General features: G+C 50.5%; 4 protein-coding genes across 4 annotated transcripts in view; 1 reads left to right on the top strand and 3 right to left on the bottom strand.

Moving 5' to 3' along the window:
• Positions 1 to 7,488: 7,488 nt before the first annotated feature.
• LOC117871916 (cathelicidin-2-like) lies at positions 7,489 to 19,364 on the top strand. Its single transcript, XM_034759745.1, has 4 exons — positions 7,489 to 7,775; positions 11,874 to 11,984; positions 16,358 to 16,450; positions 17,271 to 19,364. The coding sequence occupies exons 1-4, from the start codon at positions 7,587 to 7,589 to the stop codon at positions 17,403 to 17,405; spliced, it is 528 nt and encodes a 175-aa protein (XP_034615636.1). The 5' UTR covers positions 7,489 to 7,586; the 3' UTR covers positions 17,406 to 19,364.
• A 1,772-nt stretch (positions 19,365 to 21,136) lies between these two features.
• Positions 21,137 to 35,479, bottom strand: LOC117873935. The gene is made up of 8 exons (XM_034763839.1): positions 35,270 to 35,479; positions 33,458 to 33,568; positions 31,289 to 31,372; positions 30,331 to 30,385; positions 23,846 to 24,000; positions 22,811 to 22,939; positions 21,279 to 21,420; positions 21,137 to 21,180 (listed from the first exon to the last, which is right to left on the bottom strand). The coding sequence occupies exons 1-8, from the start codon at positions 35,441 to 35,443 to the stop codon at positions 21,137 to 21,139; spliced, it is 894 nt and encodes a 297-aa protein (XP_034619730.1). The 5' UTR covers positions 35,444 to 35,479.
• A 19,228-nt stretch (positions 35,480 to 54,707) lies between these two features.
• LOC117873934 (cathelicidin-2-like) lies at positions 54,708 to 61,713 on the bottom strand. The gene is given in 6 exon segments (XM_034763837.1): positions 54,708 to 54,821; positions 55,789 to 55,872; positions 58,282 to 58,389; positions 58,914 to 59,022; positions 59,024 to 59,105; positions 61,647 to 61,713. Coding segments are annotated over 6 exon segments (564 nt in total).
• Positions 61,714 to 64,322: 2,609 nt separating this feature from the next.
• The window catches only part of LOC117873933 (cathelicidin-related peptide Oh-Cath-like), a 96,089-nt gene continuing 93,197 nt past the window's right edge, over positions 64,323 to 67,214 (bottom strand). Inside the window, exons 4-5 of the mRNA XM_034763836.1 lie at positions 65,740 to 66,084; positions 64,323 to 64,367 (exon numbers count right to left, since the gene is read on the bottom strand). Coding sequence (XP_034619727.1) covers positions 64,323 to 64,367; positions 65,740 to 66,084 — 390 coding nt within the window. The remainder of the gene's footprint in view (positions 64,368 to 65,739; positions 66,085 to 67,214) is intronic.

Here is a 67,214-nt window from a genome sequence, read left to right as displayed (position 1 = left end):
ACCCACGAAAGCTTATGCTCCCAATACTTCTGTTAGTCTCAAAGGTGCCACAGGACCCTCTGTTGCTTTTTACAGATTCAGACTAACACGGCTACCCCTCTGAGATCTGATCTTGAGCTATTGAAGGTTGGGTGAATATTAACCGCTAAAATGATGGGACTAGATGGGTGACCGAGGGCTCTGTTTTTGGTGACGATTGACCCTGATCAAAGTATTTTATGTCTAAATTTTAATGGCCACAGCAGGAGGTGGGATACTGGGCTTGATTGGCTATTGATCGGATCTGATTTGACAAATCTTTTATGTTCTTCTCTATCCACGCCAGCTGCCTTGAGCTAGCGCAAATAACTGAGCTTAGTTCTCCAGCTTCAGCTTTCAACAGGCCTGAGAGCACGTGGCTGGCAGTGTCGGGTCTGACACCATTAGTGAAGTACCGACACGTACCATGCATTCTGCCTGGTGCCTGTGGCAGAGGTGTTGCAGGTCCCATCTCTTGTGCCGTATTGGAGGGGGACTTTTGTTCCCCAGTAGTGCAAGTCGCCCATTCCCAAAGGAGAAATTAAGTGTCCAATGCCTCCTGCTCTTCCAAGGTATAAACAAGGTCCAAAAAGTGGTCTCCAATATGCAGTCTCCCTGCTCTGGGTTCAGCAGTGTCTTAGCCTAGCATCTTTCCCCCGACACCACTACCCAATCCTTTCTTCTGAATGTCTGCCGGACCTAGCAAGATGAGTCCCATCTGCAGCCACTACCTGGCCTTCCTCCCTGGTTCCAAAGCTCTGCAGACCAGATGGGAGAAGAGGGCATCTGGGCCTTGTTTCCACCTGGTCGGCCACATCTCCTAAGGCTATAGCGGAAAAGAAGCCTTCTAAGGATTCTCCTTGTGGTATGTCCGTCTGCTCCCCACGCTTGAGACTCTTCTGGGTGAATGGTTGTTCCGTGTTCCTGAACCAAAGAGACATGAGAACCAAGGTTACCTTGTTCTTTGAAGACGAGTATGATCCTAGTCTTTGTGCATGTTTTACGTGGCAGGTGAGCTGCTCTAATGAGAGGTTTACAAGGAAGAATTGAGTTTGTTTGAATGAGTTCCTCTCTGTTAGGGAAACTTTAAAGGTCTCGTTTGCCGTTAGTCTCTCAGGATGTGTGTGTATTGGGGGGGAGGGGAGAGGTGCATTGTTACACACCTGCCCCGTTAAAGCCTATATTTTCAAGCATGAAACATCCAGGGCCTGTTTTTTGGCAAGTGCTGAGGACTTGTCGTTCCCACTGAAATCGGCGGGAGTGGCATGTTGTCCTCACCTCTGAGGATCAGTCCCTAGGCACCTCAAGTTGGAAACCTGAAAGTTGAGGCTACCTTTGAAAGCAAAGGCCTTAGCGACACATCTGGAGAATGAGCCCCAGCTAGAGAAGGGTCTATGGGTGGGATGCCTTCTGTACTTAGCAGACCTGCATTTAAGACACAGCGTATTTCTCTTGTCTAGCGGACGAGGCTGGGCTGCTCAAATGGACGATGCACATTAGCTCTGATGTGCAATAACAGAGCGGGTAAGCGCAATTATTCCTACCAAGGATTTTGTACAGTGTCAGATCAGCCAACCTCCTTTGCTATAGAAACCTATCCCTAACCTCCCCGCCTGTTGTCCCACCCTGAGGGTATGTGTACGGATGAAGGTGGTTTTCTAGGGCAGCTGCTGTGACTGTATCCGACAGCATAAATACAGCTTTCGGGGTCATTTTATTCACTTTAAACAGCTTATTGAGACACAGGATTGGCACATTCCTCCATAGGACAGTTGTCTACATCACCATGATGGTCCCAAACTTTATGGAGATCCGTACCAGTATTACAGGTGGAATGTTAGTGAGCCTTAAGAAACGGAGGAAATTACCATCTTAAATACACGTTGGATGGCGGGGCTATGGTTTTCTTCTCTCTCGTTGCAGGATCCAGCTGTGGGGGGAATATAAACCTTCCAAGATGGTCCCAGTCATGGGTGAGGGGCCTCCTGGACTTCCACGCACTGTCGAGCCAGTGTCTACACTGAGCTCATTCCAAAAACGTTCCTCTGGTGCCATCACACCAGTGCTAGTGGTGGTGAGAAGAGCTAGTGTAGACCAGCTGCCAACATCTTTACCATGTCAATGAAACCTGCTCAGAGCAGGGTGTCTGGCCAATCCAATGTTAACAAGGTGAGTGGCCTGTCTGCACTAGTGCTCCCACTATCACTGGCAGTGGTGGCACAGTGCAGAAATTTGTGGCCACTTTCCGTAGTGGGAGAGGGAAAGAATGTTCAGTCTAAGCGTCGGTCTGTGAATTGCGTTAAGATGGCTATTAGCGCCTTGCTGATCTGCAAGCTCTGAGAACAAGTTTGAAGGTGTATGTCAGCACATCCCTCTTCTACACAAGTTGTTCTGAAGCTAGCTGGTCTGCACATGTAATTGAACAGGGTCTGGCGATCAGTGGTGTTATGCTGCCTGACCACATTATGACACCATTTGGTTCTTAGCTCTGCTGATTGGACCAAAACGGACGTAAACTACATTACCTGCCCTGATCTTACAATACTGCCTTGCAGCCCCGTTCTTGTTTGACCTTTTTGTGCATGGAGTAATAGGTGGCCTCTGTCCCCAAGAGCTTACAATCTGAGTGACTTTCCCACCATCATACAGTCAGTAACAGAGCCATGAATAGCGCCTCGATCGTCTGACGGCCAGTCTAATGCCGTGTTGACTGTAACACAGTTTGGTAAGATGGCTGAAGCATAGTTTGGTACTATCTATGCGGACAAGTACTGAACCCGTGATTCACCAACAGGCCTTTGTAGCTGGGTCCTTCAATACCAGAGGAAATTCTCTGTGTGATGGGGAGAACTTAAAAATGTTTGATTCTGGAAAATGAACATTAAGGAAGCCAGTGGGACATAAACTGAGTGGGAATGGTGCCATTTTCACCTTGTACATCCCTTTTGTTTCAGTGCATTGTACTATAATCATGACTTTAATTTAAAGAAAACCCACATCCCACTCCTGGTTCTGCAGCTTCTATTTATTGTCATCGCGTGGCAGAGCGATAGAAATGTGAATTGCCTTGATTGTATTTTTTGGTGCACACAGATCCAGTTCCTCTCCCGCTTGGCTAATCTTGTTCTCTATTGTGTGTATGTGAAAAGGGCACTTTTATGGTAACTTCATCCTTTTTTTATATTAAAAAACGGTAGAAATGTATTGTCTATCCGACTCTTGTGATGTCCAGCTGTTGTATAGGACAGTTCTGCGTATCTAAATTGCAAATGTCATCTTAGTCATGAAACATGCTCTGCCCTAGCGATCACCTGGACAGGAGGAGGATTTCCACCCGGAAGTGACGCATATATTAACCCTGATCTCAGTGTGGGGGGATGTATATTAAACCTGAGCGCAGCACAAGCTGTGGCCTTGTCTAGGATTAAGCACTTAAGAGTTGGTCTTTAAACATGGCTCCAGCTAAGGTAGTTCACAATGCTGGGGCAGCCAGGTGGCTTTAGAATGGTGTTTAAAACCCTAGACTGAACTGTGGTTCCCATTTGGCTTGGCCCCATCTACATTGCCTGACCTAACTTAAAAACTGGTTTAGCTGGCATAAGGGGGAGGGATAGCTCAATGGTTTGAGCATTGGCCTGCTAAACCCAGGGTTGTGAGTTCAATTCTTGAGGGGGCCATTTAGGGTTCTGGGGCAAAAATCTGTCTGGGGATTGGTCCTGCTTTGAGCAGGGGGTTGGACTAGATAACCTCCTGAGGTCCCTTCCAACTCTGATATTCTATGATTTTAACTTTAATTTGGAAGCACATAGGGATGCAGTTTGAGAAATTGCCTTCCAAGGGGAGACCTGGACTTGTACAATGTGGTGGGGGGTGGAAGATCTTGTGTTGTGTGTCAGGAGGGTGGGTGGGTAGGTGGGTGGGTGGAGTGGGGGGGGGCAAAAAACAACTATTTAGGCAGGGGATGGGAGTTCGTGCGTTGGCATTTTACCAATGGAGACCCGGGGTCAGATCCTGCTTGGCGTATGAGGTGAGTTTCTCTCCTCATAGTCCATATTCCTGTATAGCACCACACACCCCAATACCATGACCAGCACAGTTGTGTCCCAGTCTTTGCTCTGTGATGGGGGAATACTTCTCCTTTGCTGTAGGAGTAAAGTGAAATGGCAGAGCCTGGTGCTGAGGAGGAACCCATCCTGCAATTGCAGATGGTACTGAACTACATTGGGGACACTTCTCTCCCTGGTAGAAGCTTCTTCCGTGCTCTGCTCTACCCAGTGATATTAATCCCATCGCCCTTGTGAAGCAAGGTGTAATCGCAAACTTAAAATCCAGCCGATCCCTTTCCCTTGAACTGATTCATGTTCCCACCTTATCCCTTCCTCCTGCCTCCTCCACCAAAGTCATGGTATGGAAGTTCTCCGACATCCAGTCCATCCTCATGCGAAAGTGTGCTGCTGTATCTGGATGTGGATTTCAGACCGGGCTTCGTTAACTTCCTGCCCCTCTGAAGGCTTCTAGTGCAAACCAACAGGATATGATGATAAAATAGACCAGTGGATTCATTAGGCCCTCCTCCAGAAAAGTCTGAGGAGGAAAACAGTGGGGCCAAATTCACGGCCAAAATCAGTGGGCTTACACTAGTTCAGCGGTTCCCAAACTGGGTCTGAGGGTATACGGGAGAAATTGTGTAAAGGTGGATTTTATGTATGTATTTATTTATTTCATTTTCCTAATAGATTACTCAGTGGAAGCTTTAAAATTTTGGGAATTTGTTATATAAAATTACAGTAGCTAATTTACTTCAAGATGTACCAGTGAGAACACAGATACAGAGATGCTGGTGTACAGAGCAATCCCTTCCAATCACCATACAGGGCGAGTTCAGTTGCCGTGCAACTGTCCAGTCTGAAAGAACTCGGAACTTAGGGGTTTTTTTGGTGGTATACGTTGCACTGTAACTATAACTGTACGTAACCACGAAGTGTGGACAGATGGCTAAAGACAGGTAGTGTTAAGTATCATACAAAGTATCCGTGATGAGAAGGGTGAGGGTATGCGGGCAGCTGGTAGATCTGGAAGGAGTACGCAATAAGAAAAAAGGTTGGGAACCTCTGCACTAGCTTAGTCCAGAGTCGTTCAGTGGGCCTAGTGCCTGGAATGAGAACTGAATTGAAAAGGCCGTGCATATGTTCCCCTTCCCGGAACTATCTGCACTTTTTCTCTTGTTGCACTCTGTTTCCATTTGTCGGAAGAGGCACCGTAGACGCTTCATGCCACTTGTCCCCCAGGGTGAAAAACTAGAGCTCAGTGACTTCCATAAAGCACCCCTGTGTGCAAATAAGAACATACATAAGAGCTGCCAGACTAGGTCAGACCAAAGGTCCATCTAGCCTAGTATCCTGTCTACCGACAGTGGCCAATGCTAGGTGCCCCAGAGGGAGTGAACCTAACAGATAACGATCAAGTGATCTCTCCCCTGCCATCTATCTCCACCCTCTGACAAACAGAGGGTAGGGACACCATTCCTTACCCAGCCTGGCTAATAGCCATTAATGGAATTAACCTCCATGAATTTATCCAGTTCTCTTTTAAACCCTGTTATAGTCCTAGCCTGCACAACCTCCTCAGGCAAGGAGTTCCACAAGTTGACTGTGCTCTGTGTGAAGAAGAACGTCCTTTTATTTGTTTTAAACCTGCTGCCCATTAATTTCATTTGGTGGCCCCTAGGAGTGTCCATGTATGATAGGGAGGACCTTCCTCCTCCTTTGCAGGCTGAGGAGGAGGAGCCGGTTGCTGTTGTAAAGCGCCTCCTGCATCTAAAATAATCCCAGCAGTCCAGGCTTTCAGTCCGTGGCCATTCCAGAGCTGAAGCATTTAGGAGAGCGTTGGGGCGTGACCGCCAAGTAGCTGGTGGTAGGAGTAGGGCAAGGGCTAAAATGTCTGAAGTCCCTACATAACCCACGGACCTCATCACTAGTGGTAACTGCTGACTCCCTTCTTCAGGACCCAGACAAGGTGGAGGTGCTGTTCCTTTAGAAGCAGGTGATGGACAATAGGAAACCAGTGATCTTACCACAATGGATCTTGGGGGATCTTGCTGCGAGGAACGGGGGAGACGGAACAAACTTGCTCAGTGAATTGTAATTTAGCGGCAGGTGATGGTCATTGGAAAGAACAAGTTAGACAAATACCTGTCAGGAATGATCTTAGTCCTGCCTTAAGTGCAGGGGACTGGACTAGATGACCTGCTGAGGTCCCTTCCAGTCCTACACTGCTGGGATTCTCTCTTTCAAGCGCACAGATTGTGCGGCGTCCCCGAGGAATGGGCCGCTCGGGTGCACTGATTCTGGGTGCGTTGTAGACGTGACTTTGATAAGAGGGTTCGGGCAGTGCTCGGGATCTGCCCTCCCTTTGGATGCTCTACTTAGTCTTTGAACCTTTTGGTGCAAGGTCAAAAAATGACTAGCATTGGTGACCCCCTCAGCTGTCCTGATCTCCTAGCACTGCGGAGCTTTCCCTGGCCTGGCTGTGTATGCTGGAGTACTCAGAGTAATATCTAGCACCTCTCAGCCCTTCCGGAGCCTGATTCAAAGACGACTGAAGCCAATTTGCTTTGCAACAGGTTCTTGTAGCACTTGCATCTCCAATGGCCCGTGCAATCATTAACTAACGAACCCACCCACAGGAGAGACTGGTAAACATCTCAGTTTTTAAAGACAGGAGAATAGGCACAGTGAGATTATGGGGCCTATTCCTGGCCCCACAGCAACTGAGCGGCGGAACTACAGGCTCCCAGCCCGTCCGTCCACTAACCCACACTACCTCGTTAGCTAGCGAAGGTGGTTTTGGCTCCAGGTGGGATGTTCCATGGCGGCTTCAGCAGGGTGGGACATGCCTTCAAAAACATCACATGCTTCTCTAAACCCCTTACAAAGTTTTCTCTTCCATGATTACCAGGCAACTTTGGCCATCACTCAGTGCAGCTCTATGGTTCTGACTCTTGGATCAATGGAGACGAAGCTCCTACCTTCTACTCAGTCCTCCCAGCCGAATATTAATCTGCATAAAGCATGGTTAGTCTCTCTGTCAGTACAGGAATGACTTCACCCGAAGGTCTGAGTTTCCAGTGCCTCCCGGCCAGTCTGCTTTTGGCCAGCTGGGAACCTTCTCTCTCTGGGGGGAGAAAAAAGGAGCCCCTGCTGCACGTCAACAAACCTCGAAGGGTTTGGCTGCGTTTTGTTTATCTTTAGCCAAGGCCGGAATTATTTCCAGCTGCATACATACCCCTGTTTAAGTGCTCCTGGGCTCTGAGCCTGAGAAATCGCTGTTTAGAGTTAGGATTCCAAGAAATCGGCATCAATCCCATTTAAATATGTTGCACCATCCTGAAACCGAGCTCGGAGAGCGCCGCGAAGGCTTAGGTTTGTTTTTGAAAGGGGCGCGTCTTGCCAAGTTTGATGCAGTGAGTTCAGTGACACTGACCCGTTAGCCTTGTCTTTAACTCTGGGAATAAAGTGCTGTGTCGGCGTATTCCCCCCCCCACCGGAGTCAGTGAAGCGGCAGCAGCCATGGCGGTGGTGCTATTCCTGGTGGCCCTGCTGGCGTCTCTTGGGGTGTCCGTTACTGCCAGTTCCCTTTTGGAGGCTCAGCTGCTGTCCCCCCGAGATGTGGCTCGTTCTGCGGTCGAGGCCTATAATCAAGAAACTGGAACGCAGGCAGTGTTCAGGCTGTTCAAACTCAAAAGCTTCCACAAAACAGTAAGAACTCATTGGTTTTGGATTCTCCTTTTCCCCATAGACGTTAGCCCATAGTGAAGGGGGTGCAGGGGGTGGGTGGGAGGCTTTTGAAGTATATGTATAATAGCAGGAAGAACTCCAGGAACAGAACTGAGGCAGGAATGTAAGTGCTGAAGGTACAATGAGGAGTGCGATATAGGCAAGCCTCTAAATCAAGTCCTATATAAAGCCAGATTTCCTGCTGAGTTCTCCCCAGGGGCAAAGCTGGTCTACATGGGAGTTGAACTGGTTTAACGGAAGGTGTGAATTTAAGCCAGGATGGGGGGGCACTTATTTCAGTGTAGCTTTAAGTAGACCGGAAAGGGATTTAATCTAAATGGAAATAAGCCCCCTTGAAATGGAAATGTCTCCATGTGGGTTTGCACCACTCTTACCAAATTGGTTTCAAAATTCACTTTAAACTGGTGCAGTTTTCCCATGGAGACTTAGTAACTCCTCCTCTCCTAGGAAACTAGGCTGCCCTTCTCCTCTACCCCGGGGGCTTGCAGAGCGCTGGACAAACCAGTTCAGTGTGGCTTTGTTGGGAAGAGGGGCTGTGCAGAGGATTCTGCAGGGCTCTGCATTCGCTCTCTCCTGGACTCCAGATCAAGGGGGCTGCAAATCCCCAAGTGTGCTGAAGGCTGGGGGGTCGAACGAGCCATGGGAACTGCGCAAGTTGGCTGCTCTGAAGCAGCCTCCTGGTGTTCAGAATGGATTTTTTTTTAAATGGGGACCCCAAAACAGCTGCTCTGGGGCAGGAGGTCCTAGAGAGCTCCAAAGTTTCTGGAGCCATTGAAGTGGGGTGTGCTTGACTCTTGTGTGTGTGTGTGTGTGTGTGTGTGTGTGTGTGTGTGTGTGTGTGCGCATTGAGGCAGGGTGGGGATCAAAACCAGCAGGGGAGAGCAGGCAGCTTCTTGTGCTCTCTCTCTCTCACATTCCCCCCCCCCTCCCTAACAGAGCTGTGGAAACAGCTGGTGGAGTCTGGAGGGAAGCTGCCCAGGCTGGGTGGGGGAGAGGCCAATAGCAAGCAAGGCAACAACTGGCACCCGAAAAGAAGGGACACAGTATGTGGGGAGCCAGTGGTGGGGAAGGGAGCTGTACCAAAAGGAAGAAAATGACCAAACCAAACCAGCCAGAGAGTATAGTAAGGCAAACAAGGGGGAGTGAAGGAATAGAGAAAGTGCCAGAGAGCTAAGGGCCTGTAACCCAGAAAGGACGGGAGGGAAAATAGCCAGCACATTCCATCAACTGTAAAGAAAGATTGCACAAGAGGATTGCTCAAGATCTAACTAACCCTCTGAAGGACTTTCCCTCCAACCTCAGGGCTTACAGAGGATGGAAACTGACAAGGGAACATAGAACCGTGGGGTTTATGTTCCAGAGCGCTGTTTTTACCAGTTCAGAGTTCTGTTTATTTCACAAATGGAGGTTAGCTACAAAGTGAGGTGAATGAAGATAATAGCTCATTTCCAACAGATAACAGTAATTCACCCTGGAAGCCTAAGTAGTGGTTCCTGCTAAAATAACTCACTCTGGTTTACTTGTGATTCTTCCCCACTTCATTGATCCCAACTAATTGAGTTAAGACATAATTTGCCCTCTCGATTGCTGCTGCCTCTCCTTATCGCTTCGATTCAGAACGCCCCCGCGCCCCCTTCTGGTTGGAGTGTTCTCTTTACAAAAGAGAGAGAAATCCATCTCCCTGAGTTCTGAGAGTCAAGCTGGCTGGCTGCTTGCTTTCTTCCGTGTGACCTGTAACCCCGATGCAGTAAGCCACCGTCTGGCCCTCCGTGCCACCCGCTGAAGCCACGTGGGTTCCAAAAGGCTTGCCCAGATGTGGCCGAGTGGACCTTATGCATCCCGAGACCTCTCTAAGGAGGAGCGGACTGCAGCTCCCTCCCCCCTTAGCTATGTCCCCTCTGCAAGGCTAGCAGGAGTAAGGAAGAGGTATTTCTGTCTCAGCAGCCGTGACTCTGAACAGGGGAGGGAGCTGGCGTTGTCACATAGACGCTCTTCAGCACAGAACTTTACTGCCTGTCTGACTCCTGTATGTACCATCCCTATTTTACAAATGCATAAACAGGGCCCTGACGTGAAACAGCCTCAGTCACGGAATGAGGGAAGGGGGTGGGGCTGGATCCAGGACTTGGAGCTGGTTGGAAGTGCCAAACGTTTGCTTACGTCTCCTTTTGGGCCAGGTCAGCCTCTGCCAGTGTCCCTTTTTGCTGGTCACGCCTACCCGTGGGCTGCTGCAGAACCAGCTGGGGGGAGGGGACGGCAGAGCTGGGAATGAGAGGAGAAATTCTAACGTGTGGGCAGGGGGACAACCTCCTTCAGCGGTGAAATCTCTGTTACACCTGTCTCGAATGTTATTTGACCAAGGGTTATTTTACCGGAGGAAACCCAAGTAACTCAACCCCCAGCCACTAGAGGATGGGAGCATTTACACTCCCAGCTAGGGCCAGTCCCAGTTTTGGCAGGGCCCTCTGTGAATCCGGATGAGCCAGGTGCCATCTGTTCCTTTCCCCATCTCTCCATCCCCACAACAATCCCCCTGCCCCGATGTGCCAGCTGCCTGCAAGTGCCCCTCCTGCTGCTGGCTGAAGTTCCCCCGGGGCAGAGACCATTTAAAGCAGGGGTGGGCAAACTACGGGCTGCATCCGGCCCGTCAGATGTTTTAATCGAGCTCTGTGCGGCTCCTGTAAGCAGCAGCATGGCCCCGCTCTGGTTCCTACATGGAGGGGCAGCCAGGGAGCTCCACACACTGCCCCCGCCCGAAATGCTGCCCCCGCAGCTCCCATTGGCCAGGAACCGCGGCCAATGGGAGCTGTGGGGCAGTGCCTGCCGCCTGGCTGCGCCTCTGCATAGGAGCCGGAGGGGGTACATGCTTCCAGGAGCTACTTGGTGCAGGCTCCAGGTGGTGCTTACTTCCTGAGCCTCCCCCTGTGCCCCAACCTCCTGCCCCTCTCCTGCTCTCTGAACCCCTTAGTCCCAGCCTGGAGCATCCTCCTGCACCCCAAGCCCCTCATCCCCATCCCACCCCAGAGCCTGCACCCCCAGCCAGAGCCCTCACCTCCCCCCCCAACCTCCTGCCCCAGTCTGGAGCCCCCTCCTGCACCCTGAACTCTTCATTTCTGGGGCCACTCCAGAGCCCGCACTTCCAGCCAGAGCCCTCATCCCCTCCTGCACCCCAACCCCAATTCCGTGAGCATTCATGGCCTGCCATACAATTTCCATACCCAGATGTGGCCCGCGGGCCAAAAAGTTTGGCCCACCCTGATTTAAATCCTCAAAATAGGTTTGGGCAGGACCCAAGTGGCACAGATGCCGGTGCGGGCGCTCAGCTCCCAGGTGAATTTCACCTTCGAAATCTTCGAACCTTCGGTGGATGTCTTGCCGCTGCTCCCTAGCGTCTTCCACCAGTCTGGGTCGCTCTGTGGTGGCCTGGCCTGACCCAGGTCCCAGCACATACCAAAGGACACCAAGAAGTGCTGGGGGAGGAGGGGCAGTGAACAGAGGCATGCAGAGAAGTTTGAGAGAGACTCCTTTTGGGCAGGCACGTTCTGTTCCCCCACCAAGACCTGGGGTCGAAGGAGCTCGCTCTCCTCCCCCCGGCCCCCCACTACCCATGGCTGGAGAGTTCTGTGCCCCTGATGATTATTGGGGGGAGCGTGTGCCCTTGCTTGCCCCCCCCCCTTGTGCATGCCCCTGGCAGTGAGGGAATTCCATCCATCTTGACCCACTGTGACAGGAGTCAGGCAGGGCAACAGATGGGAAAGCAGGGATGGCTGGTGAATAAGGGGAGTGTGTGGTGCAGGTCTCTATGCTGCCACCTTGCCTAAGACCACCGTGTTAGGATAGTACGAGCATGCACCATTAGACACGCACCCAGAGATCAGTGCCTAATAGACGCCTGATTGCAAACCGGATGCGCGCACAAGTAGCTATTGGTCTCCTTAAAGCCCCCTGTGGGGTTGCCATGTTCCTCGAAAAGCAAGCAGCGGATGCCTGGGGAGCCCTGGCTCGTGCACGAGACATCACTTTGTGACGCCATTAAAAGATTTGTCCTTGTACCTGTAGCAATTTGACTGGGGCACGCACTTCAGCATCAACTTCACCATCAAAGAGACGAACTGCCGGAAAAGCATGGCTAGCTACCGCCTCGAGGACTGCAGATATCGGCCGAACGGGGTAGGTGTGAAACACAGTTGCCAACTTTCACGTGGTAAATAAGCCCCTCGACTTTCACAATAAGCCAAAAATCAAGCTAATCCCATTTCAAAACAAGCCAATCCCTAAGAACCCCAACACTCCATGTGACTAGATCCCCCGGTGTGCAGTCTGGGACTGCGGTGGGCCCACTGTGTACCCCTGACTCTCTTCCCCTCCCTTCCCCCCCCGCTTGCCCCTGCTTCCCGGGAGCCAGAAAAAAAAGAAGAAGAAGCGACAAGCCAAAAACTAGCCAACCAGCAACTCCCAAGCCAATTAAGCCAAAAACAAGCCCAATTTCTGCATTTTTCTCGTGGGTTTGGCATGTCTGTTGAAACTGTCCCCTTTCTCGTTAGGAGCATTGCACCACTGGGACATAGGAGCTGCCAGCCTGGATCAGACCCCGGGTCTGTCTAGTCCTGTCTCCTGCCTCCAGCAGTGGCAGGTGCCAGCTGATTCAGAGAAAGGTGCACAAAGCCCCCCAGTGGAAGTGTCTTCCTGACCCCCAGCAGAGATTGGCTTGAGCCCTGACGCATGACGGTTCATATCCCTTACAAAACTCATGTTTGTTTTTAATACTATCACTCTGGATATCCTCATTACCCATACAAATGTCTGATCCCTTTTTTGAATCCCGCTAAGCTCTTGGCCTCAGGGATGTCTTGTGGCAGTGAGTTCCACAGGCTGTTGTGTGAGGGTAAAAACATGCATTTCCTTGTGCTGCCTTTTAAATGTCATTGAATGTGCCCTTGCTTTTCTGTCATGGGGCTGGGAGAACAAAAGTCCCCGATCGCCCCTCTGTACCATTCATTTTGTTCCAGTTTTCCCTGTTCTAGTTTGGGCGCTCTTGCTCATCTGAGCTAGACATTTACACACAAATTATCATTGTGGCTGTTGCTATAACTCAGAAAGCTCTGAAGGGGAAAGGAGGCTTAAGTGGAGTCTCAGCCATGGAGTTTCACACCAATCTGCCACTCCTGCTGACCTGGCATTACATCACGCCTAGAGTTTTGCTAAACTCCTAGAAATTAAATCGGGGCAGATCATCAGGTTTCGGGTTTCACTGGGCACAGATCTGTTCCTACTTGTCTGCACGCTGTCTAGCGCGCCTGGGTCACATGACAGGGGAATCGGGGACAATCAATGGGTTTTGTTGGATGGGAACTTTGGCAGGTTCAGCTGCATTTGATCAAATCAGAAATTCAGAGGGAAACTCTGGGCACTGCCCCCTGCAAACCAAACCTGCCCATGCTTCACGTGGCTCCGGTTATGGCGAGATGTTCGTGCCTCACCACGTCCATCATGTCACATCCTGATGCTCCTCCCCAATTTAGGAGGCTGGGGAGGAGTTTGCGTGCCAGTGGCTGCAGTTGTTGTATGTAAAACACCCCTGTAAAGCATTCTGCATGGCCCTGTGCCATCTTCATGTCTCGGTAAAACAGCCTCAGAGGGGAAGTGTGTGGGGCTGGTACCGCCGCACGATGGTGGACCCAGGCTTTGACCCAAACGGAATGATGTGGCATGAGAACACATCACGAGAAGGGTGGTGAAGCACTGGAATGGGTTACCTAGGGAGGTGGTGGAATCGCCTTCCTTAGAGGTTTTTAAGGCCAGGCTTGACAAAGCCCTGGCTGGGATGATTTAGTTGGGGGTTGGTCCTGCTTTGAGCAGGGGGTTGGACTAGATGACCTCCTGAGGTCTCTTCCAACCTTAACCTTTTATGATTCGCCCTCCAGGGCCTGTGTTCTTATTTGCACGCACAAGAGGGTCTCCTCCCTAGACTTTCTAGTCATGCTGTTATTTTAGTAAGCAAGTGAATGTAGGGCTGGTGAGTTTCTTTGTACTATGGTGCTGTCTAGAGGCCCCAACCGAGATCGGGGCCCCAGTGTGCTAGGTGCTGTACATAAAGTAAGTCTCTGCCCCCAAGAGCTTGCAATGTAAGGAGCTAAGACAGAGGAAGGATAGCAGGGGAAACAGACGCAGAGAGAGGTAGTGACTGGCCCGTGGTCACCCAACCCAGCAGTGGCAGAAGAGAAGCCAGTTCTCTTGACCCTCTTCACATAGCGCCAACGAAGGAAGGAGGAAATTGGTGTCCAGTCCTCTTCAATCATTGGCTTGTGTCTGCAAGGTTGCCAGTTCCAGTGGTAGGTGGTGGTTTTTTTTTTGTTTTTTTGTTTTTTTTTGTGGTCACCTCTAGGGAACACGGTTGAATCTGCTCGTGCTGCAGAACCTTTCTTTTGGGCATGTGTAGTTTGTATCCTTGATGGACAGTGGTGCTGAGCTGGGAGTGTATTCACTGTCAAAGCCACCTGCCCTTTATCTTTGAGCTGTGGACTGTTTAGGATCCTGTACTCCAGGGGTAGTCAATAGGCCAAATCCCAACCACCAGATGCTTTTGAACAAACTCCATAGAATCATAGAATATCAGGGTTGGAAGGGACCTCAGGAGGTCATCTAGTCCAACCCCCTGCTCAAAGCAGCACCAATACCAACTAAATCATCCCAGCCAGGGCTTTGTCAAGCCTGACCTTAAAAACCTCTAAGGAAGGAGATTCCACCACCTCCCCAGGTAACCCATTCCAGTGCTTCACCACCCTCCCTAGTGAAAAAGTTTTTCCTAATATCCAACCTAGACCTCCCCCACTGCAACTTGAGACCATTACTCCTTGTTCTGTTATCTGCTCCCACTGAGAACAGTCTAGATCCATCCTCTTTGGAACCCCCTTTCAGGTAGTTGAAATCAGCTATCAAATCCCCCCTCATTCTTCTCTTCTGCAGACTAAACAATCCCAGTTCCCTCAGCCTCTCCTCATAAGTCATGTGCTCCAGCCCCCTAATCATTTTTGTTGCCCTCCGCTGGACTCTTTCCAATTTTTCCACATCCTTCTTGTAGTGTGGGGCCCAAAACTGGACACAGTAGTCCAGATGAGGCCCCACCAATGCCGAATAGAGGGGAATGATCACGTCCCTCGATCTGCTGACAGTGCCCCTCCAAAATCATTGTTATTTTCTTCTCTGGAGTCTGGACCTTGACTATACCTTGACCAAGGAATTTGGACCATGACAAAAAATAATTGACTCCCCCTGCTGTACTCAAACCTGACTCAGAACAACACCGGCCGGGGGCTGTGTGGCATCTCCAGAGAATTACACCTGCCACAGAACTTAAAACTAGTGATGTGTTTAAGCCAGATGTTCCAGCCTCTCTAGTGGCCTCAAGAAGATGTTGCTTTGCGAAGGATCTATTGTCCCAAGCTATAAGGCATTCGAATCACTACAGTTACTGCAAGGAGTAAAATGATTTGAACCATCTTAAATATTGTTGCAAAGAAATTAACAATTCAGGCAAGAAAGCTCCATCTCCAGCAGTATCAGGTACAGGACTCCAAAAAACATAGTTCCCATTTTAATAAACAAAAAACCAGCATTGTCCCATTTGTGGTCAGATAATTTACGTTCCTTAGATAATAAAACCAACTGCACAACAACCTTGGAAAATCAGCCTCCAAACGGGCCAAATTCCAAGGTGTTCTCTCTGTGAAATGGTTGCTTCAGCGGAGGTAGACATGGTCGCTATTGATCACGGTGAACATAGCGGAATAGTGGAAAGTAGAGCTTGGAGCTGTTTCAGTAGAATAGTGGAGTGGTAAGGTAATGCTGCTAGAGCGGAGGTTGAGAACAGCAGAGTTGGATAACATTTTTCTAAAGGAACGTTATTCACACAAATTTGGGTCGAGTGAAACACTTGGTGAATTTGTGTCGAATTCACCAAATGGAGTCAGTCGGGGAAAAAACCAATTCCAAAAAAGTCAAAACGTTTTGTATTTATGATCCTAAACCACCTTTTGGTTTGAATTTTACTTCATTTTTATTAAACCAGGTTAAAAACTCAAACAAAATGCTTCATTTGACCTGATGTGCAATTTTTCTGATTTTTATTTCACCAACATTTTTTTTTTTTTTAATTTGCTTTGGGACAACTCAGGAAAAAACTTTGATTCGGCCGCCGAACTGACAAATCAGTTATTTGCACAACTCTAGAGATGAGCTCACTGTTTAACTGCCAATGTTTCTAGTTCAGACATAATTCTTTACTTAGCTTGTGAGGCCTGCTCTTTGGGGCAGGACCTGGCCTTTGCGATATGTCTGTCCGGCTCTTGGCACGATGGGGCCCTGACCTCAGTTAGGGTGTTCTGTATTACAGTGTTATTTAGTATGTATTCACCATGCTTATTACTGTCACTGGAGGCTTCCTCTGAGTTGAAAACGATTGCAAAACTGCACTTCCATGAAGCTTTGAAATGGGGCTCCCCAGATCCCCTCATTGAAGTACTTCTCTCTCACTCTCTCTCCAGATAACAAGGGATTGTTCCGCCGACGTGTCAGTTCTTGACTTCGTACAAGAGGCACCTTTGACATCTGTGAAATGCACCCAGCAGCAGCAGCAGGTGAGCTGTTACCTGTCTAGGTAGGCGCGCTCCATTGGGATCATGGAGCCAGGTACACTCTGCCCCCACGGTGGTTTGTGTTGTCCCTTGACTGTCCCTAGAGGAGACTGATACAGAACCAGCATGGGTCAATGAGGGAATCATTCCATGTTTTCCTTGGCTGGCTTTTGGTCGTCTCATCCTTGGACAAACCTACATGGAAACTCTTCTTTAAACATATGGGGCCACCAGACGGAGGAGGCTATGGCAGTCCCCATGGTTACGCATGGTGCTGCTGGGCCCACTCGGAAGGCCTTAGACCTATGTAAAGATGTGTAGCTGCATCGTGGGCCCACCAGGTGTCTGGATATTAGTCGCTCCCAAGACAGTGACTCATATTCTGCCCTCAATCTGCAGCTCCTGTGGGCTTCGGTGGAAGTTGCTCACGAACTCTGACGGCAGCGCATGTCCCTGTGGGACTGGGTTTTCCTTTCTCTGGTGCGAGAGGGGAGGGAAATGCAGGAATGAGTCACCATAGGTTCCTCCGTCCTTCACTCTGACCATGACTGGAGGAGGTAGAATCAGGGTTAAGATGAATGACCCTGTCCAGTTTTCAGAGAGGTGGCTGCAGCCCCAGAGGTGAGGCCAGGGATAGAATTGGTTTCAATCCAGGACCCATTCAGGATTGGGCAAGGGCCTGGGGAATTATTTGCCATTCATTCCAGCAGGAGGCAATCATGAGCTAACTGGGTAGATGGACAGTTTGGTTGAAGACTATGAAATAGAAACCGGACTTTGGGGGGGGGGAAATATTGACCCTTCTGATCCCTTTGAATTCCAGCGGGCGAAAAAACCCAGCAAGAAACCAAAACCCAAGGCCCAGACTGTCCCCAAAGTGACTGTAAAGTACTTCACATCGTCTTTCTCTACCGCGGCCCTGACAGCACCAGAAGAAGACAAAGGACAGCCTGCCTGAGGTCGAACTAGGTTGCTGCCATCGTCTTCAAACGGCCTGTTTGCTTTCCTGCCACGCCACCATCTCATCCAACAGATAATTTCAGAGCTTTTGGGTCCATGTTATTCTTGGCTAGTCTCTTTCACTGTTTTTTTTTTGCTTCGCTTTGGGATGACTGAGAGGCAGGCCTCAAAAAGCCCTTGCAAAATAGGGGAAGCCTTTTCGTTTTGATATTCTCTGCTAAGCCGCAACAAGGACTAAAGTGTGTGGCGGAGTTGCCCCTCGCTTGCAAACCTCAGACACGTTCTATCCATCCCCTCCGGCTCCCTGCCAGGTTCCCTTCCAGAGACAGCCGTTCTCACAGGCCCTCCTTTGCTTGAGTTGCCAAAGATTTAGACATTTTGGTGCCTTCATTTTCAGGTGCCAAATCTGAGATCCTTTAACGGGGCCTGATTTTCTGCAGGTGCTGAGCAACTGCCTTCTGAAAGCCAGGCCTGTTTTAAGGTATGTGAAACGGAACATCCCAAAATATCTAGACACTTTTGAAAACCTTGGCCTTAGTTGAATTCTGAGCCCGTGACTAAAGGGGTGACCCATGAGATTGCTGGGAAGAGATGGCGCTTCATGTGCGGTGCGCCAGTCATACCAAAGGCTCGGCCCCAGTCACAAGGTAGGGATCCTGGTGATGGTTCCTCCCACAGTGACTGGCCAACTCTCGCGGTTTCATTGCAAGTGTCATGACAGCTGGTGCTTTCCTTACAGACCCAGCTCCTGGAGTCACGTGATGACGCGAGAATCTGGGCTTTTCATTTTAAATCTATAAAAGCAGGTTTCGAGCCCTTGTGGGTGGGAGAAAAAAGCTTGAAATCGTGGTGCCCTGCGGCTCAGAAATCAAAAGGCTAATAAAAGAACTCCAAGGATAGTACCTTTAAAACCGCGTGATTTGCTAAGTCCATCTCACGAGTGTCAGGACCCTTGAGCTATGGTTTTGGAACGCTTGGGGCTGGCAAGAAGGAGTCAAGGATTTCCCCAGGTACTTATATGATAAGCAGAGGGGAAAGGCAAGGCAGATTCTTGCAGGGCCAGAGCTCTGCAGGGAAGGGGCCGTGCTGCATGGAGCTGTTCTGAAGGGAAGGCTGAGAGGAATAGAGCCAGAAATACGCGTGTGAGGAGCTGAGCAGAACTTCATTCCAATAAGACTGAAACGACCCCCTGCTGGGGTTTCTCCTGGTGCCCTAGTAACTCCCAACGTCCGGGCCTCCTTCTCTGACAGCCCTTTCCAGCTTTGCTTTGCCCCAAGTCTCCTTTGGACTGGGCTTCTCTGGCTGTCCAACAGCTTAATCCATACAGGGGAAAAGGCTTCCAGTCATGTTGAAGGGCTCAATCTCCCCCAACCTCTTCCCCATGACCTTGTGCTACTCCGGCATATGCTACTTTCTCCATACGTTCCCAGGTCAGCGTCTCTGGCCTCGCACCTGATCCGAGTGGGGCTGCTGGTCAGTGTGGAGCGATAGTAAACAGTGACCCCTAGTGCTCCAGTTTGGAACCGCCCTCCCCTTGTAACTTCCCTTTTTCGGCAAAACACTCAGTTTAACGCTATTTTTAAGTCTGCTTCTGCGCAATCTCATCATCCTCTATAGAAATAAGCACCGGTACAGTATAGCCGCGTTCCTCCCCGGCCCTACATAGACGTAATCAATTGCATTCCTTGATCATAGCATATCATCGGTCGTTTCCCCCCAGAGCATGTAATCACTGCCAATATTGAAGGTCCAAGGCAAAAGTTTCAAAAGCGTCTAAGTCCTATTTTCAAGAGACTAAGGAGTCTAAGACTTGGTGTCCATCAGTGAGACTTGGGCTCCTAAGTGACTTAGGCGCTGTTGAAAATTTGCCCCAAGCTGTGTCTTGTCTGATTTAACGTATCGTTGTAATAATTGTTATAGTCGTTGTCACGTTGTAATAAAGATATCGGCTACATTGTGTGTGTGGTCAGTTGTGAGCTGTAATGTCAGCCTGGTGACTTGTGCCCTCACCAACACCCCTGTGGTTACGCTCGTAGACACTTGTCTTTTCCCGTTCAAAGAGGATGGGCTTTCTTTTTCTTTGCTGCAGTGTGCGCACCGGTCTAATCGGCAACGCCACTGCTCTTAGCTCAGCAGGAGAGCTCCTTTCCTAGCAACCTCAGTGAGGATGAGGAATGGAGACCGATCCTGCCTAGTGTTTTTCATTTGCTAATAAGGACAGGTGCCTTCCGTAAGTTCAAATCCCCACCTGAGTGTGTCCTCTATCCCTCCCCAGCACAGACGGGAAAGCCACAGCTCGGTGCTGGGATGTAGAGACAACGGCAAATACATTACAAATTAAAATGCCACCACACTTTATTGCAACAAGCATAACGAGCCACGTGGAATTAACAACCCAGCTATCACTGACAGGAGTTTGCCCGAAGAGGGTCAGCTGTGATTCTTCAGGCCTCTTGTTCCTCCAGTGTGGGGCTATGGAGAGCTGCTGTCAGGTTCAATGTGACGGCAGCCCTGGGCTCTCTAGTCCTGGTCCTATACCAACCAGGAGATTCTGGATCACTTGCTTAAAACTCTTTTGCATTTTCTTCCCACGTTTTTTGGATTTGGACTTCCTCCTGACACGAGCACGCTAGAAAGAGAGAAAAGCTGGTGAGCATTTCCTGGGAGTCCGGCATCTGCTCTGCAAGGGCAGGGTTTGCTTTCACTGTGGCTCTCTGCCTTCCCCTACACCGGCTTCGCTCTTGCATGTTTCGTCGTGCAATGTGGCGAAATCTCCTTTTAGATGCGGTGCTCAGTCTCCCCTTTTTTAGGGATGTAGCAGAACTGTCCTGCTTGGGTCGAGAGCAGGAACCGAACCTGGGAAGTCTGGTACTAAGAGCATCGCTTCATCTGCTTGACTAATCCTTCACCAGTAGCTGATGCATAAAACGCTCATCTGGGCCAGCCCCTCGAGGGGGACAAAGACCCACATGCTCCCAGTGAGGGCTGCCATAGGGACTGCCACCCTGTTCTGGAGCACAGCAGTGGTCCCTGTGGTATGGTGTCTTTGTCTCCAGCACCAGGTGCTTCAGGTGAAGAAACCCCTTAATGGTCAACTCTGGAATAACCTGCTGGCTGTGGGGCAGGTATCATCCTGGCTCCAGCCACTGAGGGTCGGGCTTCTGCCCTGGAGCAGAGTTTATATCCCCGGGGCGTTTTTATCCTAGCTAATGTGACGGAGCCAGGAGGAGATGGAGTGCGCAGAGTGGGGGAGCTGTGGTTGGAGTGGCTGCTGCCCTCTTGGCTGCAGGATGACCCTGCGCTGTGGGGCTTGTCCAGAGAGGGAGGAGTGCTCCTGCTGGAGGTCTTGAGTTCTGGGGGAAAGCTTTCAGTCAAGCCTCAGGCCCTATATCCCCTCTTATTGCTGTGCAGGGTCTGGCTGTGTTGGCCCACTTGTGTGGTGTAATATTCCAGCTCCGGGTGTGTTTGAGAGGCGGTGTCCCCTAGTGGCTTGGCCTAGAAGAAGGAGAAGAGGCCTCGTATTGCCACTAGCTAAGGGAGGTCTTGTGGGTTTGGAGCTAAGGGACCTGGTGGGGGTTCTATTTAGAGCAGTCCTGTGTTGGAATCAGCGATTCCATCCCATAATATTCCTCAGCGTTCATATCTGGACAGTGCTTTGAACATGCAAAGTGCTCTCGAAGAGCCAGGTACTGTCACTAGCACTGACTCTCCAAACCCTGCACCCACCCCTCAATCCTGCAACGTATGGGGCGTGTCAGCAGCAGCAGGGAGGGCTGCAAAATACAATGGCCAATCAGACGGGGCCAGAGCCTCTCTTGTGACTATGCCCCAAGTGCATGCCCTTGGGCAGCCATTCTGGGGATAGCGTTACCACAGGGACTCTCTGACCCAGCCCAAGTCCGCCCCACATCAGCCGAATGAAAGCTCGCCTCCTGAGCCACCGGGTGGCAGGTGAGCAGAACCCAGGGGGCCTGCAGCTCAGTGGAGACGGTTCCTGAGCACTTTCTCACCACCTGCACGGGAGGAAAGGAAGAGAAGACAGATCAGTGTCACAGGACGTCCCATCGGTTTATTTCCAGCGGAGGGGTGGCCAGTGGAACTGAACCCCCATGGGACTGAGGGGGAGATGTTTAGCAAAGTGTCTGGTCCGTTCCAGGTGGTCTGGTGTTTGATGTTCCTCTGTTGCTAACATGTCACAGAGGAGACAGGTCTTGTTTCCAGGCCTCTTGGGTAGGATTACCATATGTCCGGATTTTCCCAGACATGTCCGGCTTTTTGGTCTTCAAATTCCCAAAGGGAGAGGGGCAGGACGTGCCAGAATTTCAGTTCTTGAGCTGCATGAAATCTCTTTGAAATGCCCCCGATTTGTTGCTCGGGAGAGAGACTCGTTAAAGAGGAGCTGCTAAAGCTGTCAATCACGTCCAAGCTGTCAATCACGTCCGCTCTGTCTGCCTCTGGGATCCATAGTCACACTGCTGTCTAGACTCCTGAGGACAACAGGCTTGGAAGGCTTGACTCTCTTTGGGGCCTTTTTGTTAAGCGCCTTCAGCAGGAATTATTGTTACTTATTAGTTGCAGAGGATGGCTGGTCCAGCAATTGAGGACTGTCCTTGGACTAGGGATACCAGGATTCAATTCCCTGGGGCAAGTCACTGCGTCTCCCTGTGTCTGTAAATTGGGGATAACGCTTCTCTGAGGATAACTACATTAAAGACCAGCACGTGCTTTGAGATCTCCAGCTGAAACGTGCTGGGTAAGAGCTGGGTAGTAGCAGTATGATGCGAGAGCCACGGTCAGACACCCCCAAAGAGACAAAGGATGGGAGACGGGATATTCCCTGTTTGACAGGTGGGGAGCTGGGGCACAGAGAGACTGGGACTTGCCCAGATGCACAGGACATTCTACGGCAGAGCCAGAAGTTAAACATAGGTTTCCTCCATCCATGTCCTGTGCTCTTCACCACAAGCCCATCCTCCCTCTCCTGAAACTGCTTCTTCTCATCCCACTACTCGAGGGTCCCTGGGGAGGCTGCCACACAGCTAGGACAGGGTGCATTGGGCAGCCTTTGAATATTGTGTTTGTCATGGGTGTGCTGGCTTCTGGAGGGGGTTGTTTACCTGGGCCAAAATGACCAGCCTGGAGCTAGCACTTTATCCCAGCCCCCTTTAACTGAGGAGAAGTTTGGATTCTGATCTGACTCCACCAGGGCTCAGGACCTCTCCGCCTCAAACACAAGGCTGCGGAAGGCTGCAGTTTATGGGGCTCTCCCAGATGCTCCCAAGGAGACCTGATAGAATTTAGGAATAACGAGAATGGATGGACATCAAGAGCCCCGTCCTGCTCCCACCGTGACTCCTTAGGAGGAGGAAATGGAGCACTTCAAAACACAGAGCGTCTCCTTACCCCGTTATCCCTGAAGTCGCATTGATCGAGGAGCAGGTTCTCAGACACGGGGCACTCGGTCTCTTTCACTGTAAACTCCAGCAGGTGGAGGGCTTCATTGGTCGCGGCCTGAGAAGAAATTAAAACGTGGCATTAACTCTGCGCTGGTCAGTAGCAACGCACCAATGTGCATTTATCTGCTAGGGAGCATTAGCTCTCGTCAGCGAGAGGCTCTGCTAAATTAACCTCTCCCGTGCGGGCAGCAGGAAATTCCTCTGCTGGCAGGTAACCAATACACAGCAAAGGGCGCTATTGCAATCGAGGTAGCTTAGAGAGACAAGGTGGGGGAGATCATATCTTTTATTGAGCCAACTTCTGTGGGTGAGAGAGACACGTTTGTGAGGTATCTGTCAGTATTCAATCGGGCAGTAGCTGTCCACTGAAAATAAATCATATTGTTGCACATGGTTTAAGGATATGTAAATAAGACTTCTCTAGCCTATTAATTACCCAATGAGACATAAGCCACTCAATGAGCAGAGGGTAGGGGTGCAGGGGGGTGAGGTCTCTGGCTGGGGGTGCGGGCTCTAGGATGGGGCCAGGAATGAGGGGTTTAGGGTGGGAGAGGGGGCTCAGGGCTGGGGCAGAGGGTTGGGGTGCATGTGGGGGGGTGAGGGCTCTGGGGTGGGGCTAGGGATGAGAGGTTTGGGGTGCAGGCTACACCGGGGCTTCGGTGGGGAGAGAGGACTCCCCCCAGCCCTCTGTCGCCACAACAGCCCGGGGCTGGGGGAGAGGTGCCTCTCCCCACCGCAGCCCTGCACGCCCCAACCTGCTCCCCGCCCACCCCCTACCTCTCTCCTCTCTGGGCCCCTGTGGCTGCGCGCCTGCGTGGCCCTTGATAGCCTGCTGTGCGGCCACGTAGCTCAGAGTGAATTTAGGAGGTCAGATTAGATGATCATGATGGTCCCTTCTGGCCTTATAGTCTATGAGTCTAACACTCAAGGAGACTTCTCCTGACTTCAGGCATCGCTGTTTTCCCACGATCCTGGTGCTCACTTTGGAACTAGACTGCGTGGGTGCTGGGAGGCTCCTGGGATCGGTGGTGAGGCGGAGAGCCGTCCCCTGCAGCGTGCTGATTTGGTAGCGGTGTCCGAGCCTGTGCTGGACGGCGCTGCTGGCCTCAGGCAAGCAGGTGCGGTGATGCTGTACAGCTGGCAATGAAATACACGGTATGAATCACCAAGATACAGGCCGGGCTGTGATACTCTCTGGGGGTTACAAAGGAGCAGACGGGAATTAGGAGCCCAACTCTCGCTGAATCTCAGTAGCATTCAGGGCACCTAACTCTTAGGTTGCTTTGCAATTCCCAGCCAGCGAGCCTCGGGCAGGAGCCCCCCTAAGGGGGGAGCGGGGATTAGCACACGCCTGTGTCTGACGGGGGGGGGGGGGGCCAGCAGAAAAGCAACCTCAAGTCAAACCTGTAGGAAGTTCTGTTGCGTTGCAGAGCAGCTGTGTGTGGGCTAGCTAGCCCATGTGACCCAGGGGCTACAGCTTTGGGGGTGAGGGTTTCCCCCGTAAAAGGCTCAAGGGCTTATGCAAGCAATAGGGGACAATGCGTTCAATTGGGGAATGACCAAGAGGGACAGGGACCAAGGGAGTGTAATGAATGACACTAGAAAATAACCTGACTCCAGTTTCCCACTGGAAGAAAAATCAGTGACTCCTGCTGGAAGGCTCCAGAATCATCTACTGCTACAAAGAGGCCACCCCCATGAAAGAGGTGGGGTGAGCTTGCCAAGCAGAGGGACGCGGTGCTGGCATTCCTGTTGAACGGAGATGTCACAAAGAGTTGAAGTGCTTATAGAGATCAAAGCTGCCCTAGAAGCAGTAAAAAGCAGGCCAGCCTGAACTAAAACAAAATCTAAAGAAGGAAACTTAACCAGGGCTCCTTGGAGCCACTCAGAAGGAACATAAACAAGAGCTGGAGACTTCTTAGAAGGAATGAGGATCTGGTGACTTCTCAGGAAGGATTGTGAGATGGCCGGAAAGCAGAGAATAAATCCAGTCAGCTGGAAGCAAAAACTTTATTGGGTAAACAGTTGCGAAACTGTCTGATTGGACTTAGGAGCTCACAGAATGCTCTGCCTGGCATTATTCTTATTTCACTGTCTGTTGAAAAGATCATCTCAACGACATTATGCAGCTGTTATAACTGTCTCGTCAGGCCTGCCTTTGGTTTTTCACTCAGCAATTCCTGCACCAAGCCTGGTAGCTTGTGACTGAACCAGAGTGGGCCGTTGAGAAAGATGGCCACTCTTGATTGAGAGACTCGGGGAGATGAGAAGCCACCACATCCCTTGGGTGAGGTCTTCCAGTGCTCGGCTGCCCTCATTGTTAAAAACGGGCACCTTATTTACAAGTTAACATGAGTGACTTCAACTTCGAGTCACTGGATCTTCACTCTGGGTCCCTGAGTGATCTTTCCACAGGAAGCTTCGCTTATTGCAAAGGAAATCAGCTACCACTCAGCCAACTTGTGTGTGTGTGTGTGTGTGTGTGTGACCGAGAGAAAGAGAGAGAGAAAGAGAGCGAAACTTTTTCACCAGGAGGGTGGTGAAGCTCTGGAATGGGTTATCTAGGGAGGTGGTGGAATCTCCTTCCTTAGAGATTTTTAAGGTCAGACTTGACAAAGCCCTGGCTGGGATGATTTAGTTGGGGTTGGACTAGATGACCTCCTGAAGTCCCTTCCAACCCTGATCTTCTATGATTCTATGACCCTTAAATGCCCTGCGTAAGAGCTAATATTAATAGTACTAGTGCACAGATGGACCTAAAATAAAATCCCAAGGAAGCCCGAGGAATTCAGATCCTGCCCCAAACTCTAGGGCACTAGTCTCTTCACGGCTGGTTCTGTCTTTTACTTGCCGTGTGAACAGGCCCAGTCCAATGAGACCTGGATCCTGAATGGGACCTCTGGGTGTGACTTTAATAGTAATTAATGAGTGTTTAGATTGAAATCAGAAGCCCCAGGACTATGTCTTGTCCTCATCTGGAATGTGCAATGTCCTGTGTCAGTAACAGGGGATGGGATCCCGGGTAAGTTCACCCTGCCTGGTGTTCGTCAGAGAGGCTGACAGGGAGCCTTGCCCTGTCCCACGAATGTTCCTGGGAGAGTGATTCACTGCACAACGGTGAACCAGGCCGAATTCTTAGCATGCCTGGCTGGAGTCATTGCTTTCCCAGTGCTGGTTGCTGCTGTTTCCAGCTCATCTGTGCCTCCGCTGCTGGGATCCTCCCACCCGAGTCTCCACTGGGCACTTGCATCAGCCCTGCTCCCCGCGTCTCACCGCAGCTGGCATCATTCAGACAAGCCCCGATGGCAGGAAAGGTGCTGAGACTGCGTGCGGTGTTTGCTGCTGGCTCGGAGACCGGCTCAAACGTCGGCGAGCTAGTTTCGTTTGGAGCAGCACTGGGTGATCTGGGAGGTCTGCACTGCGTTTAGTTCCAGCATGTCGAACAGCTGAGTACCAATGAACTCTGCAGCCCCCCACTCTGGAGGAAAGACAGACAGACCCGTGCTGGTGGCTCTTGGAAGGCAGCACGGTCCAGGGGATAGAGCACTGGACTAGTAGCCAGAGAAACTGGGGTCTGTTGCCGGCTCAGCTACTGATCTTCTCGCTGCCTCTGTTTCCCCTCCTGCCCTTTGTCTTCTCTAGACTGTAAGCTCTTCGGGGCAGGGACTCTTACTATGTGTTTGTACAGCACCTACCACCATGGGACACTGTTCTTGGCTGGGGCCTCTCAGGGCCCCAGAACATAACAACCTAGTCATGGCAGTGCTGGAGTAAGGCCTTTTAGATGCAGCACGGGGTGTTTTTCAGGCCATCCCGGGAACACTGAGCCAAGTACCCTGGATGCTGCAGACTCTAGCTAGGAGTGGATGGGTCATTACACAAAGTAAAACTATTTCCCCATGCATATTTCCCCTCCCCCACTGTTACTCACATCTTCTTGTCAACTGTTGGAAATGGGCCATCCTGATTACCACTGCAAAAGGTTTTTTTTCTCTTTCTGATAATAGCTCACCTTAACTGATCACTCTCGTTATAGTGTGTATGGCAACACCCATTTTTTCATATACTCTGTGTACATATGTATATCTTTCTACTGTATGTTCCACTGCATGCATCTGATGAAGTGGGTTTTAGCCCATGAAAGCTTATGTCCAAATAAATTTGTTAGTCTCTAAGGTGCCACAAGGACTCCTCGTTCTTTTTGCTGATACAGACTAACACGGCTACCGCTCTGATAGCTAGGGCCTGTGTCTCGTCACTACCATCCCATTCCATATCTGTTATAAGAAACATGGCCACGAGGGGGCAGCCAAACCCCGGGCTGGAATGAATCCTCTATGGTGTCCGTGAGAGATGGGGATAATGAATTATCATGTTGTGAAATCAATCCCGCCGGCCCGGGGTTCTCTTCCTGCCTCTTGCTCCTTTCCCTGGGGGCAACAGGGGCTCTGCATTTCCATCTTCCAAGTGCTGGGTCCACGGCCCAGGCCGGTGTCCCTTCCATGTTGCTCGTTCGTAGAATCATAGAATCTCAGGGTTGGAAGGGACCTCAGGAGGTCATCTAGTCCAACCCCCTGCTCAAAGCAGGACCAATCCCCAACTAAATCATCCCAGCCAGGGCTTTGTCCAGCCTGACCTTAAAAACCTCTAAGGAAGGAGATTCCACCACCTCTCTAGGGAACCCATTCCAGTGCTTCACCACCCTCCTAGTGAAATAGTGTTTCCTAATATCCAACCTAGACCTCCCCCATTGCAACTTGAGACCATTGTTCCTTGTTCTGTCATCTGGTACAACTGAGAACAGTCTAGATCCATCCTCTTTGGAACCCCCTTTCAGGTAGTTGAAAGCAGCTATCAAATCCCCCCTCATTCTTCTCTTCTGCAGACTAAATAATCCCAGTTCCCTCAGACTCTCCTCATAAGTCATGTGCTCCAGCCCCCTAATCATTTTTGTTGCCCTCCGCTGGACTCTTTCCAATTTTTCCACATCCTCCTTGTAGTGTGGGGCCCAAAACTGGACACAGTACTCCAGATGAGGCCTCACCAATGCCGAATAGAGGGGAATGATCACGTCCCTCGATCTGCTGGCAATGCCCCTACTTATACAGTCTGTTCTCCAAAGCAGCATCAGGGGTTGGCCACCTTTTGACGCGGGGCTGCCTGGCAGCAGAACGGGGGGCTGAGAGCCTGGAGCAGTTTTAGAGGGGCCTTCAGGCAGGGATTAAACTCATCAGGGAGCTCCCCTTTGCTGCCCCCCAGCTCCCAATGCCCTTCGGCTGGGCCAGCGCGAGCTGTTCCCCCCTCGCCCCCATCTCAATCTGCTCATCCCAGCTGGTGGGAGTCCTTTTGCACACCTCCCCTGAGCTCTGATATGATGGGGCAGCACGTGCAGGGAACCAGACCCTTCGACTGCTGGCTTCGCAGCCGTGTGACCCCAGGAGGGGAGAATCGCTCGGCCTGACAGCAGCTGAGACTGGGGGGAGAGAGGGGCCAGTCTGAGGCCTGGGGCAATGACAGGTCAGTGATGGAGGGCCAGTCACAGACCCACCCTCAAAGACAGCCTCTAGAACGCCAGTGATAACAGGCCAAAAGGGAGACTCCCCCTGCACAACCACCCAATTAGGAGTCAGTTTGCAGACCCTGAGCTCCTCCAGTCTTTAGGAAAGGAAGGCTGGTCTTGGGGGTAAGGCACATGCCTGGGAATCAGGAGGTCTAGGTCCCAGACTCCCTGTCTGGCTTGGGGCCTCAGCTCCCGCTCTGTAAACTGGGGCTAATGATGCCTCCTTTCCCTCACCCTTTGTCTGTCTCAGCCATTCAGCCTGTCAGCTCTTCTGAGCAGGGCCCATTGCTCACACTGGGTTTGTACAGCACCGAGCGCCTTGGGGCCCTGATATTGCTGGAGGCCTCTGGGTGCAAAGGTGGTACAAGTAACTAATAACCATCGTCCAACCCCCCCTCCCCCCCCAGCTCCTGGCTCGCTCCCCCACAGGTCCAATCTGGTCCCCTTTCCAACCCCCCCTCCCAGCTCTCCCTCAACCCCTCTCCAGCCTCCATCAGTCCAGCCCTAGGCTCTCACAGCCCTGATCCCATCTTCCCCGCCCCAGGCCCTTTTAGCACCCCTCCTGACCCCGCTCCCCCAGCCTTGGTTCAGGCCCCCACAAGCCCTCCCCCAGCTCCTCCCCTCACACCCCTTCAGCTGCTCCAATCCCGCGTGGGCCCCAGCTCTGATCCAGACCTCTGAGCTCCACTCGTCCCCTTCCCCAGCCTGCGCAGCTCCAGTCCAGCCCCCCAGTTCTGCTCCCACTGCCCTCCCTGTCCCCCTCTGGCTCCAGTCTAGCTCCCCCTCCCCTATTCTACCCCATGCAAAGGGGCCGATGCTTTTACCTTGTGTTTCATCTCTAGGGGGCCCCATGTCCCCTGTCTCTGCCTGCTGTGCCCCTGCACGTGTCCCAGCGCTGCCATGCCACCATCCCTTCCCCGTGTGTCCTTGCCGGCTGCTCATGCCTGGAGCCACTCCAAACAGAGCCCCCCCCTTTGCCCTGGGGGGCCGGCAGGTCCTGCTCTCCTCTGGGGCCCCTCTCCATTGCAGAGATTGTGGCTCAACTTCTGGGGGGCTGGTAGTGGCAGGAACACACGTGGTCTAGATCCAGGAGCCCTCCATGGGCAGCGGGCCCCTGCAGCACCAGCACAGACAGCCATCCCCCCCCGGATCACCGGACGCCTGGGTTCTATCTATCTGTGATCTGGTTACACCTTCAGGCAGCGGGTATACAGGCTTCCAGATGCCTGAGTCCTATCCACCGTACCGGTCAGGGGTGCAATCCCCAGAGACCTCCAGCCTGGGACCCCTGCATTCGAAATCACACCCTGGTTGGGCCCCCATAACTTTGTGGGCCCTGGCGTGGCTGGTTGCACCATTGGAGCTGCAGTGATGGAAGCCGGAGGCACCCGAAGTCCATGTCACTAAGCCGGGTGAGTCCAGGGTACGGGCCTCTTAGGTTGGCTCTGGCCGCGTGCTGGGCTTCGCGCGGTGACTCAGCTCCCTGCTGGACTTGAAGTCCAGATGCTAAAGCCATTCCAGGCATTGGGCTTCTGGCCCTCCCTGGCAATGGGCCGAGGAAGGGGGCAGCCCGGTGCCTAACGGGGGCTTTTCACTGACCGCAAGCACAGGTGGGGGGCAGCGTGGAAAGGCCAGGGGTGAGGGGACGTGCGCGGGCGTGCAGGAAACATGGACAACCATACGGGTCTGTGAACAGCCATTTATTGTACAGAGAAGCCCTAGCAGATGCGATTGGACTAAGGGGATAGCTAGGCCATGAGGAAAAGTGTGATCCGTGAGGCGGTTCTGACTTGCGCCTTGATTCCTGGTAAGCTTCCAGCATGGGTCACGGGCAGGTCTGCCAAGCTTGGGTTCCCCTCCTCGCTCTCTGGATTAACCCTTATTGTGGAAAAAGGAAATGCCATGACCGAGGATTTTTGCGCCTATGCGCAAAAGGGGCCACCACCTGGTGACGCGAACGGGCTGTATGGGGGGAAAAGAAATGTGTTAGCATCTCCATGGAGACCCACCTGGCTTCTAATGGTGTTTATGTTCAACTTCATCATCTGCACCTTGCCAAATCTCTGAGGGCTGGTTTGGGGGGCGGGGGGAGAGGCCTAGTCGAACATGCTTTGTGCAGCCCCTACTGGGGAGCTGCGTTTGAGACTGGAGCTGGGAATGGCCAGGAAGGGATGGCTGGAATTATACATCCCAGGAGACGCGTCTGCCATAGCAGCTGGGGCTCTTGCGGGGCACGTGGGGAAAGGGCTCGCTGTCAGGAGGACAGCTCTCATGGCTACTGGATGACACCACACTAATGGGGTCTGTGCCGGGGAGGAACTGGGATTCCCAGCTGGAGGGTTGATGTTCTAGGGAAACCCTTTCATATGGGGATCCAAATCACGTACTACTGTCTCTCCAGGTCTGAAACAAAGCTCATTGAATTCAATGGAAAGACTGTCATGGACTTCACTTGATGTCTGGATGAGGCCCTACGACTTGGACTGGGGGTTGGCTCATCCCAGCCAAGGCAGATCCTTTCATGGGAGAGACCGGGAAGCCAACCTGGGGCCTAATGTCTGTAGTGTGAGGTTAAGGGCGTCTTCTGCTGAAACCCAGACACTCGTTTTCATAGACCCGGCCGTGCAGTGACAAAGAGCCATCTCGGGCATCCACCTCCCCTGGGGTGTCTTGGTCGCATGTAGGGGGAGGATTTGACTCCTCTCTCTGTTTGGCAGAGGTGGGTTTGCAGGTGAATGTACCCAAAGAAGAAGGAGACGCCCCAGTGGCATTTTCACCTTGGGGAGATTCTGCCCCAGCCCCATTCGTTCAGGGTATAAGTTCTCCCCTCCCTCGCCCCCCGAAGCATCTGGCTGGACAGCTCACCTGCGGAGGGGCGACATCACAGGTGATCGCGACGACAGGGCATACTTCCTGGGTGGAGAAGTGTCCTGAGCAGTCTCTGACCAGCTGCAAGGGAGAGAGAGGAGGGGACAATAGCTTAGAGTCTGTCTAAACGGCAGCTGGGGAGGTGTGGCTGCAGCTCACGTCGGGATAGCCCAGTTCACTTTGAGCTAGGCAGATCTAGGGGAATCTGAGGGCTGGTCTACACTGCAAAGTTACAGCGGCGTAGCTACGTCTCTCAGGGTAACACCGCACCCCTGAGAGATGTAGCTATGCCCACCTGGCCCTCTGTGCAGACAGCGCTGGGTGGAGGGAAGAATTCTTCCCTCCCCCTAGCTGGGGCAGTGGATTATGGACAGTGACAGGAGGACCCTGCCCGTCACTGCTGTCCACACTGAAGCACTGCAGCAGCTCAGGTGCACTGTAGTGTCGTAAGTACAGACATGGCTTGAGTGCACCCCGCCGGGGAGCCTGGGTTCACACAGGAGCCGCTAGCCCGTGCCGCCCTGGCTCAATCCAAGCCAGCTGGAGTACGTGCAGCATTGACGTACATGACTTCCGCAGGTGGGCTGAGGTCAGATCTACGCGTTCCTGGATGCCTGCTCCTAGATGTGGGGGGTTTCCATGGGGGGAGAGGAGGGTCTTGTTTCTGCTCATCTGTTTTACTGTTTCTTGTGCGAAAGGCAGAAAGAAATAGGGTGGTGCTTCTTTCGGCTTGTAGCACATGGTGCAGTAACTCAAAACAGATCCGTTTAGCAGAAAAAACACCCTCCTCTTCTCTCCTGATGGAACCCCCCCCCCCCCGCTGACATCTGGAAGCAGGTGTTCAGGCATCAGGTATGGATCAGATCTCACCCTTTCCGTAGTGCTAAGTCGCTGACTCTGTGTCTTGTCACTGTAGGGTGAGCAGATGTCCCGATTTTATAGGGACAGTCCTGATAATTTGGGGCTTTTTCTTATATTGGTGCCTATTACCCCCCACCCCCATCCCAATTTTTCACACTTTCTATCTGGTACCCCTATGTCACTGCCTTGTCCACTAGACCGTGCAGCCGCTGCAGTTTGAGGTGAAATCCGGTCAGCAGCTGGCATCACTGACTGACTGACTTCTTTAGTGTGTTTCTATTTGATCTTCCCTGGATCCTTCCCCTTGTTCTGCTAGTCAGTCAGTCTGGGGGCTGCTGAAGACATTCAGGGAAGTTAGGAACTGTGGGTCTGTGGCGTTGTGCTTCCCCCCAGAGGTGCTGAACACTTGTAGCTCAGACTGACTTCGACTGGGGCTTCAAGTGGGCGCGCGCCACCTCTGAAAGTCAAACGCTTAGGGGCCTAACGCTGAATGGCAGGGGCCTAACGCTGGGCGTCTACGTGCCTAAAGCTGAGCACCCCAAAAATGGAGACACCCAAACCAAGAGGCCGTTTTTGAAATTCTGGCTGTGACCTTGTTTGCTGAGCCCTCGGGAATCTGCGTCCCTCCCTTCACCCGAAACAAACACGCACATCTCCCAGAGGGCAGAGGTGGCAGAGAACCAGCGCGTCACTCGCTCCATTTCCCTGTCATTTGTTCTCTGCAGGAACTTTTCTAACCCTCTGTCCTGCCCCGTTTTCAGAATCCCTAGTACCGGGGCTTCCATCTCTTGGCTTGGGTCACGGCCTAAACGCTGGGCCACACATTTTTTCCTGATCTTCAGCGTAATTTGCCCCCCCTGCTAGGTCTGGTGGGTTGACAGACCTGAGTGAAGCTGAGAACGGCTCTTTCTGAGTTGTGAGTATGACACTGGCATTGGGCTGGAACTAGGGGTGCTGGGCGGGTTGCCTCTCGTCCTGGTTCGAAGTGCAGGGTTTGGTTCAATGACTGTCAGCACCCCCATGATATAAATTGTTCCTGCCCCTCTGGACACGGGGCTAAATTCATTGCTGGAACAGGCAAAAGAAACGTGCAGCTTCATTTACGGCAGTGACTGGCTGAGCAGGTTCTGTGACGACACATTGCCTCATTATAGTTCATAACATCACAGCGTAAAGCCAAAGGCAGCAGCCTGTGAGGGGTCCCCTGTAGCCCTCAGGGACTCAGGAGAGCTTGTTGCCCACCACAGCTGATATGCGCGAAACCAGAGACCATGGCAATATCTCCACCCCAGAGCTGTGCCTTACCCCATTCTCTTTGAAGGCGCATTGCTCCACACGGACTTGGTCTGACACTTGGCACGTGGTCTCCATGATGGTGAAGTTCAGCTGAAGAGTATTCGATATGGCGACCTGGGCCTAAGAGAAAACCAGTAAAGGAACGAGAGAACCTTCTCATGGCGAGTAGCTTCACGCTGGGCTCAACCACTGCCTTTGTTCAGCAGCCGATGGCCTGCACCAAATGCAGCCTGAGCCTTGGTGCCCTGAAACAAGCAGTCCCACTAAAACCCTTGGTATGAAGCAGGGCTGCAAGGTGACCTTGATGGGGGGCAGAGGATAGTCTTGTGTCAATGTTCTGCAGTGAGCTCACTTGTCAGAATTTCCATGGTGGATCAGACCAGTGTAGGGTGACCAGATGTCCTGATTTTATAGAGACAGTCCTGTTATTTGGGGCTCCTATTACCCCCACCCCCTGTCCCGATTTTTCACACTTGCTATCTGATCACCCTAAACCAGTGAGCCAGCTACTCTGGTCTCCTGTCTCCAACATTGGTCAGGACCAGACACTTCAGAGGAAGGTATCAGAGTCCCCTACTGGGGGATTACAGAATAACCTGCCGTGGGGAAGGGCGTCCATAACTTCCAGCAGGTCGTGGTTGGCTTAAACCCAGAAACAGGAACATTTTGTACCCTTTATACAAATTTACTCCAATTTATATTACTCCTGTTGTTCCTTGTCAGCAGCCAATCCTTAGCTGAGATGTGATAAATGCATATTGAAACAATCCACTGGTACTCATTAGTGCGGGGTGAATGTTGCATTTACTTTAGAGGTAGCTCTGAGGATTTGCCCCCGATCTCTAAATGGCCCCCTCAAGGATTGAACTCACAACCCTAGGTTTAGCAGGCTAATGCTCAAACCACTGAGCTATAGACAGCACTACACCCTTCAACCAGCTTTGAATATTTCAATAATGCTGTATGTACAGTGTCTCCGTGAGTATGTCAGGCTAATCCTGTTCCACCAGCACCCCCACCACCACAACCGGCCATGGTGAACCCTTCTGAAATGCATTTTATTTCAGTGTCTGTTGTTTGGGGGATAGAAAGCAATCCCGGCTTTATTAATTCCTAATGAGCTGGGGTTTATTCCTGGCTGTGCCACTGGCCCGCTGGGTGACCTTGGGCAAGTCATTTCCCCTCTGTGCCTCAGTTTCCCCATCTGTAAAATGGGGGCGATGCTACTGGCCTCCTTTGAGAGCTACTGGTGCAAAGCGCTAGATAAGAGCTGGATATTCTTATTGAGGACAGGCTGATTAGTGGAGCGGGACCGGTCGCCCTTAGGAAGTTGCTGCTGAGTTGTAAATCTGGGGAGTGTGAAGTCTCAAAGTTGAGAGGGTCGTCCCTGTTGTTAGCATCTAGCGGCCTCCTCTAAGCTGGGGGCCCATTGAGCTAATCCCTGTGCGCACATAGTGAGAAACAGAGATTTCTGCCCCAAGGAGTTTATCATCCAACTAGACAAGGTAGTCGAAGGATGGGACAGGCCCAAGGTCACCCTGCAGGTCAGTGGCAGAGCCAGGTTTAGAATCCAGGTGCCCCCAGTTCCAATCCTGTGTTTCTGCCGCCGGCCCACACCGCCTCTCAGTGCAGTTAGAACAGTGAAAGGTCAGTGGGTCTGATCCAACCCCCCACTGGAGTCTATTTCACAGGCTACGGAGCAGGCCCTGAGTGACCCAGGCGAGAGGTGACGGGGGCCCAGGGTCAGGGAGAATCATGTGTCACCTGGTCCCTGCCTGGGTTTCAAACAGCAGCTAACGAAGGGAACCCTTCAGTACTCACCACTTCAGGCGGAGGGCTGGATGTAAGAAGGCGGAAGGCGTATTTCACTGTTGGTCCTTGGTTGTAAAAGTCGATGGCTCGGGCAATGGCCTTCTCGTAGGGCTCAGGGGTCTTCACGGGGACCGCGGTGGCTGCGGTGACCACCAGCAGCAGGACCGCCCAGCAGTTCGCCATCCTTGGTCCTCTTTGTTTCAAGGTAAGGTGGGAGTGCAGTGTCGGGGCACTTTATATATGCTGCGTCTTCAGCAGCTCTGTGCAAAGGGGGATGATTGGCTCATTCATGCTGCGTGCAGCTCTTCCTCAAAGCTGTGGCTTTCTCCTTCTCCCCCAGGAAAGTGTTGTCAGCCAATGAGCCGGTGCCTGCAAAGAGCGGGGCTTCGAAACCTCGCCGTGTAGCTATCAGTGTGATAAGGGGAGCAAAAAAAAAAAAATCAACGGAGGGGACAAAACCCACTCTCCCACCCCACAGCTGCAAGCAGAAAATGGACAGCCTCTCACAGCAAATAACGTGGCAAGACAGAGGACCAGAGGTGACCGGCTTGTACTTGCTAATAGTCACTATTCTAATCTAATTTATACCTGCCTCTGGAAACTTCCACCCCATGCATCTGACGAAGTGGGTATTCACCCACGAAAGCTTATGCTCCAATACGTCCATTAGTCTATAAGGTGCCACAGGACTCTTTGTCGCTTATTCTAATCATGTTCACTGACATATATAAATAGATGGCTAAGGGCCTGTCTACACGACAGCTGCTGAAGTGGTGCCGTTGTAGGGCCGTAGTATGGATGCTTCATACATGGATGGAAGAGGGTTTTCTGTCTATGTAGTTAAACTATCTCACTGAGAGGTGGCAGCTATGTTGATGGAAGGATTCTTCCCTTGACCTAGCCACGTCTACACCGGGGATGAGATTGACCTAACTACACCACTCAGGGCAAGGAATTGTTCACAGCTCTGCGTGACGTAATCTAATTTTTAAATGTAGACCAGACAAAAGTAAAGACTGAATAACTGGTTTGCTGGGGATACATAAAGAGACCAGCAAAGAAATCAGATCCTCCGTAGCCATTAATTTAAATACCGGAGGCACCATCCTCTGCCCTGCATCCCCGTGGCTCTGTGGAGGGTTCTCTGTATAGGCCTGGGTCCTCTCTTGGGGAGGGGGTGGAATCCAAGTTGACTGGGAGGAGAGAGCAAGGGACAGTTCTAATGGTGTCACCCTGCCAGTGGCCAACACCAGAGTGGGGCTCCAGGGACTCCTATAAATTCCCCAGGTTTGGGGGCAGGTGAGTTGTCATGGAGATTTCCTCAGAAAACGTCCCCTGACCCTGGCTTTTCACACAGGAGGGGCAACCTGGGCCCAGGGTAAGAGCAAGAGTGCAGTGATCTGTCTGAAGATGGTAAAAAGGAATTTTGGATGCCTGGTGTTTCTATCGCAACAGTTCAACAGCACCAACAGAAAACTTGCAGTGTCTTAGTGAGGCCCCGTTCTGGCCAGTTTTCAAGGGCTTTGGGGTTGTATGTAGCCAAGAAGCCTGGGTTGCCTAGTACTGAGAAGAGGAGATGGATTATCCGATTCATAATTTTACTGGAAGCCTTCTAGCAATTTTCCAGCAGCCTTGGATTATAGTTACAATCAGTGGCTGGGAAATCCCCAGGTTCGGAGTAAGACGCAGCATAGAGAAGGTTATGCGCTCTTGTCACAGTTTCAGGGTAACTACACCTGTATCTCCCCCCACTCCATAGTCCACTCTAAGAATGCCCCGTTGGGTCTCAGGTCTCCAGCTATCACCTGTCTCTGGGCAGGGACCCTTGTCCTGCTCCCTTCTGAGCTGGGATTTTAAATCTGCACAACTCTCTGCCTTATACTGTGGTATCCCCAGCAAGCCAGTCTGCCTACCAGCCAGCACTGTGCTTTGCTGTCTCCGAGGGCTATGAACACTGTGTTGCCAGCAGTTACAAGTTCAATACTGGGCAAGCTACAAGCAGTTACAGCTCTTCTAAGCAAACATATTTATTTGCAAGGCAAAAATATTACAGAGATAACAGAGAATAAACAGATGTAAAGGACTAACCCTGCAAGGAATTGCCTGTCAGTTTTATGGGGCCCTAATGGGCCAAAGTCTTTCCAACTCTTCTGCAAAGGTTGGGACCTCCTTGAACAGAAGGTCCTGGTCGTTTGCTGGATCAGAAAGAAAGTTCTGAGTCTGTTTAAACAGCCACTTTATCCCCCAAGCCCATTCTTTGGCTGTTGGCCTCTGGAAAACCCAGTCTGAACCAGTATATGGAAGCCTCAGGGGGTGTTTACAACCTACGGGATTCACTTTTATCACCCCCCCTCCCCCCCACACACACACTGTTTTTTGTTCCTGGAGGAATCGTTGGTAACCCTCTGTTGGAGACAAATGAGTTCTCACTCCCTCTGAGGTTAAAGCAACAAGCCCGAGGCAGTTTAATTTTCAAGCAATATTGCAAGGAGGAGTGTGCACAACGGCAGGTCTCCCAAAAGATAAACGATTAGGGCAAGCATTTATACCTTTTGATACACACAGTAATGATCAACAACTGCATTGTGTTTATACATATTCCTTCCTGATATCTTCCTTTCCTCAGCAATTTCTGCTACAGTCTGTGTTCCATTCTTATCTAGCACAAGGTCAAAACAAGCTCTCTTACAGTTTATTTCCACTCGTCCGGCCGTGCCTGGAAGTCTCGCGTTATTAGCGGTTAGAGTTAGCCTGGCTGTTGCTCTTCCTAGAAGACTAAGATGTCTGCGCTTTTTTCCCACTTCCACACTTCCCTCCTGGAGTTGCATACAATCCCCGGCCTACAGTGATACATAAATTTAAGACACAATGGTTCCCACAGCCATTGTGTGGGGTTGTGATAGCTGTCATGGCTCTCACCTTAGCAATGAAAGGAAATTCCACTCTGGGAAGAACCTTCATTTTGTAAGCATTGTGTTAGCCTTTGCCAAGCAACCAAGGTATCTCCAGAGTTGCAGAACCTTTGACCTCTGTGTTAAGTAGTTTTCAGAATGCATTGTAGAGTTGTTCCTTATACCTTGATCACTGGGTATGAAACATACACTTCGGGCAACTGGGAGGGGAATTGTGATTCACCAACAAAGAACTTCTGCACTGGATCAGCCCAATGGTCCACCCAGGGTAGGATGCCATCTCTGACAGTGGCCAGTACCAGCTGATTCAGAAGAAATTGCAAGAAATCCTACAGTGCACAATTATAGGGTATCCTGCTCTGAGGGGAAATTTCCTCCTGACCCCAATTAGTTAGAGGCTGATTTATGCCCTGAAGCATGCGGGTTTGTATCCCTTCCAAAACTCTTGTTTCTTTTATAATCTTCACTATAATCTCTCTGGATATTCTCATTAGCCGTATAAATGTCTAATTCTTTTCTGAAACTTGCTAAGCTCTTGGCCTCAGGGATATCTTATGGAAATGAGCTCCAGAATTCTGCCTTGCATGGAAAAAGTATTTCCTTTTATCAGTTTTAAATGTAATTGTAACTAATTAATAATTGATTAAATTGAATTATATTCTTGTGTTTTGGCATCAGTCATCTGGAAAGGAAGAATGTTGGATTTAAATTTATTAATTTTAAAGCCAGAATCCCAATATCTTTTCCCATTGCACCTTGGTAACAAAACTGGCTATGGAAAATACCCAATTCTGTAGATATTTGAGACTTTTGTTTTCACAGGCAAAGACGAAACAACATTTACAGAGGGGAGCTGGGGCGAGGAGGTCGGAGGGGAAAGAATTATATATTGAAAGTGCAGTGCAAAACAGTCTAAAGCCCCTGACCCTGTGATCTGTACTCGCACAGGTAGTTCTGTTGAAGGCAACCAAGCTATTCACATAAGGTTTGTGGGATTACACTCTTATGTTGTGTCAAATCCTGTTTATTTGGTAAAAAATATGTTCGGAAATAGGCCGTGGAATTAAGGGCAATATGGGAGTCTGATTTACAGGCTGGTGCTTTCAATCCAATTTGAACAATGTCCTACATTACACAGGGAAGGGACAGGTGTTATCACTAGAACTGGTCAACCTACTTTTTGCCAGAAAATATTCTTTTGACCAAAGCAAAGATGCTTGTGAAAAATGTTCAATTTGGTCAAAATGTTTTTGGCTTTGACTAAAAATGGCAAAACAATATTTTTGGGGGATGAAAACTTTAGATATGAACATTGCAAAACTTTTGATAGGAACATTTCAACATTTCATTTCTTGTAAAGATCGTTTTGTTTCGTTTCGTGTGTGCACGTGGGAATTTTCTTTCACTTTCCCCCACTGGAAACAGGAGGGAGGGAGCAGGATAACATGAAATACTTAGAAAAATTTCAGATACTTCCAAAATGCCCCAAAACTTAATTTTAGTTGGAAAAAAAAAGACCCAAATTCTCAAAAAATGTTGAATTATACCTTGATAACCTTGGTCAATCGGTCCATCAGCCCTCACAGAGAGATAGCCGATCACAACCCATCATTCGTGTTGTTCTAGCTCAGGGGTCGGCAACCTTTGAGAAGTGGCATGCCAAGTCTTCAGTAATTTAAGGTTTCACGTGCCAGTAATAAATTTTACATTTACAGGGGCCAGTGGACGGAACCTCAGACTGGCAGTGGGCTGAGTGGGGCCGGCGGCAGGGACCCCAGACCGGCAGCACAGGCGGCAGACGGAACCCCAGACCGGTAGCGCGCTGAGTGGCTCAGCCCGCTGCCAGTCTGGGGATTTGTCCACCAGCTCCTGCCAGCTGGGGTCCTGGCCGTCGGGCCCGCTCATCCCACTGCCGGCTTAAGAGTCCGTTCACACAGGCAGGCAGCAGGCTGAGTGGGGATGGCGGCCGGGACCCCGGCTGGCAGCAGCGTGCCAGTAAAAATCGGCTCGCATGCCGCCTTTGGCACGCGTGCCATAGATTGCTGACCCCTGTTCTAGCTAGTCCTTCAGCCACCTGCTGGCCAGGCTGTCAGTGACAACAGACTGAATTATACCAAACATGTTAATATCTATAGAATTTGGTTTTGCTAAATATGCTTCCTTTCCCAACCAACTCTCATTATAAATTGGCTGTGTTTGACTCCAAGGAGATTCACCGCTTTTGAAATCAGATTAAACTCTGTGCCATGTGGGGCATATATTTGCTTTCTAAATCAGTGGTTGGTAAATCCCAGTCTTTTCCAGACCGGGCTCCCATGTAACAATAGAATAGAGTTCCAGGCCCCCTTCCCATCTCATCTACCCAGGAGAGAAAGGGTCTGGCTGCTTCCCACTGAACCCTGACTTCTGAGATGGAGTATTAAATGCTCCGGCATAGGGAACACAGATAAACCCGCGTGCTCCAGGTATGTCGAATGCATATGAATGAAGAGCGAGCGCAGGATTAACGTTGGACACAGCCACATCCTGCTGCTGTGGGCCCATGGTGGGGGGAGGTGTCTGTGCGCTGCGGGAGCCCTAGGTTACAAGGGGCACCAGCATGGAGGAGAGTGTTGGCAACAGCGTCCAGACAGAAAAGCCAGTGGATTTGGGAGTACACACGGAGCCCTGTATGTACAGCGATCGCTGGCAGCTAGAAGGGAGAAGAGCCATGGGTAGGTTGCCGCAGTTCTTGAACTGAGTGCAACACAGCAGTGGGGAAGAGAAGAATGTCATCTCCAGCTACAACAACAGGGGGATTTGAGTGAGAGCAACTAATGACCCAGTTCTAGTTTAATCAGGACATTGGACCTTCTACCCCTATTCTTGACCAAAGTGTCCTGAGCTAGCTAATAGCCCTGTGTGGTAGGACCACAGAGAGGTTGCATCTTGTTTGACAGATGCCACCTCCAGCAGCCATTTCCAGGGAAAAGCCCCAGCTATTGAATCATCCCTATTAGAGGACCTGGGTTTTCCTGGGAGATCTCCCATCCACGTCCTCTCTAATCTCCTTGCTCCGTAGCTGCCGACCCATAACACGTGCCACTCACAGGGCAACAAATACTGCTTTGGAGTAACTACTGGCATATTCCGTTAATAGCCTCTTGCTTCCTGTCAGATGCCCTCTTTCTGACCTAAACATCAGTGGCATTTTATTTTGTTTCCTGTTTGTTTTAATGGCCTGAGTCTGAGTTTCACAGCTGGCTCATGTCGCTTTTGGAGTTTAAATAACGCAGATTTTGCTGGTGCCTGCTACAGCTGACTTAATTCATATTTTTGGTACCAAATATTGTCTTAGACACTCAGCGCTTATCTGCTACAGTGTTGGGAATAGAGCTGGGTGAGATTGTTTTGACAGTTTATTTGCCAGGGTCCTAGAACCAGGGCTCTCACCTCAGCCCAGAAGCCTACGCAGCAATGAAGCAGACCCCTAGCCCGAGCCCTGCAAGCCCACGTCAGCTGGCATGGGCCAGCTGCAGGTGTCTGATTGCTGTGTAGAGATACCCTTAATTACCAGGTCTGTGATGTGGTGCAGTGTCATTAACTGCAGTTGGCTTCTATTTCCCCTCCCATTACTCCAGATAACAGTCATGATAGCAGGACGGAATCGATCTTGGGAGAATGCATGTGGTGCTGGAAAATAAGTAATCTGACAAATGCACTGTATGCCCTTGGTCTTCGCTCTTAAATGAGTGTTTCCGGCTCACGTTCAGTACAGCGTTTGCTTCTGAATTTGTCAAATGTGTTACCCATTGTCTGGTGATAGCCTCTTTCTATTGTCATCTCTAGAGAGTTCTCTTTTGTTAGTGTCAGTTGAGATCATGAAAGAGGGTGGTATGGTTTTCCCTCTGTTTATTTGGCAGTTGGCTAGAATTCCTCTCTGTTCCTTCTTTTGGCGTTCTGTAATTATATTGACAACCGATTGCTTTAGAAATAACCTTGCAACACTATTGCAGATGAGTGGTTGTGTAAAAACACTCGACTTACTGTTGACCACCCTACTGGTAACGACCCACAGACTTTTGTAATCTGGCTCCTTTCAATACTTCTAGGAACAACCCTATGCTGCTGCTCTTTCCATCTTGGATCGCTCAGTCCATTTTCCTGGCATGCCCACGACTCCCATCCGAGGTTGCAAAGTTAAACCCCATTCTGCGCCTGATTCTCCTCTCGATGTGAATCAGGAGTTAACTCTGTTGGAGTCTGGAGAGAAAGTGTGTAAGTTCAAAAAGAAAATTCCCTTCTGGCCAGTTTATTCCATAATTGCTCCTTCTTGTACCTTTCTCTGAAACATCTGGCGCTGCCTTAGACAGGATGCCAGAGATGGGTCATTGGTTTGAGCCCAGGTGGCAAATCCTACGTGGCGATAAATGAGCAGTGAACCGTGGCCTCTGCATGTCAGCATCTGTAACACTGCAGTTTGCTTTCTGACATCACATAATTGCCTCCTTTTCAAGTTTTGACCTATTTTGTTTTATGAAGGGCTTTTGGCCAATAGTGTGCACTGGTGCAACGTGCAATCTGGACTAAATCTTCCCCCTTTCCCCTTCGAACTAGCGCAAGGAGTACAGAGGGCTTAGGGGATGCTTTGTCCTGGAGGACAGCTTGCCATCCCTCTGTGCACAACATGATATAGGGAATCCTGCCTACCTACGCAAGCGAGCGCAGGCCTCTGTGCCCTATGGGTACGTCGACACGGCACACGCTTCATGGCGGCGTGTAGAATGCATACACTGCGGGCCATCCTCGCATGGCTATAAATAGCAATGTAGATGGTGAGGCACGTCTTAGGCGAGTAGAGTAACGACCAGCCAAAACCTTAGGGTACGTACCCTACATCAGGGTTCTCAACCTTCTTCTTTCTGAGGCCCCCCCCCAACATGCTATAAAAACTCCACGGCCCACCTGCGCCTCAATAACTGGTTTTCTGCATATAAAAGCCAGAGCCGGTGTTAGGGGCTAGCAAGCAGAGCAGTTACCTGGGGCCCCACGTCACAGGGACCCCCACAAAGCTACATTGCTCAGGCTTCGGCTTCAACCCCAGGTGGCAGGGCTCAGGGCCCTGGGCTTCAGCCTCATGTGGTGGGGCTTCGGCTTTCTTCCCTGGGCCTCAGCAAGTCTAATGCTGCTTGGAGCCCCCCCCGAAACCTGCTCAAGGCCCCCTAGGGGGCCCCGGACCCCTGGTTGAGAACCACTGCCCTACATGGCTCTCGACACGCCCAAGCAGTTCCTCCCATGTCTACACTGCAATTTTTAGTAGTGCAGGGTCCTTGCTGCAGGGAAAGGCTCCGACAGCAGCTCACCCTTGCCAGAGTCTTTCAGAGATTCCCAAGGCCAGAAGGGACCATTGTGATCATCTAGTCTGACCTCCTGTATAGCCCAGGCCACATAACTTTGCCCAAATAATTCCTAGAGCAGAGCTTTTAGCAATACATCCAGCCTTGGGGTGGTGAAAGAGAATAAGGAATTGTTATTTACCCCTGCATGTAACACAGTAATTAATAAACAGCAGGTTTAAAACTAACACAGGGAAGTATTTCTTCACACCGTGCACAGTTAAACTGTGGAACTCATTGCCAAGAGATGTTGTGAAGGCCGAAAGTATAACTACAAAAACAACAAGGAGTCCGGTGGCACCTTAAAGACTAACAGATTTATTTGGGCATAAGCTTTCATGGCTAAAAAACCCACTTCTTCAGATGCATGGAGATATTTAAAAGTATAACTGGGTTCCAAAAAGAATTAGACATGTTCATGGTGGACAGGTCCATCAATGGCTAGTAGCCATGATGGTCAGGGACACAATTCCATGTTCCAGGTGTCCCTAAGCCTCCAACTGCTAGAAGCTGGGACTGGACAAATGAATCACTTGAAATGTTCTGTTCATTCCCTCTGGGGCACCTGGCACTGGCCACTGTCAGAATACAGGATACTGGGCTAGATGGACCCAGTATGGTCATTCTTATGTTCTTACATTGATTTAAAAATGGTCAGGGATGCAGAATCCACCACGACCCTTGGTAAATTGTTCCAATGGTTAATGACTCTCATTCTGAAAAATTCTTGCCTTACTTCCAGTCTGAATTTGTCTAGCTTCATCTTCCAGTCTTTGGATAATGTTACACCTCTTTCTCTTCAGTCTAGCAGACAGTTATTAAATATTTGTTCCCCATGTAGGTACTTATAGACTGGAATCAAGTCACCCCTAAACTTTCTTTTTGTTAAGCTAAATAGATGGAGCTCCTTGAGTCTATCACTATAAGGCAGGTTTTCTAACCCTCTAATCATTCTCGTGGTTCTTCTCTGAACCCTCCCTAAATTATCAACATCCTTCTGGAATTGTGCACCCCAGAATGTGACACAGGATTCCAGTCGTGGGTCACACCAGTGCCAAATACAGAGGCAAAATAATCTCGCTACTACTCGAGATTTCCCTGTTTATGCATCTCAGGATCGCATTAGCTCTTTGGGACGCAGCGTCTGTGACCTGACAGTTCTGGAAGGCTTGTACATTGGTTAAAGCCCTCTTTCCTATCAGCTGAAAGAGGTTACCTTGAGTTAATTATGGATACCTGAGACTACCTGGGACCTTTAAAAACCTTTTCCAGTGAGAGAAAAATGGAAGGAGGAATGTGAAGCAAGCTGTAGAAGGGTGGTGTGCAGGGAACGGAAAAGGCTTCTCCTAAGTAAAGAGCTGTTTTTCCCCGACAAGAGGGTGTTTGGTGGAGGGGGACCTTGGTTCTCTGAAACTGGCTGCTTCTCTGACCACACAGAATACTTGCCGCTGCCCCAAGCACCCATGTTTTCCTGGTTCCTGGAAGGGAAAGCAGCTTTATTCATTCTCTGTCTAAATCCAGCGTTTATACCTGACTGAAGGTGGGAACACTGGGAAGGAGCAGTGTCCTTCTGGCCAGTGAAATGTGGGGTCTTAACAGCAAAGAGAAACTGAAGAGAACTTGGAGGTGGGGGAGTAGAAAGGGGGTGTGGGTTTGTGTCTAAGGCAGTGGATCAGAAGACCTGGGTTCAATTCCAATCTCTGCTACAGACTCCTTGTGTGACCTCGAGAAAGTCACTTAGTTGCTCCGTGCCTCAGTTTCCCCTATGTAAACTGGGGATAACACTTCATTTCTCCCCACCCCCGTTGTCTGTCTGGACTGTTCATTCTTTAGGGCACGGACTATGTCGTACTAGCAGAATTGAGCCCAATCTTGGTTGGGGCCTCAAAGAGCTGCTGTGACAAACTGTACTACATCTGCCCTCCGCACGGAGGAGGTAGAAGGTGGAAGAATCTACCCAAAAGGGATGGGGCAGGGAGAGGTGGAAATGAGGAGGAAAGAGATGGGCCAAAACATAAAGTGTGAGGGAGGTGGGAAGTGTAGTCAAATAAAAGCCCTGAGCTTTGCTTGGTGCCCATAGGAGCTGCTGAGTCTTTAAAGTGAGCACGATCAGCAGGGGGAGCAGACTTGGAAAAAAATATTGTTTGAAATGGAGCTGGTTCACCGAGGAGCCCACTCTGAGAACAGTCTCACCGAGCACAAGGACAATGATTTCAGCTAGGAGCCTGAGGGAGCCCTCCCTTTTTTCAGACCACATTGAGCACTGTAACAGCTGCAGGATAAATGCCTTGAAAATGTGCTTTACCATGAGAGATTTAAGGAGCTTGATCGGGTCAGTTTATCAAAAAGTAGACTGAGGGATCACTTGATTACAGGAGCGGTACCTTCAGAGGGTGAAAATACTTTTTAATCTAGTGGAAAAAGGCAGAATAAGAAGCAGTGGCTAGAAGTTAAAGCCTGATAGATTAAAATTAGAAAGAAGGCACAATTTTTAACTGTGAGGGTGTTTCACTGTTGGAACAAACAAAGGGAAGGGGTAGATTCTCCATCTCTTGATGTCTTCGGATCCAGCCTGGATGCCTTCCTGGAAGAGGCTTTAGTCAAACACAAGTTACTGGTCTCAATACGGGGGAAATGGGGTGAAATTCTCAGGCCTGTGTTATACAGGAGGGCAGAGTAGATGATCTCATTGTCTCTTCTGGCCTTGGAATCTATGAGTCTATGAAAATAAGTAGTAATAATAATGACAGCTAATAACGATCTCGAAGTAAGTGAATTGCTTGATTTCAAAATGAAGGTGGCAGTGGACTTTCCCATATAATTAATTAATTATGGCTGCTAATTAGATATTTAGCCAACCCCACTCCCAATAATAAACCAACGCCAACATTTTAGAATCCTCGCACCGAAAGAGAGTGAGTATATCTTGGGGGAGAGGGAAATTTCACCTCCTAATAAACGTATCCCCCCTTTGTGGTCACTCTTGAGTGTTCACACGGGAATAGCTCCACTGACGACGGTTCGGGCTGAAGGTCTGTGGTGGTGGCGAAGAAAGTCCTGCATAGCGTCACTTTCCTGTTTGTCCAGGAATTTTTTTTTTGTTGCATCCGTGACTCACTCCTCAGCGACAGCTCCTGCAGCTCCTTTCCTGCGGGGCTGGGTCCAGGTGTTGTGACCAGGCATGCGGGATTGCAGTGCCTCTCAGGTTTGGCTCAGCTGCCCCTCCAAACCTGCCAGCGCTGCAACCCAGTACGCCAGGTTACAATGCCTGGAGTGGGCTGCTGCCCAGGTTGAGTGTGGGATGGGCTTGCTCTCCAGCCCCCTCCCCCACTTCTCCTCCCAACATGGATGGGAACTGGGGGCAGGGCGAAGGGGGCTGTGGAGAGTGGTTGGTGCCCCCCGTTTGTCAGACCATTTTTTTATCCAAAAAATCACGTGACTTTCACTAAACTCATGACGTTTATTAAATTTCTCATGACTGCCCTGGCACGTCTGCTCTCCTATGGTTACTGGGTTTACCCTGCTGTCAATGCTGATAGCAGAATATCCTTCTTTTAGATGAAAGAGCAAATTACTCCGTTCATGTGAGGGGGCTGAGCGGGGGATGAGGTGGTGGCTTAGGTAACAGACGGCTAATCCATTGTGCTCTACCTGGGCGTTTTATTCCCACCATCACTGGACATTTGTTCAGGGAAATCCTGTGGCGTGTGTTACATAGGAGACTAGACTAGATGATCAGTAGCCCACTCTGGCCCTATAAGCTCAGGATCTCTGAATCCAAAGTCATTCCCTGCTCCTAGCTACACACAGTTTTTCTTTCAGTTGCGGGTTTGTTCCCCGTTTATTACATTGGGGGGGGGGACTTTTGGAGAGGCACAAAGTAGAAGTCAGTTGTGCAAATTCATTGAAAGAGCTTTGCTCGTTGAACTGCTATTGCCTAAACTTTTCTCTTTCTCCCTTTCGGCTGACCAAAACATTCATTTGTTGCAATATCAGGAGCAAAACCTTGTTAACGTCCACGGATAACTTACGTGGTTACCAAATCCTCTCACGATCAGCGTTTGCCTCCTGTCGGGAGCATCGTAGAGCTAGTCGATTTTAAGGCCATAAGAGAGCATTAGATCATGTAAAATCAGAGTTTTAAAGGTATTTAGTATCAGAGGGGTAGCTGTGTTAGTCTGGATCTGTAAAAAGCAACAGAGAGTCCTGTGGCACCTTATAGACTAACAGACGAAGCTGTTATAGACACAGCTGATGAAGTGGGTATTCATCCACGAAAGCTTATGCTCCAATATGTCTGTTAGTCTATAAGGTGCCACAGGACTCTTTGTCGCTTTTTAAAGGTATTTAGGCACCTTAAAATACAGATGGATGCTTAGTGGGATTCAGGGCCACCGGGGGGGGGGGAAGTGGGGCAATTTGCCCCAGGCCCTGGGCCCCGCAGGGGCCCCCACAAGAGTTTTTCAGGCCCCTGGAGCGGGGTCCTTCACTCGCTCCGGGGACCCCGGAAAACTCTTGTGGGGCCTGGGTCCCCGGAGCTTCTTCCGCTCCGGGTCTTCAGTGGCAGTTCGGTGGCGGGGGCCCCCCCGCTGCCGAAGACCCCAGGCCCCCTGAATCCTCTGGGCGGCCCTGGTGGGATTTTGAAAAGTGCCTAGGCGTCTAACTCCCACTGAAGTAATTGCCCTGACCTTCAGTTCTGTGTTGGGCTACCGTATTTAGAAATTCTGCTCTTCATGTTTCAGTTCCAGACGTTTCAAAAAATTCCTATTTCTACTAGGTGAAAGCCCACGGGCTGTCATAGGGGTGTCATTCGTCAAATGTAAAACATGGAAAATAGCTGAGAATTTAAAAACTGGAGGGCACCAGACAGCAAATTCTAGGGCTGATTGAACCTGGCGCTATTCTAAACCAAAAGAGCTTGTAGGTGTTCCCATCCCTTGACATTGACTCAACAGACATTCAAGGCTTCAGAGTAAAAAGAACAGGAGGACTTGTGGCACCTGAGAGACTAACATATTTATTTGAGCATAAGCTTCCATGGACTACAGCCCACTTCATCAGAAGCATAGACTGGAACATATAGTAAGGAGATATATACACATACAGAACATGAAAAGGTGGAAGGTGCCATATCAACTCTAAGAGGCTAATTAATTAAGATGGGCTATTATCAGCAGGAGAAAAAAAAACGTTTGTAGTGATAATCAAGATAGCCTATTTCAGACAGTTGACAAGAAGCTGTGAGGATACTTAACATGGGGAAATAGATTCAATCTGTGTAATGACTCAGCCGTTCCCAGTCTCTGTTCAAGCCTAAGTTAATGGTATCTAGTTTGCATATTAATTCAAGTTCAGCAGTTTCTCTTTGGAGTCTGTTTTTGAAGCTTTTCTGTTACAAAATCGCCACCTTTAAGTCTGTTACTGAGTGACCAGAGAGGTTGAAGTGTTCTCCTACTGGTTTTTGAATGTTATGATTCCTGATGTCAGATTTGTGTCCATTAATTCTTTTGCGTAGAGACTGTCCGGTTTGAGTGACAATCCTGGAATCTTATTGCCTAGGTGGCCTCATGCCAAGTTCTCTCCTAGGCCCACGTGGGATCAGAATCCAGCCCCAGTGTCCGGTGATCATTATGAATGTCTGACGCGATCGTTTCTGTAATCACTGTACAGACTTTGCTTAGCCACAGGGTCAGTTATCAGACCCAACTGGGAAGGAGTGAGGGGATTTCCTTACCGGGCTGGGAGAGCTCAGTTGGGGAAGGAGAGCTGCAGGAGGGAGGTTGGCTCCTGGGACTGGCCCAGAAGGGAGAGGGTGGCAGGAGAGATGGGAGGCTCTGGAGAAGGTCAGGCCACAGCTTGATGGCCTGGAGCAAGACTGGGAAGTGGGATCCAGCCTGTGGATAACCAGACTGGGAGGAGAGCTGCAGGAGGGAGGTTGGCTCCTGCGATTAGCCATGGAGCAGAGAAAGGGAAGGAGGCCTGTGGGTCCCATGTGAGTTTTTGTTTGAACCAATAGAACATTGCCCTGGAGGAAGGGCCTGGAACGCGCTGGGCACGGCGGTGCATCCTTCGCGGGCTGGGAAGACAGGCTGCAGCTTGCATGCCTTTAGAACCCATATCCCCTTGTCTCAGGGCTGAGTTTGGCCTGGTGTGTTACTGCGGAGATGGAGAAGGGACTGGGTTTAAACGAAGCCATAGTCTCGTTTCCCCTCTGTATCACGGGACACTGTAAGTTCAGCCAGAGCCAAGCAGCTGCCCCCTCGCCAAGTGGTGCTGTTCACTAAGTTTTGTGGGTTTTTTGCTATTCAGAAGGCGTTTCCTTGAACCCCTCACTTCTGCTCCGGGGCTCTCGGAGTGGGAGCGGGCTTAGGAAAGTAGGGGCCGGGAGAGAATTGGAGGGCACTGTTGGGCCCAATTAGCATGGGGAAGCAATTAGCATTGCTTAAAAATCCCAAGCAAACCCCGTATCTACCAGGAAGTACCTACTGCCTCTCTGATCGCTCTGCTTAGTTGTTGCTTCCTTTCCCCGATCCTTTATCTGCCTTTGGCTATTAAGGCTCCCACTCCTGAATTGAGAGAGATTCGGGCACACTCCTGCCTCTGCATGGTCCTCAATACACAACCAGCAGCCTTAGACAGTAAGCGCTTTGGGGTAGGGACCATGTACATCTCCCTGTGTGTTTTTGTAATGGCCTCTGTGGATTGGGCACAGCAGGGGACTTGTAACCCACACTGGCCAGTGCGTTCCATTTGTACAGCACCTGGCAAGTTATCAACCCTGACTGGGGCTGCTGGGCGTTGCCCTAATACAAATATTAAATAATGCTGACCCTTAGCCTGAGCAGTTAGCCAATATTTGGGGCCTTGCCGGTTGTTGGTTCAGAGGAGAAACTGATGCTATGAGTCAGGTGTTTCTTTGGCGCAAGCCTATTTATATACAACGCATGCACAAGGTCCGATTTCCCTGAACCAAGCAGGAACAAGCAGCAGGCGGCAGTTTCCTTTCTCAGAATTTCCAGGTCTGCCTTTCCAGAAAGTCCTGTGCCCGAAAGAAGCTGCCTCTCTCGGCTTCCTCCTGGAGCCACATTCCCACTGCTTCTCTCCCTCTCTGCTCACTTCCTCCCTGCTTTCTGATCCTGTCTGCTTCTGACATGCGCACACAGCTCCACCAATTAATGGCCCAGCCTCTGCATTTGCAGTCAGTCCCAGGGAAGCCTTTTCTTATTCTCCCTGAATTAGTTCTTGCTCAGGCCTTCCCATGTGGTCCATTGCTTGGGTGGTGGCTTCTATTGCTTCAGCTCTCTTACTCCATTAAGGGAGCTGAATTGCTTCTTCCATTTAGACTGGACGAAAGGTGGCTAGCCCGCCCATCAGCTTCAAGGAGATCTGTGTTTGCTCATAGATCTGACACTGGCAACCACACTCCTGCATAATAATAATAAATAATGGGCTGACTTCAGCGTGGCTACTAACCCTGGCCTTCCAAGCAGCTGATCCCAGTGAATGAGTCGGATCATTGCTGAGGAGTTATGATATTGCTGTTGTTAGAGACAAATCTAATTACAGTCGCGCACGCTCTTTCTCTACTTTTGGTCCAGGAAGCAAGATGCCTGTAACTCTCCCCCCGGCATGCCAGTGTGACCAGACTGCCGCATTATGCTATAACCACTGAGAACAAAAGAAACCCTGCCTCACCATAACCAATAACGTCCCCAGCAAATCCACCAAAAGCACATCCCATTTTATTAGCATTAGGGTCGTAAAGTAAGCCAGAAGGTTTCCAGGAGCTGCTTTCTCCGGGGACATCAGGAAAATGGAAACAGCGCCGGTTACAGCACATCGTGCATATTGGCGAGTACATGCTGAACTTCTAAAAGGCCCAGCTAGGTCGCAGCAGGGAAAGCCAAGGCATAAACAATTGTGTGAGTTGTTTATAACAACAACACAGATGGGCAACTTTATTTCCTGTGGATTTATCTCGTGCCACTGTTTATCCTTCCAGCCCTCCAGCCCTACCAATCGCACTGAGGTCAACGGGCCCACTCTTGAAGTAAGGGTGACAGAATCTGGCCCTCTCTGTTGACACCCTTGCCTTTTCCAGAGGGATGCCTCTGTCCCTTTCCTTCACCAGAAGTTGCTGTTGGCAAAGACGCCTGTGCAGGTGAAGGCAGAAATCCGGCTGGAGTGAAAACGCCAGTATTGGTTTGATTGCTGAAATCCTTGGCAGCGCGGTAGAAATGAACTCGACGCAGTCCAGCAAGAGGGAGCGGGGAGCAGGGCTGCTGGCTAAGACGGGTGAGGCAATAGCATCTTCATTTCCTCCCGTGCACTGAACCGCAGCTTCAGGACTGCAGACACGGCCCCTTTTCCAGTTCTCCCGTGACACCAGTGGCTCTACAACCTGCTAACAGCCACAGGAAGTAACTCCGGTGAGCACAAAGGCTGTGTTCTTACCCACCTGGGGTTGTCATCCGCGCAGCTGAGCACACACCGGACCTGCTCCATCGCCGGAGGACGGTTGTGGTAGTCAGCGGCGTGACTCTGTGTTGATTTGTAGAGAGCCAGCAGGGAGGTGACCTTCCTTTCTCCCAGCGAGGGAGAAATCTGCCGCCTCTATTCACAGTGAGCGGCGTCTGACTCCTGTCAGTCAGGTCTACTCACTGAGTAAGGTGCCACTCAGGGCGAGTAAAAGCGGCAGAATTAGGCCCAAAGTCAGGCCAAAAATGCAGAGAAAAAGGACCCGACTCTCCCCTTTGTTACAGCCGCATAACACCACTGACTTCCATGGCGTTCCTCCTCCTCTACACCTTGGAAAGCGTGAGGCGAATGAGGCCCTGTGTGTGTGTAATGAGCAATACCGCCACCTAGTGGGTAACCAAACATTTTAACAGCTCAGTATTCAAATACCCCGCGTACCTTCCCACCTACAGTATTTCTCCTAGAGCCGTGACACTCAGCCTGATGCTCCCAAACCTCGGTGGCTCTTGAATGGGTCTCCTGTGGCTCTCTGCAGCACACGATATTAAAAACCGGTGTGATTTCATTATTAACCAATCAGGAGGCTTTTCCAATGTTGTTAACGATCTAATAATAATACTTGGTCAGTCCTTTTGCTGTGAGAATAATCTATAAACTGCGTGTTTCCCCGTCATCCTCTTTAAATATCGATCTAGAGCGCTGTAGTAAATGAAACAATGGAGTCCCAAAATGGTGGCTCTTCTGGGTAATGTTGATTGCTAATTTGGCTCCTGAGGTCTGAGTATCGCTGCTCTAGGAGAACGGAGGAGGAGAGCACGGTTCGGTGTTTTTGCATAACACTAAAATGTGTTTCCTTCCCTCCTTTTGGTAGCAAGGGAGTTTTGCAGCAAAAGGGCAGGTCCTGGGTGGGCCCCTGCAAAGAGAGAAGCGAAGAAACTGATCTTTACAAGGGGTGCGGACGGTGCTCCCTGTTCGACAGTGGCTGCATTAAGCAGGGCCCTGCAGACTGTGAGGGAGGTCCTGTGTCTGTCACACGTTCGCTCCCAAATGCGGGCCTGCATCGCGGCGCTGCCCTGAATTAACGCTGGGGGGCAGTTACCTGTCTAGCCTCATCACTGTAACATCTGAGCGCCTCACCAGCATTAATGACGTGATCATCACAGCAGTCCAGCCAGGCAGGGCAGCGTCCTCCTTGCTTTACAGGTGGGGAACTGAGGCACGGCTAGATTCATTGACTTGCCCAAGTGTTAGTCCAGCACCTTGTCCAGTGGCCCACCCTCCAGCACACCCCCTCCTCACTGCACTTCTTCAGTGTGGCAGTCCCATGGACTTGTTACGGACAGAAGGACCAGGCTTATAGCAGCTCACACGTGCTAAGAACGCCTCTCAATTGCAGCAAGGGCAAGGGGGTCGATACAGGCAGCAGGATGCCTGGCTTCTTGTAACGATACATCTCAGCCTCTTGAGTGTGCAGCTCTGGGGACGGGTCTAACAGTCCTGCTCTGTAGTTCACTTCCCTGCCAGCTGACTGCTTCACCAATCCCAGTGCCCATCCCTCTGCTCTGCTCCCGATATACCCATTGTGCGGTCCCCTCCCGAGCCAGCTCTGTCGTCAAGCGGGATGTGTGGTCAGCTGTTGTGTTTGCAGAGGATGTGTTTATGGCGGGGGAGGGGTCGCTGTGCACTCACGCGGTCTCTTTTCTTTCTCCTTCCCTTCTTATTTCTCTTCCTGTGCAAGGGGTGGAGTGGGGTGAGGATGTGGGTGGAGTTCTCTCATGCCCTGTGTTGCTGATGCACAATGCGGCAGGGAGCTACTCCCCATACGGTCAGTTGGGGCGGGATTGCTAGGGGTATTCTAAACCTGGCCGGCATTCGGTTGTTTAGGATGCGGATGATACCACTTATTGGGTGGGGCCTGCGGGTGGGGCAAGTCCTGGCTGCAACATCTGGGTCACTCCCATCCTCCTGGACTGAATTAATAGCCGCACATGCAGGTCACACCTGGTCCCCCATCAACCCTTGGTACTTGGCTTAGTTCTCCCAGTCTGGTGTTGTGCTAGTCGAAGTGCCAGGTGATAAACCCATTATGTGCATTGAGTTTCTGAGCTGGAGTATTACTGCTAGAAACGGTGGAGACTAGACCATGACATCTCCTCACTGGGACCTTCCATTGGCTAATAGCATGGTCAGGTGACGCACTGGTCACGTTTCCCCGCCCCTTCACGTGATACAAAGGAGAGGCATGGAGGAGGGTTGGGACATAAAGAGAAGGCGAGTGACATACAACCCACTGAAGATGACCATTTATTATATTTAGGGTGACCAGATGTCCCGATTTTATAGGGACAGTCCCGATTTTTGGGGCTTTTTCTTATATAGGCTCCTATTACCCCCCCCCCATCCCCTGTCCCGATTTTTCACACTTGCTGTCTGGTCTCCCTAATTATATTTATTATTATATTATATACATGCATCCGATGAAGTGAATATTCACCCACGAAAGCTTATGCTCCAATACGTCTGTTAGTCTATAAGGTGCCACAGGACTCTTTGTCGCTTTTTAAATTTATTATATTGAGACTCTAAGGGACAGGATCAAGCCAGACGCGCAGCTCAGACACATGGAGCAGTAGTGGCTGTGGGGAAGTTTGGGGACGTTTGCGCCTTTCTCCCCGTTCTGCCTTAGAATCTCATTCGTCCCCCAAGAGTGATGCGGGAGTTGCGGAGAACCCGGCCGAGCTGCTTCCTCACTTTTTTGAAAAACCTTCCAAACCGGGACCGCCGGACACGAGGAGGCTGGAGAGAGAGAAGCACATTCGTAAGGGGTTCCAGGGAGACAGGGAGACAGTCTACCTGACGCTCCGAGAACTCCACTCCTCTGTCTGGCACTTATGATCTAGGGGGGAGGGAATGTTGTTAGGTGTCGCTGGGTTTTCCTCTGAGAACAGCACCGTCCCGTCCCTACTTGCTTTGCATTGCCCTAAGAGGCAGCTCTTGAGTTTCAAGGGCGATTTTTCGCTCCTGATCCGGGGCCAGGAAGAGCTGGGGGCCCGGAGGAGATGATACTTGCACACTGGGATGTGGGGGGAAAACCCTGCCGTTGCAATCACACCTTTGGGGAACAGAGCAGCCTTAGAGGGCAGGCCAGATCCTCAGCTGGTGTAAATCATTGCAGCTCTGTTGAATTCTGTAGAGTTTTGCCCCTTTGCCCCAGCTGAGGTCTGTCTCTGCGTGCGACTCCTGCCCTCTTGACCGGGAAAGAGCCATGTGTTATGGGCGCTGTGAGGGAGGGGGAGTGGAAGGGCTGATGTTCTGGAGAAGAACTTTCATAGTGGCCCAAAGGTAAAGATCCAGACACTGCAGCTGCTCCCCACCTCTCTGGGAAGGTGAAGAGGGAAGACCCTTGCTGGGGCTGTTGAGTGGGCATGGGGACATCCCCTGCTGTAATCGGGATCTTCATCCCATAACGTTCCCAAAGTCACTAGCCCATCAGGCCCATCAAGAAGCAGGTGGCCTAGAGGGGCCCTAAGACCCCCCCTTTCCTGCCTACCTCTCAGCCCCATGTGAACTCCGTAGATCCTAGCATGGCACCTTTCTTTGGCACATGTGGATCTGTTTGTCCAATGGGAGTATGCCCCAAGCCGATGCCGTGTGGAATCCCTGGCCAGGAACCCAGCTGGATAAGGGCGCCCTGACTCTGCCAGGCCCCTACGATGACCATGCAGGTCCCTCAGCCGGTCACCTGAGTGGAAACCTTCCTTACCTCCTCAGCCACTGTGTCGCAGGTGATCAGGATGGTGGCCGGCTGCTGCTCGGGGAAGATGTATCCTGAACAGTCTCTCACCAGCTGCCAGGGCGTAAAGGTGATAAGAGCTCAGAAAAGGCAGGGAAGAGGTCAAGGCTCAGTTCATTCATCTCCACAGTCCTGGTGTTGGGAGCAGACCTTGCACCTCGGGTGGGTCTGCTGAGGTATAGACTGATCTCCCTGGGGCAGGGACCACCCCACTCCCTTCTGAAATATATGGAAATCAGCCGCTGGTGGCCAGCAGTCTCCTGTGGTGGAGTGTGCCTTGACGGTAGCACATGCCAGGAAGTGGAACTGGCTCCACAGAGTTCAGATAGTTTGGTCTCTGAGAAGCTGCAGCAAAGTTCTGTTTGTTGATACCTCCTGGGCTGTGTCCCTGTTAGCTGCCTCCTGGTCTGGTGCTAAACTAGGGACATTACAACGTGGGCATGATAATGCTATGCTGAAAGGTGCTAATGGCCCCTCATCCCAGGTGTCTTGCATGCAAAAGTGATCAGGGAACCAACAGTAGGAGTAACTCAGGCTCTCGTGGTGCATAACAGCTGGATTGAATGCAGAGACAGCCGCCCATGCGGCCAGAGGGAGGGCAGGGCCTGGAGCTACAACCGGGTGGGTTTGCTAACTTCCAAACGCAGGGACTGGAACCAGTCTGTGTCCTGTATGCTAAGTGCTTGGGGTGAGCAAGGGAGACTAGGCGAAAAGCTCCCACCAGCCTGCTCTGTGGCAGGAGAAGGGGAGCTGCTCACACTCACGGGGCTAGGGGCATCTGCTGGGGCTAGGGGCCATCTACAATAAAGGAGCAGAAAAAAACTCTGTCACCTAGAAGGTAAATGTATCTTGTCTTATTTCCTTCTTCCATTTCTTTAATCTCCCCTTTCCCTCTCCAGCATGTCCAACACATTCTGGCCAGCTCCAGACCACTGCTTCATTAGGCTTTCCCCCTCTATAACCTCCTTTTATTCCCTCTGAAAAGCACCATTCCCTTCCCTCTGATTTCGTCTCTCTCCAGTTCACTCCATGCTCTTGCATCTGCTATCTCTGTTCTCTGTCTCTTGGCCTCATGTTTCCCATGTGTTCCATTGTCTCTGCACTCCTGCCCCCATCTGGAATAAATCTCGGTATAGCTACAGTCCTCGACTTTTAGGAAGGAATGTGAATATTTTTATCCCCATGTCACAGATGGAGAAACTGAGGCACAGAGTTTTTGAAGGACTTGGCCAAGGCCGCTGAGTGGGTCAGTGGCCGATCAGAGGAGTTTCTTGCTCCCAGTCCTAACCTTAGCTCAGTAGATCACGTTGTTTTTCCTGGTGCTGAGTCGTTGTCCTCACATATGCCCACCTGTGGGCACAGAGAGACCCGGCAGAAGTCCGAGCACCACTGGTTGCAATCTAGTAACAGCTCCTTACAACGTTCTGCTCTGCAGTTGTTTCCCCGCTCTGTGCCTCAGTTTACCCACCTGCAAATGAGGCTAACAATACTGACCTGCCTTGCAGGGAAATTAATAGATTTTGAGGCCACAATGTGATCATCTAATCTGACCTCTTGCATAATGCAGGCGAGAGAATTTCACCCAGTGATTGCTGCATCAAACCCAATAACCCAGGGTTGACTAAAGCAGACCTTTGAGAAAGAGACATCTAGTTCTGATATAAAGACACCAAGTGCTGGAGGGCCCACCACTTGGGAAGTGGTTCCAATGGTTAATTGCCCTCATCATTAGGAATAATTCATTAATATTTGTGAAGTGCTTTGGCAGCTCTGGATGAGGAAAATGCAACATATATGTTGAATCTGCTAGACTTCAATATGGTGTGTGTAACATAGTGCATTTAACAGTCTGTCGTGTTATATTTGCCACTTATCAGAAACATTACTGTATAGATAGGTGCCATGTGGATAAGTTAACTTTACTCTGAAAATTGTCACTCTCCCCCTCCCCGCATACCCGACTCTTAGATACTTAAACTCATAACCATAAAATGTCAACAGAAATTTTTTCATGCACAGCACTGACCAATCCGTTGGAAAATACCATTCTGTGTTATTTGTACTTGGAGTGAGGGCATGGGCTTTGGGTGGGGGACCTCTCTGAGATAATGTTCCTTATATAAGGTCTGAAGAACCTTGACTGAGCTGATCCGTGATCTGCAGATTTTTTTAAGACATGGGTGTTAAATCAGATTGAAACAATGAAGTCATAGGGAAGCAGCTTGGCCCAGTGGACAGGGCACTGGGCTGGGCATCAGGAGACCAGGACTTTATTCCTGGCACTGCTGTGTGAGCCTGGACAAGTCAAGTCACTTCATGTGTTTCACCTCCTGCTCTTGGTTTAGACCATAAGATCTTTGGAGCAGGTTCTTTGGAGCCTACCACAATGCAGCCCTGCTGTTGGTTGGGGTTTCTACATTCAACTGTAATGCAAATAGTAAGAAACATCCCAATTCTCCTCACCCCATCCTCTTTGAAGTCACACTGCTCCGGAACGGCTTTCTCCGACACTAGACACCCGGTCTCTTTAATGAGGAAGTTCAGCTCTTGAGTGCTTTGAGAATTTCCGTCCTAAGATATTAAATGAAAAGACAAATATCTATGATATAAAAGAACAAAACAAAGTCTTTTGGGGGAGCAGCAATGTTCCAGACCCCACTGTGGTGTAATTCACCAGCAGGATGGGCTTGATCCCAAGGCCCCTGAAGTCACTGGGAGTCTTTCCGTTGACTTCCATGGGCTTTGGATCAGGCCTGATGTCTAGTAACCCAGCACCGGCCGTCAGCCACCCGACACAGACTACAACCTGGTGTCAGCACTTTTTTCTAGTTTGAAACAACAGGGCCTGATCTTGCACGTGTGGAAATCAGTAGTAGCTCAGGGCTTTTGTCTGCCCCTTGCTGGAGGTGTGCAATGCCCGACCGGATGATTGGACCCCTGTATGAGTTGGCCTGAGTATGCAGAAGCTCAGAGTCCATGATTTCAATCAGCAGCTAATGCACATCTGGGCTTCGAAGTAATTCATTAGATTTGAAGGCCAGAAGGGACCATTCGATCATCTAGTCTGACCTCCTGATGATCCCCTGGGTACTTACCCATCCAGGCTGAGGGTCTGCCTCTAGGAGCCGGAAGAGAGAGTCTCCAGCTGCCTTCTGGTTGTAGAGGTCTACAGCGTGGGAAACAGCCACTTCGTAGCTCCGTGTGCGGCAGAGGTGACGTGGTGGTTGCTACGGCCACCTCGAGCATCATTAGGACTCCCCAGCCTCTCTCCAGCCTTGGTCTTAGGCCTTTCAGCAAGGGGTGGACATGCAGCCCTGTGGCTCCAGGGAAACCTTTTTATGCGCTGCCTCCTCTGGTACCTCAGGTAAGATGAAGAACAGGAGTACTTGTGGCACCTTCTTTTTGCGGATACAGACTAACACGGCTGCTACTCTGAAATCAGGTAAGATGGATGGTGATTGATTGGCTACTTGGGTTTTGCCAAAGGCTGCAGCGTTCCCCTTGCACTTACAGGAAATTGCAGCTGGCCAGGGTGTTAGTGCATGCACAGAGGGGGGAGCTCAGCTAGAGTGGTGGGTGCGGGGGGGTTTCTTTATTGCTCAAACCCTGGCTGGATTAGCGCACACACATGCTGGGAGGAGGAGGAGGAGGAGGAGGGGAAGGGAGATGCTACTGGCAGAAGAAAAGATGACGCCATCGTCTCTTGTTTCCCCAATTACAGTTCAGGGCTTCACATTCAGCTGGGTTCTCAGTGACACACAGGCCCAGGTAACAGACTCAGGATATGTTTACAGCTGACGTCAGCCTGGTATAATCAAGCGGAATTGATGCTTTCCTAAGTACCTGTGCAGGTCGGTGCAGAAGTCTCCCGCTGCCTGTGAAAGGCAGCACGGCTTTTAACTGTCCGGTCTCCAACAGCACTTGAAAAGCCAGAGCTGGTGTAACTTAGTGTAGTTCCACTGACATCAGCTGGGTGTCTGGCCCAGGACATTTGGTGCTTTTCCTGTTCAAAGCCCTTTACAAATACGGATTGGACTGAAACGTAAGATGCTCTCACAAAGTGCCAGAGGCGTTAGTTTAGAGACGTGACAGGTGGACTTCAAGGGCAGTGGTATGGGAAGGTAGCGCCTTGTGTGAACCCCATTGAACTGAAGAGGAGACTTTCCGCTGACCGTGAGTTTTGGATCAGCCCCCTGGATCCAAAGGTAGCTAACGTGTGAAATAAACGTGTTCATTTTACTCAATCAAATGCTTTCTCTGCAACCACCGACCGGGAATCCTGTCTGCTGCATGGGATGCCAAAATGAAATGAAATGGATTTGTAACGCCAACCAATCACCCAGGCTCTGGGAGCAGAACATTGCTCTTCTGGAGCTCAGATCTTAGTTCATGCCCAAACTCCTTGCAATGTCAACTCTCCTGTGAGCTCATGAGATGTAGCAGCTCTGATGTTCTTTACGTCTATGGCTTGATTTGTTTCCGGCAATGATATTTCTTTCTCTCTCTCTGCTGGAATTTGAATTTCCCTGCATGTTTATGCTCTGAAAGGTGCCTGGTTTCTTCTTGTGGAGGTTTTATAATGATGCAGTAATACAGTTAAATTATTCCTATTTCTGCTATTGTTGCAGCCAGTGGCTCTAGCCAAGACTGGGACTTAGGTGCTCTAAACCTACATAGTAAGCCACAATACCTACCTTGAAGAGCTTCCAACCTAAAGAGACAAGAATATGATTGTCTCCAAACTACATGTAACACATGCTCATACCATATCTCACATTGTTGCCCTCTAGTCCAGGTGTAGCAGTTTATGCTCATGATTTTAGAGTCAGAGGGTCCAATGCCCACAGACAACCCGCCGTCCAGGGATGTTACATCATGTACAGATAACCGAGACACAGAGAAGTGACCAAGGTCACACAAGGATTCTGTGGTAGAGCAGGGAATTGATCCCACAACTCTACTTCATTAACCGCAAAGCCAGGCTGCCTCAGCTGGTTAGGAGCTTTCTTCAAAGCTGCCAAAGTACCTGACAAAGTACAGTGTGACCTTCAGAGATGCTGAACACCCGCAGCTCCCACTGACTGCACTAGGAGATTTGGGTGCTCAGCTGTTCTGAAAACCAGGCCTTAGACATAAAAATGGAAGAGAGATTCACAGCGTTATTCCCTGTTTGACACAAGTTTCGCTCTGGTCTCGGCTGCTCGTCCATAATATGGAGATTAGAATTATAGGACTGGAAGGGACCTCAAGAGGTCATCTAGTCCCCTGCACTCATGGCAGGACTAAGTATTATCTAGACCACCCCAGACAAGTGTTTGTCCAACCTGCTCTTAAAAATCCCCAATGATGAAGATTCCACAACCTCCTTAAGCAATTTATTCCAGTGCTTAACTACCCTGACAGAAAGTTTTTCCTAATGTCCAAGTTAACCTCCCTTGCTGCAATTTAAGCCCATTGCTTCTTGTCCTAGTCTCAGAGGTTAAGAAGAACAATTCTTCTCCCTCCTCCTTGTAACAACCTTTTAGTTTAGTGTAATGCAGCCACCTCTGGTCTGGTGCATGGCAGATGTTTAACAGCACATGCAGTGCTATGTAAAGTGCTGTGGTCACACCGTAGTCATCTGTGGGGGTGGACTCCAGGGCCCAGAGCACCAAATCCTCCCATCCCCTGAGCACAGAGGCTGCCCCTTCCTAGTGTCCTTGGGGCTATGAGCCACCCCGAAAGGGGACGGGTTCCATGGAGGTCCTGCCAGTGCTGGTCAGGTGCAGCGTAGGAAGCACAGTGCCCTTTTCTAAGGGTAGGTGCAGCATGAGTGCTGTCCTGGGTACCTGATGGCTCCGGCAGGGATTCTGTCACCTTGAGGACCCCCTTAGTGACCGGACGTCCTACCTGCATCCCTGTGCAAAGGGCTGGTCTAGGCACCTGTGATAGTACTAAAGTGGGACGTAAGTAGTGCACAGTGCTGGTCCTCTGGCCTGGGGTGAATTTCCCCCTATGAGTATTTCCCAACCTATGTCACTGCCTGTTACTCCACCTAATCATTTTCCTGACAGCAGCACACGATCTTCCTCCAGAGGTGAGGGCTATAGTAGATCCCACATCTAGGCCTTGTCAAACCTCAAGAGTGCAATGTTGGAGGCTGACCAGCAAGCTAAGGGTTTAGGGCTCTTGAGAGAGTCATCACCATTTTACCCGGGGCTAGATATGGCCATGGGCATGTCTGAAGCAAACCATCTCTGATGAAGCATTCAACTGCTTCAGTCTTTCCCCCGGGTAACTAATTTGCACACCCTAGAAGAGGCCTTGTTGGGTTTTTATTCGCTCACCCCTCGGATTTGCTGCCTCAGAGCACGTTCAACGCTGCCGCTCGTGCTGAGCCCAGCTCCCCTTCTGGTTCTGCACTCCCTGCTCCAGGTTTGAAAGACACCTTCAGAAGCCTTGTCAGTGTGCAAAGAACTGAAATTGTGATTTCTCCAGGCTGTCTCCAATACTAGGGCCCCATCCTGACTCCTAGATTCATACAGTTTTTAGGCCAGAACGAAAGGGTGGCAGAATCATTTTTGGTGTCAGACCAAACAGCATCAGTGTTTTCAATACGATGGAATTTGCACCTTTAATGACCCCGCTATGGGATTTGGGTCCTTTTGCTGATCTCTGTGCATGGGGAGATGGGAAGGGAGCTGTGGGTTTGCTCAAAGCTGCGCTAGGTGCCTGATCTATAGTGGGTGGGTCTGGTAGGGAGAAACCTCGGGGCAGCTCCAGCTTGAGGGGCTGCACAGGGCCCAGAATATCCGCAAGCCTTTAACACGGGATGCCGTCAGTCCCTCCTTGCTGGAGTACATTAAACCCAGAGCTAGTCATTTCTTTACATGCTCATGATGATGATGATGATTTGTATGGCCGTAGCACCTAGGAGTCCTAGTCATGGACCAGGACCCCGTGGTGCTAGGTGCTGTACAAACACAGAACAGCCAGATGGTCCCTGCCCCAAGGAGCTTGCAGTCTAAGTACAAGACAAGGGACAACAGCTGGAGACAGACAGACAAGGGAACAATGAGACAATACTGGTCAGCAGGAGAGGTGGAGGTTTCGGCGGCCTAGCTGTTTTTCGTAGGCATCACGGCAAAGGAGCGTTTTGAGGAGAGAGCTACGGGCGGATAATGAGGGGGTTGGGCAGATGTTTATGTGGCCATCTCACGAGTGCCTGGGAGAAAGCAGGGAGGTGCCTGTTTGAAAAGGAGTGGGCAATGGAGGCTAGCAACATGGGCTCACCAAAGGCGAGCAGCGACAGCTTGGTAGCGAATGAGAAGAGGATAGGGAGGGTGGGGATCGACCGTGAAGGGACTTGAAAATGAAAATGAGCAGCTCATGATGGAAGTGATAGAGAAGGGAGAGGCAGTGAAGGGATTCAAAGAGGGGGGCGGCGTGGTCAAAGAGACAGGCTAGGAAAACGAGCTTTGCCACAGCATCTAAATGGGTATTAGTGGGGCAAGATCGCATTTATCAAGGCCAGACAGAAGGACGCGGCGTTAATCAAGAAGATGAGCACTTGGACGAATTTTAGCCCTGTGGATGGACCTGAAAGGCCGTGTCTTGGCGGTATTATACAGAAAGAATTGGCAAGGTTTAGAATTGGCCTGGATGTGAGGACCTAGCAAGAGGGCAGAGTCAAAGATGACAGCCATAGTGTGGGCCGGAGTGCCCAGGTAGTGGGGGAGGCTTGTGGGGAACAGAAGAATGGCCATACTTGGTCAGACCAAAGGTCCATCTAGCCCAGTGTCCTGGGAAGATGAGGAGCTCTGTTTTAACCATGTTTAGATTGAGCTGACGGCTGGACATCCACAAGGAGATGTCACAGAGACAGGCTGAGATTTTAATTTGGACAGAAGGAGATTTTAGTCTCGAGTAGAGAGGTGGATCTGTTAGTCATCAGCATAGACGTGGTAGTTTAATTTATTTTAGGGACGAGGAGTTATGGCCTGCCTATGTCATTGAATAAACAGGGTGTGGGACTTAACCCACTTTCTGGCAGGTACCTGTGGTGAATCAGGGAGGCTGAGTGAGTCCACAATGGAGATGACATGACTGTTAACCCAACTAAGTGCCTCAGTGACCGAGGCCAAGGCTGTGGATGCTAGTTATGCCCATTCCCTTAGGGCACCTGAGCCCAATTGGTGCCATCAAGTGGTGGATGAATGACAGTCCCGGTTTGTAAATCATTATATGCCCTGGGCCATAAATTTTCCAAAATGACTGTTGATTTTGGGTAGGTCAACATTTGGGTGCCCAAATAGAGAGATCTTGAAGGGGCTTCGTTTTCAGAGGATGGGGTCTCAGCACTTTTGGAAAACCAGGCCCCTTTCAGGACATCCTGTGTTGGGCACCCAAAATTCCTAGTAACTTTTAACAAGTTGGGCCTTAGGGCTTGTCTACACTTAATGGAGGATCAACGCTGTGGCGATCGATGCATCAGCACTCGATTTAGCGGGTCTAGTGAAAACCCGCTAACTCGGCCGCCAATCGCTCTCCCGCCGACTTCTGTACTCCACCTGATCGAGAAAAGCAAGGAGAGTCGACAGGAGAGCGTCTCCCATTGATGTCGCGGAGTGTGGACCCCGCGGTAAGTAGATCTAAGCTATGTTGATTTGAGTTACGCTATACACGTAACTCAAATTGCGTAGCTTAGGTCGACTTTTCCCTTTAGTGTAGACCAGGCCTTAGTGTCTGGATCTTGGTTACAATTGGGCCAGGGATGGTTCTCCTTAACAAAGACGGCGTGTGACTCTTAGTCGGGGTCTTTCCTTGGCCAGTAGCACTGTCAGGTGACTCACTCTGGTTCATGTCTCTAATCTCCTCCCACAATGTGAAAGGAGAGGACAACAGTATAAGTCTGCAGCATGGTAGTTTATTATGCAGAGGAGCCCTGGTGAGCAGCAATGCAACAGCTGCTACGCGGTAGGTAGCAGCAGATGCTCTGAAGTTGTTCAGATTGTTATCGGCCTTGCTTCTAATGGTGCTTCCAGAGGAGGAGAAATGGAGCCACAGCTGGGTCTATCAGGGTCAAGGTTGCTTTTATGTCTTCTCTCCCTGGATCTTCTCAACACTGGAGAGCATGCCCCGTAGGATATTCGTGCCAAAGTTACAAAGAAAGTTACCAACTTCTGTAAAGAATTTTTAGCTCTATGCCTTGTAGTGGGTCTAGGCTAGAAGGAAAAGAGCACAGAAGGGTAAGCGTCTCCATGCAGGCTGATATTGGCTCCAAACGTTCAAGGAATGTTAGTTTGTTGTGTCTCTCTTGTGCTTTATTTATTATTATTAATGCCTAGAGGCCCCATCATGCAAGGTGCGGTATCTACACACACAGTGGCAGAGAGTATCTGCACTAAGGCGCTAAAGTCTAGATAGAGAGGCGACAGCGTGATTTGCCCAAGGTCACACGGCGGGTCAGTGGCAGAGCAGGGATTAGAACTCAGGTCTTCAGATTCCCAGGTGTACACAGCCTCTCCAGAGAGCAGCCAACATCATTGTGGGCCTAGGTAGGGGGAGGAGTAGCCTTCAGGAGTGAATGTTGCCGCTGAACTCTGGATGGAGGGTGACATCGCTCTGTGGCTCTGAGAGAGGGGCACAAGCTTGCCTGATGGAGGGACAGGGTGCTAGGGCCGTACCATTGAAGGCCCATGATTATAGACTCCACCCTTATCCCCTCCCCCTTTACTGTCTGTAACCCTTACGCCCACCTTGGGCAGGTCCCTGTTCTAGAGCAAGAAGGAAGGGCCATGCCTGGGGCCTCTTGCCTGGTGTGTGGGACCAGGGGCCATTCAATGTCTGCATCATACGACGTTTGTAAATGTCACTGCCAGACAAAGGTAAGTGGTGAGGAGCCTCCCCAGACCCCCCTGCCCTTGTCCCGCTCCCAGGCACCGTATGGAGCTTTAGGTTTGTTACGTATCCCCGTGAGATTAGAATTTGCTCCCTGCGGTTCTGCTGGCAGCTGTAGGGTTCTATCTCCAGGCTCGTGGGGCAGGAGACCTTTGCCAGCTCACTGCCAGTAGGTGGAGCCAGACACATGTTCTGGGGACACTTGTGCAGTGTGAAATACCTGGCCGGGATCTCAGTGAGGGAAACCCGTAACCCTGCCTCAGCCCAGCCGTGAGCAGAGAGGAGGCCGTCTAGGCCACTCACCTCCTCAGACGCCTCCTCGCATTTGATAATGACGGAAGGGGGGTCCTGTTCAGTGGAGAAGAATCCAGAGCAGTCTTTGACCAGCTGCAAGGGAGAGAAAAGAGACCTCAGCAGTAGGACAACTCTAGGGGCTGATGGAAACCGTTCTCAGTGAGATTCCCATGGCAAAGAAACTCTGGTAACTTTGGATCAACATTTGTACCGTGGGAAGCTGATCCCAACCAGATCTTCCTCACTTCTGATATTCACCTCCTGCTATAACATGAGTGCACGTTGTTTATGACATGGGTAAGAATGGCCATACTGGGTCAGACCAATGGTCCAACTAGCCCAGTATCCTGTCTTCTGACGGTGGCCAATGCCAGGTGCTTCAAAGGGAATGAACAGAACAGGGCAATTATTGAGGGAGCCAGCCCCAGCATCTGGCAGTGAGAGGCTTAGGGACACCTAGATCATGGGGCTGCATCCATGACCATCTTGGCTAATAGCCATTGATGGACCTATCCTCCATCAACTTATCTAATTCTTTTTTGAATCCAGTTACGTGTTTAGCCTTCATTACATCTCCTGGCAATGAGTTTCACAGATTGACTGTGTGTTGTGTGAAGAAGCACTGCCTTTTGTTTGTTTTAAACCTGCTGCCTATTAATTTCATTGGGTGCCCCCTAGGATAAATAACACTTCCTTATTCACTTTCTCCACCCCAGTCAAGATTTTATAGACCTCTATCACATCCTCCCTGAGTCATCTTTTTTTCTGATCTCTCCTCATAGAAGCTGTTCCATCCCCTTAATCATTTTTGTTGCCCTTCTCTGTATCTGGCCAATTCTAAAGTATCTTTTTTGAGATGGGGCAACCAGAACTTCGCACACTATTCAAGGTGTGGGTGTAAGGATCTGTAATCAGAGGACAGTAGGAAAGACACTGTACCATACCATCCTTCTTTCCTTTCTGTCTCTGCTTGAGACTCGCATCTTCTAGGAGGTACATATAAGCCCTAGTCTCAGCCTGAAGAAATGTTAGTTTAAATGATGACCAAACAGAGCCAGAACAAAAAATCAAACAAAAGATGAGATGCTGCAAGACACATGTCGGACATGATTCAGCTTTTGCCTATTTCAGCATCTTACTTCTACCTTCTCTCATCTATTTCTTATAATGGCTGTTTAGAATAAGCGGTTCTGTGCAGGGTCCTTATCTCCATATTTCTCTGT

The sequence above is a fragment of the Trachemys scripta genome, chromosome 2, assembly GCF_013100865.1.
Source record: "Trachemys scripta elegans isolate TJP31775 chromosome 2, CAS_Tse_1.0, whole genome shotgun sequence".
NCBI classification, from domain to species: Eukaryota; Metazoa; Chordata; order Testudines; family Emydidae; genus Trachemys; species Trachemys scripta.
This window is presented reverse-complemented; position numbering and strand designations above follow the sequence as displayed.

Coding starts and splice junctions, on each gene's coding strand:
- LOC117871916 (XM_034759745.1), top strand. CDS start 7,587: ATGGCGGTGGTGCTATTCCTGGTGGCCCTGCTGGCGTCTCTTGGGGTG. Junction 7,776..11,873: donor TCAAAAGCTTCCACAAAACA/GTAAGAACTCAT, acceptor TTGTACCTGTAG/CAATTTGACTGGGGCACGCA. Junction 16,451..17,270: donor GCACCCAGCAGCAGCAGCAG/GTGAGCTGTTAC, acceptor TTTGAATTCCAG/CGGGCGAAAAAACCCAGCAA.
- LOC117873935 (XM_034763839.1), bottom strand. CDS start 35,443: ATGGCGAACTGCTGGGCGGTCCTGCTGCTGGTGGTCACCGCAGCCACC. Junction 22,940..23,845: donor CCACGCAGTCTAGTTCCAAA/GTGAGCACCAGG, acceptor CAGAGTTAATGC/CACGTTTTAATTTCTTCTCA. Junction 21,421..22,810: donor GCGACTTCAGGGATAACGGG/GTAAGGAGACGC, acceptor CCTCCCGTGCAG/GTGGTGAGAAAGTGCTCAGG.